Source organism: Syngnathus scovelli, chromosome 1, assembly GCF_024217435.2.
Source record: "Syngnathus scovelli strain Florida chromosome 1, RoL_Ssco_1.2, whole genome shotgun sequence".
NCBI lineage: Eukaryota > Metazoa > Chordata > Actinopteri > Syngnathiformes > Syngnathidae > Syngnathus > Syngnathus scovelli.
The window spans coordinates 5764073-5825020 of NC_090847.1; the positions used below are offsets into that span (position 1 = coordinate 5764073).

General features: G+C 49.5%; 1 protein-coding gene across 1 annotated transcript; it reads right to left on the minus strand.

Annotated features, from left to right (window-relative positions):
* Positions 1-53642: 53642 nt before the first annotated feature.
* On the minus strand, positions 53643-60597 carry rlim (ring finger protein, LIM domain interacting). Its single transcript, XM_049746990.2, has 4 exons — positions 60380-60597; positions 59127-59353; positions 57129-57233; positions 53643-57051 (listed from the first exon to the last, which is right to left on the minus strand). The coding sequence occupies exons 2-4, from the start codon at positions 59293-59295 to the stop codon at positions 55391-55393; spliced, it is 1935 nt and encodes a 644-aa protein (XP_049602947.1). The 5' UTR covers positions 59296-59353; positions 60380-60597; the 3' UTR covers positions 53643-55390.
* Between the last annotated feature and the right edge of the window lie 351 nt (positions 60598-60948).

A 60948-nucleotide genomic window follows, 5' to 3' on the forward strand; every position in this document is an offset into this window, starting at 1 on the left:
ACGTTTGGTTTAGGTTTTAGGTGCATTTTTAATTTTATTGCTTAAATCGCATTTTCTCGACGAGCTGAGCACGTTTTCTGAAATGTGCTCCTCCCGTCACTCTGGTTGGGTGCGCATAGTAAAAAGTGCTCTTGGCAGCTAGAGAGTGCCGCGTTGACCACTGCGCATGAAGAAATAACCACCTGCAACGTTTGGTTTAGGTTTTGGGTGCATTTTTAATTTTATTGCTTAAATCGCATTTTCTCGTCGAGCTGAGCACGTTTTCTGAAATGTGCTCCTCCCGTCACTCTGGTTGGGTGCGCATAGTAAAAAGTGCTCTTGGTAGCTAGAGAGTGCCGCGTTGACCACTGCGCATGAAGAAATGACCATCTGCAACGTTTGGTTTAGGTTTTGGGTGCATTTTTAATTTTATTACTTAAATCGCATTTTCTCGACGAGCTGAGCACGTTTTCTGAAATGCGCTCCTCCCGTCACTCTGGTTGGGTGCGCATAGTAAAAAGTGCTCTTGGCAGCTAGAGAGGTCTACGTTGACCACTGCGCATGAAGAAATAACCACCTGCAACGTTTGGTTTAGGTTTTGGGTGCATTTTTAATTTTATTGCTTAAATCGCATTTTCTCGACGAGCTGAGCACGTTTTCTGAAATGTGCTCCTCCCGTCACTCTTGTTGGGTGCGCATAGTAAAAAGTGCTCTTGGCAGCTAGAGAGTGCCGCGTTGACCACTGCGCATGAAGAAATAACCACCTGCAACGTTTGGTTTAGGTTTTGGGTGCATTTTTAATTTTATTGCTTAAATCGCATTTTCTCGACGAGCTGAGCACGTTTTCTGAAATGTGCTCCTCCCGTCACTCTGGTTGGGTGCGCATAGTAAAAAGTGCTCTTGGCAGCTAGAGAGTGCCGCGTTGACCACTGCGCATGAAGAAATAACCACCTGCAACGTTTGGTTTAGGTTTTGGGTGCATTTTAAATTTTATTGCTTAAATCGCATTTTCTGGACGAGCTGAGCACGTTTTCTTAAATGTGCTCCTCCCGTCACTCTGGTTGGGTGCGCATAGTAAAAAGTGCTCTTGGCAGCTAGAGAGTGCCGCGTTGACCACTGCGCATGAAGAAATGACCATCTGCAACGTGCGGTTTAGGTTTTGGGTGCATTTTTAATTTTAATGCTTAAATCGCATTTTCTCGACGAGCTGAGCACGTTTTCTGAAATGTGCTCCTCCCGTCACTCTGGTTGGGTGCGCATAGTAAAAAGTGCTCTTGGCAGCTAGAGAGTGCCGCGTTGACCACTGCACATGAAGAAATGATCATCTGCAACGTTTGGTTTAGGTTTTAGGTGCATTTTTAATTTTATTGCTTAATCGCATTTTCTCGACGAGCTGAGCACGTTTTCTTCAATGTGCTCCTCCCGTCACTCTGGTTGGGTGCACATAGTAAAAAGTGTTCTTGGCAGCTAGAGAGTGCCGCGTTGACCATTGCGCATGAAGAAATAACCACCTGCAACGTTTGGTTTAGGTTTTAGGTGCATTTTTAATTTTATTGCTTAAATCGCATTTTCTCGACGAGCTGAGCACGTTTTCTGAAATGTGCTCCTCCCGTCACTCTGGTTGGGTGCGCATAGTAAAAAGTGCTCTTGGCAGCTAGAGAGTGCCGCGTTGACCACTGCGCATGAAGAAATAACCACCTGCAACGTTTGGTTTAGGTTTTGGCTGCATTTTTAATTTTATTGCTTAAATCGCATTTTCTCGTCGAGCTGAGCACGTTTTCTGAAATGTGCTCCTCCCGTCACTCTGGTTGGGTGCGCATAGTAAAAAGTGCTCTTGGCAGCTAGAGAGTGCCGCGTTGACCACAGCGCATGAAGAAATGACCATCTGCAACGTTTGGTTTAGGTTTTGGGTGCATTTTTAATTTTATTACTTAAATCGCATTTTCTCGACGAGCTGAGCACGTTTTCTGAAATGCGCTCCTCCCGTCACTCTGGTTGGGTGCGCATAGTAAAAAGTGCTCTTGGCAGCTAGAGAGTGCCGCGTTGACCACTGCGCATGAAGAAATGACCATCTGCAACGTTTGGTTTAGGTTTTAGGTGCATTTTTAATTTTATTGCTTAAATCGCATTTTCTCGACGAGCTGAGCACGTTTTCTGAAATGTGCTCCTCCCGTCACTCTGGTTGGGTGCGCATAGTAAAAAGTGCTCTTGGCAGCTAGAGAGTGCCGCGTTGACGACTGCGCATGAAGAAATAACCACCTGCAACGTTTGGTTTAGGTTTTGGGTGCATTTTTAATTTTATTGCTTAAATCGCATTTTCTGGACGAGCTGAGCACGTTTTCTGAAATTTGCTCCTCCCGTCACTCTGGTTGGGTGCGCATAGTAAAAAGTACTCTTGGCAGCTAGAGAGTGCCGCGTTGACCACTGCGCATGAAGAAATGACCATCTGCAACGTGTGGTTTAGGTTTTGGGTGCATTTTTAATTGTATTGCTTAAATCGCATTTTCTCGACGAGCTGAGCACGTTTTCTGAAATGTGCTCCTCCCGTCACTCTGGTTGGGTGCGCATAGTAAAAAGTGCTCTTGGCAGCTAGAGAGTGCCGCGTTGACCACTGCGCATGAAGAAATAACCATCTGCAACGTTTGGTTTAGGTTTTAGGTGCGTTTTTAATTTTATTGCTTAAATCGCATTTTCTCGACGAGCTGAGCACGTTTTCTGAAATGTGCTCCTCCCGTCACTCTGGTTGGGTGCGCATAGTAAAAAGTGCTCTTGGCAGCTAGAGAGTGCCGCGTTGACCACTGCGCATGAAGAAATAACCACCTGCAACGTTTGGTTTAGGTTTTGGGTGCATTTTTAATTTTATTGCTTAAATCTCATTTTCTCGACGAGCTGAGCACGTTTTCTGAAATGTGCTCCTCCCGTCACTCTTGTTGGGTGCGCATAGTAAAAAGTGCTCTTGGCAGCTAGAGAGTGCCGCGTTGACCACTGCGCATGATGAAATAACCACCTGCAACGTTTGGTTTAGGTTTTAGGTGCATTTTTAATTTTATTGCTTAAATCGCATTTTCTCGGCGAGCTGAGCACGTTTTCTGAAATGTGCTCCTCCCGTCACTCTGGTTGGGTGCGCATAGTAAAAAGTGCTCTTGGCAGCTAGAGAGTGCCGCGTTGACCACTGCGCATGAAGAAATAACCACCTGCAACGTTTGGTTTAGGTTTTAGGTGCATTTTTAATCTTATTGCTTAAAGCGCATTTTCTCGACGAGCTGAGCACGTTTTCTGAAATGTGCTCCTCCCGTCACTCTGGTTGGGTGCGCATAGTAAAAAGTGCTCTTGGCAGCTAGAGAGTGCCGCGTGTACCACTGCGCATGAAGAAATGACCATCTGCAACGTTTGGTTTAGGTTTTGGGTGCATTTTTAATTTATTGCTTAAATCGCATTTTCTCGACGAGCTGAGCACGTTTTCTGAAATGTGCTCCTCCCGTCACTCTGGTTGGGTGCGCATAGTAAAAAGTGCTCTTGGCAGCTAGAGAGTGCCGCGTTGACCACTGCGCATGAAGAAATAACCACCTGCAACGTTTGGTTTAGGTTTTGGGTGCATTTTTAATTTTATTGCTTAAATCGCATTTCCTGGACGAGCTGAGCACGTTTTCTGAAATGTGCTCCTCCCGTCACTCTGGTTGGGTGCGCATAGTAAAAAGTGCTCTTGGCAGCTAGAGAGTGCCGCGTTGACTGCTGCGCATGAAGAAATAACCACCTGCAACGTTTGGTTTAGGTTTTAGGTGCATTTTTAATTTTATTGCTTAAATCGCATTTTCTCGACGAGCTGAGCACGTTTTCTGAAATGTGCTCCTCCCGTCACTCTGGTTGGGTGCGCATAGTAAAAAGTGCTCTTGGCAGCTAGAGAGTGCCGCGTTGACCACTGCGCATGAAGAAATAACGACCTGCAACGTTTGGTTTAGGTTTTAGGTGCATTTTTAATTTTATTGCTTAAATCGCATTTTCTCGACGAGCTGAGCACGTTTTCTGAAATGTGCTCCTCCCGTCACTCTGGTTGGGTGCGCACAGTAAAAAGTGCTCTTGGCAGCTAGAGAGTGCCGCGTTGACCACTGCGCATGAAGAAATGACCATCTGCAACGTTTGGTTTAGGTTTTAGGTGCATTTTTAATTTTATTGCTTAAATCGCATTTTCTCGACGAGCTGAGCACGTTTTCTGAAATGTGCTCCTCCCGTCACTCTGGTTGGGTGCGCATAGTAAAAAGTGCTCTTGGCAGCTAGAGAGTGCCGCGTTGACCATTGCGCATGAAGAAATAACCACCTGCAACGTTTGGTTTAGGTTTTAGGTGCATTTTTAATTTTATTGCTTAAATCGCATTTTCTCGACGAGCTGAGCACGTTTTCTGAAATGTGCTCCTCCCGTCACTCTGGTTGGGTGCGCATAGTAAAAAGTGCTCTTGGCAGCTAGAGAGTGCCGCGTTGACCACTGCGCCTGAAGAAATAACCACCTGCAACGTTTGGTTTAGGTTTTGGGTGCATTTTTAATTTTATTGCTTAAATCGCATTTTCTCGTCGAGCTGAGCACGTTTTCTGAAATGTGCTCCTCCCGTCACTCTTGTTGGGTGCGCATAGTAAAAAGTGCTCTTGGCAGCTAGAGAGTGCCGCGTTGACCATTGCGCATGAAGAAATAACCACCTGCAACGTTTGGTTTAGGTTTTAGGTGCATTTTTAATTTTATTGCTTAAATCGCATTTTCTCGACGAGCTGAGCACGTTTTCTGAAATGTGCTCCTCCCGTCACTCTGGTTGGGTGCGCATAGTAAAAAGTGCTCTTGGCAGCTAGAGAGTGCCGCGTTGACGACTGCGCATGAAGAAATAACCACCTGCAACGTTTGATTTAGGTTTTGGGTGCATTTTTAATTTTATTGCTTAAATCGCATTTTCTGGTCGAGCTGAGCACGTTTTCTGAAATCTGCTCCTCCCGTCACTCTGGTTGGGTGCGCATAGTAAAAAGTGCTCTTGGCAGCTAGAGAGTGCCGCGTTGACCACTGCGCATGAAGAAATGACCATCTGCAACGTGTGGTTTAGGTTTTGGGTGCATTTTTAATTTTATTGCTTAAATCGCATTTTCTCGACGAGCTGAGCACGTTTTCTGAAATGTGCTCCTCCCGTCACTCTGGTTGGGTGCGCATAGTAAAAAGTGCTCTTGGCAGCTAGAGAGTGCCGCGTTGACCACTGCGCATGAATAAATGACCATCTGCAACGTGTGGTTTAGGTTTTGGGTGCATTTTTAATTTTATTGCTTAAATCGCATTTTCTCGACGAGCTGAGCACGTTTTCTGAAATGTGCTCCTCCCGTCACTCTGGTTGGGTGCGCATAGTAAAAAGTGCTCTTGGCAGCTAGAGAGTGCCGCGTTGACCATTGCGCATGAAGAAATAACCACCTGCAACGTTTGGTTTAGGTTTTAGGTGCATTTTTAATTTTATTGCTTAAATCGCATTTTCTCGACGAGCTGAGCACGTTTTCTGAAATGTGCTCCTACCGTCACTCTGGTTGGGTGCGCATAGTAAAAAGTGCTCTTGGCAGCTAGAGAGTGCCGCGTTGACCACTGCGCATGAAGAAATAACCACCTGCAACGTTTGGTTTAGGTTTTGGGTGCATTTTTAATTGTATTGCTTAAATCGCAATTTATCGTCGAGCTGAGCACGTTTTCTGAAATGTGCTCCTCCCGTCACTCTGGTTGGGTGCGCATAGTAAAAAGTGCTCTTGGCAGCTAGAGAGTGCCGCGTTGACCACTGCGCATGAAGAAATAACCACCTGCAACGTTTGGTTTAGGTTTTGGGTGCATTTTTAATTTTATTGCTTAAATCGCAATTTCTCGTCGAGCTGAGCACGTTTTCTGAAATGTGCTCCTCCCGTCACTCTGGTTGGGTGCGCATAGTAAAAAGTGCTCTTGGCAGCTAGAGAGTGCCGCGTTGACCACTGCGCATGAAGAAATGACCATCTGCAACGTTTGGTTTAGGTTTTGGGTGCATTTTTAATTTTATTGCTTAAATTGCATTTTCTCGACGAGCTGAGCACGTTTTCTGAAATGTGCTCCTCCCGTCACTCTGGTTGGGTGCGCATAGTAAAAAGTGCTCTTGGCAGCTAGAGAGTGCCGCGTTGACCACTGCGCATGAAGAAATAACCACCTGCAACGTTTGGTTTAGGTTTTGGGTGCATTTTTAATTTTATTGCTTAAATCGCATTTTCTCGACGAGCTGAGCACGTTTTCTGAAATGTGCTCCTCCCGTAACTCTTGTTGGGTGCGCATAGTAAAAAGTGCTCTTGGCAGCTAGAGAGTGCCGCGTTGACCACTGCGCATGAAGAAATAACCACCTGCAACGTTTGGTTTAGGTTTTGGGTGCATTTCTAATTTTATTGCTTAAATCGCATTTTCTGGACGAGCTGAGCACGTTTTCTGAAATGTGCTCCTCCCGTCACTCTGGTTGGGTGCGCATAGTAAAAAGTGCTCTTGGCAGCTAGAGAGTGCCGCGTTGACCACTGCGCATGAAGAAATGACCATCTGCAACGTTTGGTTTATGTTTTGGGTTCATTTTTAATTTTATTGCTTAAATCGCATTTTCTCGACGAGCTGAGCACGTTTTCTGAAATGTGCTCCTCCCGTCACTCTGGTTGGGTGCGCATAGTAAAAAGTGCTCTTGGCAGCTAGAGAGTGCCGCGTTGACCACTGCGCATGAAGAAATAACCACCTGCAACGTTTGGTTTAGGTTTTAGGTGCATTTTTAATTTTATTGCTTAAATCGCATTTTCTCGACGAGCTGAGCACGTTTTCTGAAATGTGCTCCTCCCGTCACTCTGGTTGGGTGCGCATAGTAAAAAGTGCTCTTGGCAGCTAGAGAGTGCCGCGTTGACCACTGCGCATGAAGAAATAACCACCTGCAACGTTTGGTTTAGGTTTTGGGTGCATTTTTAATTTTATTGCTTAAATCGCATTTTCTCGACGAGCTGAGCACGTTTTCTGAAATGTGCTCCTCCCGTCACTCTTGTTGGGTGCGCATAGTAAAAAGTGCTCTTGGCAGCTAGAGAGTGCCGCCTTGACCACTGCGCATGAAGAAATAACCACCTGCAACATTTGGTTTAGGTTTTGGGTGCATTTCTAATTTTATTGCTTAAATCGCATTTTCTGGACAAGCTGAGCACGTTTTCTGAAATGTGCTCCTCCCGTCACTCTGGTTGGGTGCGCATAGTAAAAAGTGCTCTTGGCAGCTAGAGAGTGCCGCGTTGACCACTGCGCATGATGAAATAACCACCTGCAACGTTTGGTTTAGGTTTTAGGTGCAATTTTAATTTTATTGCTTAAATCGCATTTTCTCGGCGAGCTGAGCACGTTTTCTGAAATGTGCTCCTCCCGTCACTCTGGTTGGGTGCGCATAGTAAAAAGTGCTCTTGGCAGCTAGAGAGTGCCGCGTTGACCACTGCGCATGAAGAAATAACCACCTGCAACGTTTGGTTTAGGTTTTAGGTGCATTTTTAATCTTATTGCTTAAAGCGCATTTTCTCGACGAGCTGAGCACGTTTTCTGAAATGTGCTCCTCCCGTCACTCTGGTTGGGTGCGCATAGTAAAAAGTGCTCTTGGCAGCTAGAGAGTGCCGCGTGTACCACTGCGCATGAAGAAATGACCATCTGCAACGTTTGGTTTAGGTTTTGGGTGCATTTTTAATTTATTGCTTAAATCGCATTTTCTCGACGAGCTGAGCACGTTTTCTGAAATGTGCTCCTCCCGTCACTCTGGTTGGGTGCGCATAGTAAAAAGTGCTCTTGGCAGCTAGAGAGTGCCGCGTTGACCACTGCGCATGAAGAAATAACCACCTGCAACGTTTGGTTTAGGTTTTGGGTGCATTTTTAATTTTATTGCTTAAATCGCATTTCCTGGACGAGCTGAGCACGTTTTCTGAAATGTGCTCCTCCCGTCACTCTGGTTGGGTGCGCATAGTAAAAAGTGCTCTTGGCAGCTAGAGAGTGCCGCGTTGACTGCTGCGCATGAAGAAATAACCACCTGCAACGTTTGGTTTAGGTTTTAGGTGCATTTTTAATTTTATTGCTTAAATCGCATTTTCTCGACGAGCTGAGCACGTTTTCTGAAATGTGCTCCTCCCGTCACTCTGGTTGGGTGCGCATAGTAAAAAGTGCTCTTGGCAGCTAGAGAGTGCCGCGTTGACCACTGCGCATGAAGAAATAACGACCTGCAACGTTTGGTTTAGGTTTTAGGTGCATTTTTAATTTTATTGCTTAAATCGCATTTTCTCGACGAGCTGAGCACGTTTTCTGAAATGTGCTCCTCCCGTCACTCTGGTTGGGTGCGCACAGTAAAAAGTGCTCTTGGCAGCTAGAGAGTGCCGCGTTGACCACTGCGCATGAAGAAATGACCATCTGCAACGTTTGGTTTAGGTTTTAGGTGCATTTTTAATTTTATTGCTTAAATCGCATTTTCTCGACGAGCTGAGCACGTTTTCTGAAATGTGCTCCTCCCGTCACTCTGGTTGGGTGCGCATAGTAAAAAGTGCTCTTGGCAGCTAGAGAGTGCCGCGTTGACCATTGCGCATGAAGAAATAACCACCTGCAACGTTTGGTTTAGGTTTTAGGTGCATTTTTAATTTTATTGCTTAAATCGCATTTTCTCGACGAGCTGAGCACGTTTTCTGAAATGTGCTCCTCCCGTCACTCTGGTTGGGTGCGCATAGTAAAAAGTGCTCTTGGCAGCTAGAGAGTGCCGCGTTGACCACTGCGCATGAAGAAATGACCATCTGCAACGTTTGGTTTAGGTTTTAGGTGCATTTTTAATTTTATTGCTTAAATCGCATTTTCTCGACGAGCTGAGCACGTTTTCTGAAATGTGCTCCTCCCGTCACTCTGGTTGGGTGCGCATAGTAAAAAGTGCTCTTGGCAGCTAGAGAGTGCCGCGTTGACCATTGCGCATGAAGAAATAACCACCTGCAACGTTTGGTTTAGGTTTTAGGTGCATTTTTAATTTTATTGCTTAAATCGCATTTTCTCGACGAGCTGAGCACGTTTTCTGAAATGTGCTCCTCCCGTCACTCTGGTTGGGTGCGCATAGTAAAAAGTGCTCTTGGCAGCTAGAGAGTGCCGCGTTGACCACTGCGCCTGAAGAAATAACCACCTGCAACGTTTGGTTTAGGTTTTGGGTGCATTTTTAATTTTATTGCTTAAATCGCATTTTCTCGTCGAGCTGAGCACGTTTTCTGAAATGTGCTCCTCCCGTCACTCTTGTTGGGTGCGCATAGTAAAAAGTGCTCTTGGCAGCTAGAGAGTGCCGCGTTGACCATTGCGCATGAAGAAATAACCACCTGCAACGTTTGGTTTAGGTTTTAGGTGCATTTTTAATTTTATTGCTTAAATCGCATTTTCTCGACGAGCTGAGCACGTTTTCTGAAATGTGCTCCTCCCGTCACTCTGGTTGGGTGCGCATAGTAAAAAGTGCTCTTGGCAGCTAGAGAGTGCCGCGTTGACGACTGCGCATGAAGAAATAACCACCTGCAACGTTTGATTTAGGTTTTGGGTGCATTTTTAATTTTATTGCTTAAATCGCATTTTCTGGTCGAGCTGAGCACGTTTTCTGAAATCTGCTCCTCCCGTCACTCTGGTTGGGTGCGCATAGTAAAAAGTGCTCTTGGCAGCTAGAGAGTGCCGCGTTGACCACTGCGCATGAAGAAATGACCATCTGCAACGTGTGGTTTAGGTTTTGGGTGCATTTTTAATTTTATTGCTTAAATCGCATTTTCTCGACGAGCTGAGCACGTTTTCTGAAATGTGCTCCTCCCGTCACTCTGGTTGGGTGCGCATAGTAAAAAGTGCTCTTGGCAGCTAGAGAGTGCCGCGTTGACCACTGCGCATGAATAAATGACCATCTGCAACGTGTGGTTTAGGTTTTGGGTGCATTTTTAATTTTATTGCTTAAATCGCATTTTCTCGACGAGCTGAGCACGTTTTCTGAAATGTGCTCCTCCCGTCACTCTGGTTGGGTGCGCATAGTAAAAAGTGCTCTTGGCAGCTAGAGAGTGCCGCGTTGACCATTGCGCATGAAGAAATAACCACCTGCAACGTTTGGTTTAGGTTTTAGGTGCATTTTTAATTTTATTGCTTAAATCGCATTTTCTCGACGAGCTGAGCACGTTTTCTGAAATGTGCTCCTACCGTCACTCTGGTTGGGTGCGCATAGTAAAAAGTGCTCTTGGCAGCTAGAGAGTGCCGCGTTGACCACTGCGCATGAAGAAATAACCACCTGCAACGTTTGGTTTAGGTTTTGGGTGCATTTTTAATTGTATTGCTTAAATCGCAATTTATCGTCGAGCTGAGCACGTTTTCTGAAATGTGCTCCTCCCGTCACTCTGGTTGGGTGCGCATAGTAAAAAGTGCTCTTGGCAGCTAGAGAGTGCCGCGTTGACCACTGCGCATGAAGAAATAACCACCTGCAACGTTTGGTTTAGGTTTTGGGTGCATTTTTAATTTTATTGCTTAAATCGCAATTTCTCGTCGAGCTGAGCACGTTTTCTGAAATGTGCTCCTCCCGTCACTCTGGTTGGGTGCGCATAGTAAAAAGTGCTCTTGGCAGCTAGAGAGTGCCGCGTTGACCACTGCGCATGAAGAAATGACCATCTGCAACGTTTGGTTTAGGTTTTGGGTGCATTTTTAATTTTATTGCTTAAATTGCATTTTCTCGACGAGCTGAGCACGTTTTCTGAAATGTGCTCCTCCCGTCACTCTGGTTGGGTGCGCATAGTAAAAAGTGCTCTTGGCAGCTAGAGAGTGCCGCGTTGACCACTGCGCATGAAGAAATAACCACCTGCAACGTTTGGTTTAGGTTTTGGGTGCATTTTTAATTTTATTGCTTAAATCGCATTTTCTCGACGAGCTGAGCACGTTTTCTGAAATGTGCTCCTCCCGTAACTCTTGTTGGGTGCGCATAGTAAAAAGTGCTCTTGGCAGCTAGAGAGTGCCGCGTTGACCACTGCGCATGAAGAAATAACCACCTGCAACGTTTGGTTTAGGTTTTGGGTGCATTTCTAATTTTATTGCTTAAATCGCATTTTCTGGACGAGCTGAGCACGTTTTCTGAAATGTGCTCCTCCCGTCACTCTGGTTGGGTGCGCATAGTAAAAAGTGCTCTTGGCAGCTAGAGAGTGCCGCGTTGACCACTGCGCATGAAGAAATGACCATCTGCAACGTTTGGTTTATGTTTTGGGTTCATTTTTAATTTTATTGCTTAAATCGCATTTTCTCGACGAGCTGAGCACGTTTTCTGAAATGTGCTCCTCCCGTCACTCTGGTTGGGTGCGCATAGTAAAAAGTGCTCTTGGCAGCTAGAGAGTGCCGCGTTGACCACTGCGCATGAAGAAATAACCACCTGCAACGTTTGGTTTAGGTTTTAGGTGCATTTTTAATTTTATTGCTTAAATCGCATTTTCTCGACGAGCTGAGCACGTTTTCTGAAATGTGCTCCTCCCGTCACTCTGGTTGGGTGCGCATAGTAAAAAGTGCTCTTGGCAGCTAGAGAGTGCCGCGTTGACCACTGCGCATGAAGAAATAACCACCTGCAACGTTTGGTTTAGGTTTTGGGTGCATTTTTAATTTTATTGCTTAAATCGCATTTTCTCGACGAGCTGAGCACGTTTTCTGAAATGTGCTCCTCCCGTCACTCTTGTTGGGTGCGCATAGTAAAAAGTGCTCTTGGCAGCTAGAGAGTGCCGCCTTGACCACTGCGCATGAAGAAATAACCACCTGCAACATTTGGTTTAGGTTTTGGGTGCATTTCTAATTTTATTGCTTAAATCGCATTTTCTGGACAAGCTGAGCACGTTTTCTGAAATGTGCTCCTCCCGTCACTCTGGTTGGGTGCGCATAGTAAAAAGTGCTCTTGGCAGCTAGAGAGTGCCGCGTTGACCACTGCGCATGAAAAAATGAACATCTGCAACGTTTGGTTTATGTTTTGGGTTCATTTTTAATTTTATTGCTTAAATCGCATTTTCTCGACGAGCTGAGTACGTTTTCTGAAATGTGCTCCTCCCGTCACTTTGGTTGTGTGCGCATAGTAAAAAGTGCTCTTGGCAGCTAGAGAATGCCGCGTTGACTGCTGCGCATGAAGAAATAACCACCTGCAACGTTTGGTTTAGATTTTAGGTGCATTTTTAATTTTATTGCTTAAATCGCATTTTCTCGACGAGCTGAGCACGTTTTCTGAAATGTGCTCCTCCCGTCACTCTGGTTGGGTGCGCATAGTAAAAAGTGCTCTTGGCAGCTAGAGAGTGCCGCGTTGACCACTGCGCATGAAGAAATAACCACCTGCAACGTTTGGTTTAGGTTTTGGGTGCATTTTTAATTTTATTGCTTAAATCGCATTTTCTGGACGAGCTGAGCACGTTTTCTGAAATGTGCTCCTCCCGTCACTCTGGTCTGGTGCGCATAGTAAAAAGTGCTCTTGGCAGCTAGAGAGTGCCGCGTTGACCACTGCGCATGAAGAAATAACCACCTGCAACGTTTGGTTTAGGTTTTGGGTGCATTTTTAATTTTATTGCTTAAATCGCATTTTCTCGACGAGCTGAGCACGTTTTCTGAAATGTGCTCCTCCCGTCACTCTGGTTGGGTGCGCATAGTAAAAAGTGCTCTTGGCAGCTAGAGAGTGCCGCGTTGACCACTGCGCATGAAGAAATGACCACCTGCAACGTTTGGTTTAGGTTTTGGGTGCATTTTTAATTGTATTGCTTAAATCGCAATTTATCGTCGAGCTGAGCACGTTTTCTGAAATGTGCTCCTCCCGTCACTCTGGTTGGGTGCGCATAGTAAAAAGTGCTCTTGGCAGCTAGAGAGTGCCGCGTTGACCACTGCGCATGAAGAAATAACCACCTGCAACGTTTGGTTTAGGTTTTGGGTGCATTTTTAATTTTATTGCTTAAATCGCAATTTCTCGTCGAGCTGAGCACGTTTTCTGAAATGTGCTCCTCCCGTCACTCTGGTTGGGTGCGCATAGTAAAAAGTGCTCTTGGCAGCTAGAGAGTGCCGCGTTGACCACTGCGCATGAAGAAATGACCATCTGCAACGTTTGGTTTAGGTTTTGGGTGCATTTTTAATTTTATTGCTTAAATTGCATTTTCTCGACGAGCTGAGCACGTTTTCTGAAATGTGCTCCTCCCGTCACTCTGGTTGGGTGCGCATAGTAAAAAGTGCTCTTGGCAGCTAGAGAGTGCCGCGTTGACCACTGCGCATGAAGAAATAACCACCTGCAACGTTTGGTTTAGGTTTTGGGTGCATTTTTAATTTTATTGCTTAAATCGCATTTTCTCGACGAGCTGAGCACGTTTTCTGAAATGTGCTCCTCCCGTAACTCTTGTTGGGTGCGCATAGTAAAAAGTGCTCTTGGCAGCTAGAGAGTGCCGCGTTGACCACTGCGCATGAAGAAATGACCATCTGCAACGTTTGGTTTAGGTTTTGGGTGCATTTTTAATTGTATTGCTTAAATCGCATTTTCTCGACGAGCTGAGCACGTTTTCTGAAATGTGCTCCTCCCGTCACTCTGGTTGGGTGCGCATAGTAAAAAGTGCTCTTGGCATTGTATTCTGTTGTATTCTTTTGGATTGTATTCACACTAACCCCACTAAAACTTCAGCCCACAAAAACTGGCGCCTAGCCTCTGGCACTTAGCCTCTAACACTTAGCCTTTAACACTTAGCCTTTAACACTTAGCCTAGAAGGTGAATAAATAGGGTTAAAGGTTGAGTGAAGGGCCCTCGTTTTAAACTACTTTTTTGAAAAGGAGTGGGAACAAGTAAGACGTATTTAATTTATTTAATAAATAAAATAATAAGACTTATTAAATTTATTTAATCTACTTTTCTTCCCAGGCAAAATTTGTGCTGCAATTCCAAATTTCCAAAGTGAATGAAGGAATGAAGTCCTTTAAATTATGATTTTTTATAAATACTAGGCATAAACACAAAATCTACGGCACAAAATGGGCACACTTTACTTGTTTGAAGAGGACTGGTTACAAGACAGACTTTTCTGTTTATTTAATGGGAAGAAGACTAATTTAGTTTTTTTAATCTATTTTTGTTCCCTGGCAAAATTGGATTTGCTGAAATTGTATTTTGCCAAATCTTGACTTGAGACCTGATAGGAAGTATTAAACACTTAGTTAAATCGATAGAAGTTGGTAATAAGAGCGAGTAAAGTTGGTTGAACCGATGAATGAAGGTTGAAAGCAATTTAAATTATGACTTTGTATAAATACTAGATATTAACAGAACATCTACTGCGCAAAATGGGCAGAGTTTACTTGTTTGAGAAGGAGTGGCTTATTTAAGACTAAGTGTCAAGTGGCCCACACTTTCGTGGGGTTAAACTGCAGCTCCCCACTTGAAAGGCGCTTGGACAAAAGGATTTGAACTGGACTTCACTCAGTGATCATGACTGTTTTTTTTTTCCTTGTCTTTGGTTTATTTTCATCTTCAGCCAAACACAGCCGAACACAGCCAACACAGCCAACACAGCCAACACAGCCAACACAGCCAACACAGGTGAAAAACCTTAAAATAAACACAAATAGATGGTCAAACTCTAAACCATAATTAAGCAATACAATCCAAAATCAAATACTTAGGTTTTAAATACTAAGTCAGGATGACTTAGCCAAACAGCTTTCAACCCTGGTAAGTACATACAAACATTTTTCCCGATTTCTTTTTTAGCTTTCACTTTTTAGAATACACCACATAATTTACCACAATTTCACTATAATGTTGAGCATAACCATGACCCATATCAATTTTACATATTAATTTCCTAAGCCACCCAGATGTGAGCTGTAACCCCATATTCAAATGTCCAAAGGCTCACCGGCTCCTTGTTTTGTTTTGTTTTCCAAGCTTTCCGCTGCAGTCCTGCCCTTTGGAAATGCTGCCTTGTCTAAATCATGGCAGGTTACCGTGAGCTCCAACACTCTCCCTTTTAATTAACCCCACCTGGTGCTCTCAACAGCCTGCCTCCTTGGGTGTGGCTGAGACACACCCAGGCAGAGAGGGTGTGCCTTGCAACTCGTCTCAACACTAAGATTTATTTAATTTGTTTGTTCCCAGGCAAAATTGGTGCAATTCCAAATTTCACCACATGATGGTGCCCAATTTTGACTTCATAGGACATATAGTTATTCCCGCCGTTTGGCTGGCTGATGTAATTTCTCGCCGTGTCCGCCAGAGGGAGGTAATTCCCTGCTACAGCTTCACCGGCAGCGCTGGAAAGTCAACCCAAGCGCCCGGAAGTCCGCGCGGGGGGAAGAGGAGGGCCGTGCAAGGTACCAGATGGAGCTGGGCGGTCACCGGTGCCATTCGTCGTGCGCGCGTGGCCCGCTGGAAGTCAAAAAGTGCCGATCCGCTCGGCTGGAGCTATTTCCGGCCACCTGGCACGTGCGCACGGCCTCCCGGTGGTGCCGGGCGGCGTGCGCGAGCGCGACGGCTGCTCCAAGTCCCGCGGAGGACCATCAGAGCTTCACGATGCCGGCCGGGGAGCCTAATAGTAATCACCCGGGGCCGCTGGATCATTATACGGCCAATTCGCTCGTGCGCACGGCCTCCCGGCGGTACCGGTCGCCTCCACGAACCGTGAAAAAAATGTCAAGTGAGGCTACACCGGCGAAGCCGGCGCGCAGCGCCGTCTGAGCCAACACCGCAACACCGGTACGCTTTTCGAGTTTTATACTTGCTCGTCAAGAAATGCCATCTAACGTGAGCGTATGCATGATTGCGGACGATCAGCCATCTTCGCATTGAACGATATATGAAGCATGTTTCCCGCAGTATAATCATTACGACCCCCCACTGGCCCTCTGCTACCAACCACCAACCTAGCCATCCCCGCTCCCGGTGGTAGCGCACCCAGACACTCGCTGAGGCGGACGCCGTTACACGGTTCCGGACCCATCTCCAATCGCTAACCGCAGACAGCCACCCTGCTCAACGGACAACTCCCTCACGGCGCGGCCTTCCATCCCCCCTCCGCGCTCCCCTCGCTCGCCCTGGCCGGATAAAAAAGCCACGAGCTCATCACAAGCATGGCAACGTTCTCCGGCATATCAGAACAGAGATTACGCCTACCGGGGGGAAACCCCCACGATCGCGCCCCTCAATTAGCCCCGTCACCATACCGGCAACAGCAATGCTGCCACCGCCTCAGGACGATCCGAGCCAAAGAGACGGATAACGTCGCGGGGACTCCACTACCTCAGGACACCAATAGAGTGCTCAGGCGCACCAACCTGTAATTGGGAGTCAAGACGGACAGCAGGAAGGCCCCGCACTCATATGTGCACGCAAAGCTATGACAACCCAAACCGCGGACTAGCCTGGGCGCATCTCCCGCGTTTCGCTATCCGTCCCCTCCCTTCCACCCATACCCCTGGTTACAGACCCATACCCGATTCTGTCCGGTGATCCGCCCAAAGGAGTAAGACAAGGTCCCTCCGCAAGACAGATCACCCGGGTCAGCACATAGGCATGAGCCGGCTCGGCGACGTCGGCAATCGCCCCATAGGATACAGGCGTCAGCGTTCGAGCGTATGGTTGAGCGAACCATACAATTATGTGAGCCGGGCACGGGTGCCACCACGACCCACCCTGTCGAGCAGTCCACACTCAGACAACAAATCGCTCGATTCCATGTCAAACACAGTTTAGTTCCCAAGACATGCAGGATAAGATCATAAGAACCGGGCCACGAGAACAGTCACGGAGCCGATAAGTGCAGCGCCGCTTAACCCCTCCACAGCAGGTACGCACCCGCTACGGCACCCAGCCCCAGGGGCCAGCCAGCAGACAGCAACGACCGGGCCTCGGACCCCCAAAAATCTGCCAAGTGGTTCCACGTATCAGTCATGTTGCAAACAGCCTCGCAGTTGCTTCCTCGCCGAACCCAGCCCAGGGAGTCCGTCCCCGATCCTGCCTGGGTCGGTCACCGAGCTTTCTACTAGCCAAGATCGACACCATGCAGCGCCGCGGCCCGACATGGCATCCGAAGCAGGAGACTCGGTCAGTTCAGGCCTCTGACCTACTTCCTCAACTAGCGCAGCAGCGGTGCAAAAATTCACCCGCTGCCTGCCGTATCGTCACACAGGGACCTCCCATTCCTCCTCACTTGTTACCCATAAATGCTCTACCCTCAACGAGCACCTTCACCGTGCCCCCCTGACCCACAATCGGTCCACTCCGTATAAAAACTGGCCGGGGAGCACTGATTACCACGCCCTCCCAACAAGCAGTGGCCCATAAGCGACGCCCGCCGCCCCTACTCTCATTACGAGAGGACGGACGCCATGTTCCACAGAGGAGTTGTCAGAGGCTTCGCCAGCCCGTATCCAACCGCTCCTACGGCCAGACTGACTGTGACCCCGACCTGTGCAGCTGCGTATACGGACTTCCAAACCAAAGGAGTTTTCGCAACCGTGGCCCGTAGAAGTGACTACCAGCCTGTTGGGGACCCCAGCAATCACCCGGCGGTTGGTCCCCGTGGCCTACCGGAGAGGTTGAACAGCAACATAGCGCGCCCAACCTCAAACACGCCATGGGGGGTATACTCGAGCAGCGCAGCCCCCCTCCGAACTGCGCCTCCGCCGCTCTTGATATCCCAGGCCGGCGCCCCTGGGTATACGTCTTCCCCTCTATACTGTGGGATCAAATCAGGGTCAGAGCCCATGGCCTGTCCAGAAATTCAGCATATGTCCCATTCTTGGATAATTCAACTTGGAGGTACGTGGCCAGCAACACGTCGTGCCACCGCTCAGCTAGCAGCCTCGCTCGCACCTCAATAGGGTTTGAGAAACATCAGTCCGCGGAGACCAGACATGCCAGCGAGTGCCACACGACACCCGCTCGACCCGCCCAACCCCCGGACCTTTACACCAAGTGGTACTGCGTCCACCAGTACATCAGGGTCTTCTCAGTCTTGCTACCATACGGAGACACCAGGCCCGCCAGCAAGGCGCTGAGCAGACGCACAAGCCCGATAACCAGGTGTATAATGCGACTCACAGAGAGAGGAACCGTCCACCCAACGCCGACCAAGGCCGGGACCAGCAGGGGCCCTCTCCAAGGCGAGCCTATGTTGCCATTTGGTCAGATTATTGGGAAAAGTGGGGTACACGGCTGCCGTCGGGAACAGACGGGGGCCGGCGGGGAGGGGAAGGGGTAAGTGTGGCCACTGGGAACAAGCAGCCACCCTGGGGAGAACTACATTAGGGCCAAAGCCGGGAACAGACATAAGCCCAGGAGCCACGCAGCCTCGCAATTTCATCCCCACCATCAGAGATATCAGACTGGCATTGACTCCGAGACGCTACGGACACCAAATAGCGCTCAGGGAGAAATTCTCACCTTTCGGGTCAGGAAGGTCGCCCAGGCCGTGCAGCCCCTTCCAAATACTGCATTCCTGCCGATTTGATGAGCCAGCACGGCAATTCTGGCCGGAACCTTGTCACTCATTGTGCAGGAGGATAATGTGAGGGCGCCGTTCCCCCTTAAGCTGATTGCGTTAGCCGGTTCCCAAATGCGGTGTGTACTAAAGGCCGCACAGCCGTTACCAGCGGGCACCACGTGGAGGTGCAATCTTACATGACGCGACTGACAGCCGAGGAGCAGCCCGCATCCGACTGCTCCCCATGGGTGACTGCCATGTCCCGTGACCCCCGGCCTACATGCTTAAGAGAGTCATAGTTACTCCCGCCGGCTGAGCCAACACCGCGACACCGGTACGCTTTTCGAGTTTTATACTTGCTCGTCAAGGGCGTCAATCTAACATGAGCGTTATGCATGGTTTGCGGACGATCCTCCATACGTCGCATTTATCCCGAAATGGGACAGAGTAACCGCAGTTTAATCATATCGAGACCCCATCCAGCCTTCTGTTACCAACCACCGCCCTAGCCATCCCCGCTCCCGGAGGTAGCGCACCCAGACAATCGCTGGGGCGGACCGCCGTTACACGGTTCCGGACCCATCTCCAATTTCGCGTCTCTAGTAAGCCAACCAAAACCGAAAATCTCACCCCAAGCGCGACCAATCCAACCGGTAGTCGCTTCCCAGCTGACCCCGAATCCCCTTACGGCTGCCCGCACATCAAACGCAGCATCTGCAGCGCCAGGAAATCATTGGGGCCGAAAAGAATCACGCTTCCGGAGTGATCCCCAGTCCTATCGAGAACGGAAAGATCCGTGCGGCTGTTTCCCATCCAGCCCCACTTCACCAACTTCGGAACCTGGACTGTCCCAGTAGGCTCTGATCACCACCTGCCGATGCCCGCCGTAGGGACACCCCTACTCCCTAGCGCAGTGTTTCCCAACCAGTGTGCCGCGGCACACCGGTTTCACGTGAGAGATGTTCCGTGGGAAATTGTCCAACATTAAATACCGAGCGAATTGTAAACAGGATTACCAAACCACAGGTCAGTTTCCGCAAGGCTAATCGTGCATGCGTGGCATATCGGAGAATTTTGAGATTTCATGTTGTGGCATCGGCATATACTCAATTTATGTGTGTGTTGCTGTTAGTGTTGGCTCGTGAGTGAACGATTCGTTCAAAAAAAGGTTGGGAAACACTGCCCTAGCGGGTGACCCTCAACGTGGGTCCGACGGTCCACAAGGCGCCAAATGGAGAAGCCGCTCCTAAGCCGGCCACCACCACGTGCAGTGACATCGGCTACTTCCCATCGCCACCGTCCGGTCCCACAGGCCACAGGGTCGCATACCTCCAGACCAACTCAGAACCTCCCCGAGTTGTCCCACACGGGACCCCTCGGCGGAGCGTACACCTACCGACGTGCGATCGTACCCGGTCAGGGTCCTTAACGTACCTCACAGCCTGAGGCATCGCAGGTCCCACAACCGAGCACCTCGTTACAACGGAGGCTCGCATCACGCCCAGACCCAAGGCGCTCTGAGCTGGACCTTTAGCATACGGGCAGTTCGGAACAACCGACGCACCCGCACCAGCAGCCGGAACGGCTCCCCATACCGCTCCGGATCCACGCTCCAGTGTCAGTACACCTACCAGGCAGGCCCCTGCACCGCCTCGCTAGTCCGAGGATCATACCACCAACCAAAAGACCGACAGAGTTCCAGGTGCACCTGACCTGTTCGGGAGTCAAAACGGATAGCCTGGAGGCCCCTCTCGCCATCTCGCATCACCGAGTTGGTGGCTGACCAGGCCGCGGACCAGCCTGACCACACCACCGCGTCGCACTATCCGCCCCTTCCCTTCCACCCACACCCCCTGGTCGCAGACCCGTATTCAGCACTGTCCGGTGAGTCGCCCACAGGAGTAAGACAACGTCCCTCCATTAGACCGACCGTTCGGGTCAGAGCCTAGCACGAGCCGACATGACGCAGCGGCATGCGTCCCAGAGGAATGCGGGCGTTAGCGTTCGAGTCGCGTGGATGAGAGAATCCACGCTAATAAATATGAGTTGGGCACAGGTGCTGCCACAACCCACCCTGCGAGCAGCCCACACTCGGGCGACGAGTCGCCCGATTCCATGCTCAATATCGCCTAGTTCCCCAATACATGCAGGAGAAGATCATAAGAAACCGAGTCACAGAAGCTCCCTCGTAGCCGATAAACGCAGTCGTCAGTGTGGGGCTTACCCCCGCCACCACAGGTACGCATCCGCAGTGGCACCCAGCCCTAGGGGCAGCCAGCAGCTACAACAACCGGTGTCGGACTCCTTGAGAGTTCGGGGGTGACTCCACGTATCGTTCACGTTGCAAACAGCCTCGCAGTTGCTTCCTCGCCGGACCCAGCCCAGGGAGCCTATCCCTGTTCCTGCCTGGGCCCGCCACTGAGCATCCCACTAGCCAAGATCGACCCATGCAGCCCCGCGGCCCGACATGGCATCCGAAGCAGGAGACTCGGTCGGTTCAGGCCCCCGACCTACTTCCTCGACTAGCGCAGCAGCGGTCCAATTATTCATTCGCTGCCTACCGTATCGTCGCACAGGGACCTCCCATTCCTCCTCACTCGTTTCACCCAACATGCTCTTACCCACATTAAGCATCTGCACCGTGCCACCATCGACCGCGTGCGGTCCACACCGCATCAAAGTGGCCGTGGGGCACTGTATACCCGGCTCTCCCAACGAGCTGTGGCCCATATCCGACGCCCGCCGACCCTACCCTCATTACGAGAGGGCGGACGCCATGGTCCACGGAGAAGTTATCAGAGGCTTCGCCAGCCTGGATCCACCCGCTCCTACGGCCAGACTGACTGTGACCCCGACCTGTGCAGCTGTGTATACGGACTTCCAAACCAAAGGATTTTTCTCAGCCGTGGCCTGTAGAAGTGACTACAGGCCGGTTGGGACCCCAAGCAATCATCCGGTGGTTGGTCCCCGTGGCCACCGGAGAGGTTGAAGCGCACACGACGTGCCCAACCTCAAACACGCCGCCGGAAGAGGTTAAGTGTGGCTGCTTGGTCTCTTCAGCCACCCTCGGGAGGGAGTATTCATGAGCCCCTGTCGGGAACAGGCAGGAGTTTCATCCCTACCATCAGAGATATCAGACTGCCGCAGAGTCCGAGACATTACACTCAGGGAGAATCTCTCACCTTTCGGGTCAGGAAGGTCGCCCAGGCCGTGCAGCCCCTTTCAAATAACTGCACGCCTGCCGATTTGTTGAGCCAGCACGGCAATTCTGGCCGGAACCTTGTCACGCACTGTGCGGGAGGGTAATGTGCGGGCGCAGTTCCCCCCTAAGCTGATTGCGTTAGCCGGCCCCAAATGCGCTGTGTATAAGGAAACGCACGTCCGTTACCAACGGGCACCACGCACTCATACGTGCACGCAAAGCCATGACATCCAGACCGCGGACTAACCTGGGCGCATCACCCGCGTTTCGCTACCCGCCCCTTCCCTTCCACCCGTACCCCTGGTTACGGACCCACACCCGATTCTGTCCAGAGATCTACCCAAGGGGCAAGACAGATCAACCGGGTCAGCACATAGACATGAGCCAGCGCGGCGACTTCGGCAATCGCCCCATGAATGCAGGCGTTAGCGTTCGAGCGTATGGTCGAGAGAACCACACAAATATATGAGCCGGGCACGGGTGCCACCACGACCCACCCTGACGAGCAGTTAACACTCAGGCGACAAATCGCCAGATTCCATGTCAAACACAGCTTAGTTCCCATGACATGCAGGATAAATTATAAGAACCGGGCCGCAAGAACAGTCATGAGGCCAATAAGCGCAGCCGCCGCCGTGCCACTTAACCCCTCCACAGCAGGCACGCGCCCACTCTGGCACCCAGCCCTAGGGGCCAGCCAGCAACAGCAACGACCGGGCCTCGGACCCGTTAAAGTCTGCCAAGTGGCTCCACGTATCATTCATGTTGCAAACAGCCTCGCAGTTGCTTCCTTGCCGAACCCAGCCCAGGGAGCCTGTCCCTGATCCTGCCTGGGCCGGACACTGAGCTTTCTACTAGCCAAGATCGACACCATGCAGCCCCGTGGCCCGACATGGCACCCGAAGCAGGAGACTCGGTCAGTTCAGGCCTCTGACCTACTTCCTCAACTAGCGCAGCAGCGGTGCAAAAATTCACCCGCTGCCTGCCGTATCGTCACACAGGGACCTCCCATTCCTCCTCACTTGTTACCCATAAATGCTCTACCCTCAACGAGCACCTTCACCGTGCATCACCGACCTTCAAGCGCTCCACATCGCATAAATTGGCCGGGGAGCACTGATTACCACGCTCTCCCAACGAGCTGTGGCCCATAAACGGCGCCCGCCGCCCCTGCTCTCATTACGAGAGGACGGACGCCATGTTCCACAGAGGAGTTGTCAGAAGCTTTGCCAGCCTGTATCCACCCGCTCCTACGGCCAGACTGACTGTGACCTCGACCTGTGCAGCTGTGTATACGGACTTCCGAACCAAAGGAGTTTTCGCAGCCGTGGCTCGTAGAAGTGACTACAAGCCATTGGGGATCCCTAACAATCCTCCGGTGGTTGGTCCCCGTGGTGGTTGAGTAGGAACATGGCACGCCCAACCTCAAACTCGCCATGGGGGGTATACTCGAGCAGCGCAGCCCCCCTCCGAACTGCGCCTCCACCGCTCTTGATATCCCAGGCCGGCGCCCCTGGGTATACGTCTTCTCCTCTATACTGTGGGATCAAATCAGGGTCAGAGCCCATGGCCTGTCCAGAAATTCAGCATATGGCCCATTCTTGGATAATTCAACTTGGAGGTACGTGGCCAGCAACACGTCGTGCCACCGCTCAGCTATCAGCCTCGCTCGCACCTCATTAGGGTTTGAGAAACATCATTCCGCGGAGGCTAGACACGCCAGCGAGTGTCACGCGACACCCGCTCGACCCGCCCGACCCCCGGACCTTTCCACCAAGTGGTACTGCATCTATCAGTACATCAGGGTCTTCTCTGTTTTGCTACCATACGGACACACCAGGGCCGCCAGCCAGGCGCTGAGCGAACGCACAAGCCCGATAACCAGGTGTTATAACGCGACTCACAGGGAGAGGAACCGTCCGCCCAACGCCGATCAAGGCCGGGGCCAGCAGGGGCCCTCTCCAAGGCGAGCTTATGTTGCCATTCGGTCATGTCTTTGGGGAAAGCAGGGTACACAGCTGCCGTCGGGAACAGACAGGGGCGGGCGGGGAGGGGAAGGGGTAAGTGTGGTCACTGGGAACAAGCGGCCACCCTGGGGAGAACTACAGTAGGGCCAAAGCCGGGAACAGACATAAGCCCTGGAGCCATGCAGCCTCGCAATTTCATCCCCACCATCAGAGATATCAGACTGGCATGGACTCCGAGACGCTACGGACACCAAATAGCGCTCAGGGAGAAATTCTCACCTTTTGGGTCAGGAAGGTCGCCCAGGCCGTGCAGCCCCTTCCAAATACTGCACTCCTGCCGATTTGATGAGCCAGCACGGCAATTCTGGCCGGAACCTTGTCACTCATTGTGCAGGAGGATAATGTGAGGGCGCCGTTCCCCCTTAAGCTGATTGCGTTAGCCGGCTCCCAAATGCGGTGTGTACTAAAGGCCGCACAGCCGTTACCAGCGGGCACCACGTGGAGGTGCAATCTTACATGACGCGACTGACAGCCGAGGAGCAGCCCGCATCCGACTGCTCCCCATGGGCGACTGCCATGTCCCGTGACCCCCGGCCTACATGCTTAAGAGAGTCATAGTTATCCCGCCCTTTACCCGCGCTTCATTGAATTTGTTCACTTTGACATTCAGAGCACTGGGCATAAATCACATCGCGTCAACACCCGCCACAAAAATGTCAAGTGAGGCTACCTTAAGAGAGTTATAGTTACTCCCGCCGTTTACCCGCGCAGAGTGTCATCGGACCCGGAGCGATGCGAGTGTGCGCTAAGTGCAAGAGGCGGTGTATTTACTCGCCGTATCCGCCAGAGGGAGGTAATTCCCCGTTACGACCTCCGGGAAGATCAGCGGGCCGTGGAAAACGCTTAGCCGAGGTGCTGGAAGCCTCGGCCGGCTTAAAAAGTGAGGAGGAAAGCACCCGGAGAACCGGCTGGAGGTCCCCTGGAAGCTCATGCCCGGCGTGGGTTCGCGTCCGCGACCGGTAGCTTACGGGACCCCGTTTGGCCCGCGGACCAGCCGGCGGGACCTCCGTGAATGCCTACCCGCCTCTCGGTGGCTCTGGCCCGGCGTGGGTTCGCGTCCGCGACCGGTAGCTTACGGGACCCCGTTTGGCCCGCGGACCAGCCGGCGGGACCTCCATGAATGCCTACCCGCCTCTCGGTGGCTCTCTGCCGGTGTGGGTTCGCGTCCGAGACCGGTAGATTACGAAACCGCGTTTGGCTCGCGGACCAGCCGGCGGGACCTCCGTGAATGCCTATCCGCCTCTCGGTGGCTCTGGCCCGACGTGGGTTCGCGTCCGCGCTCGGTAGCTTACGGGACCCCGTTTGGCCCGCGGACCAGCCTGCGGGACCTCCGTTAATGCCTATCCACCTCTCGGTGGCTCTGGGCCGGCGTGGGTTCGCGTGCACGACCGGTAGCTTACGGGACCCCGTTTGGCCCGCGGACCAGCCGGCAGGACCTCCGTGAATGCCTATCCGCCTCTCGGTGGCTCTGGGCCAGCGTGGGTTCGCGTCCGCGACAGGTAGCTTACGGGACCCTGTTTGGCCCGCGGACCAGCTGGCGGGACCTCCATGAATGCCTACCCGCCTGTCGGCGGCTCTCTGCTAGCGTGGGTTCGCGTCCGCGACCGGTAGCTTACGGGACCCAGTTTGGCCCGCGGACCAGCTGGCGGGACCTCCATGAATGCCTATCCGCCTCTCGGTGGCTCATGCCCGGCGTGGGTTCGCGTCCGCGACCGGTAGCTTACAGGACCCCGTTTGGCCCGCGGACCAGCTACCCAGGCTTCGATTGAAATTGTATCCGCCTTCGCTGGTTCCCCAGTCGGCCACAAATGACGAGTTTTCGGCCTCTTCCTCTGGAAGTCCGGCCAACTGTGGCGAATATTGTCTAAATGCCATCGGCTCTTGCTCGGTAAAGTGTCCGCCTCGTCTGGTTACCTCGGTTGGCCACGGAATGTAAAAATTCGGCCTCTCGCTCTGGAAGTCCTGCCAACTTCTGCGAATATTTTCTAAGTGCCATCGGCTCTCGCTCGGTAAAGTGTCCGCCTCAGCAGGTTCCCCCGGTTGGCCACAAAATGTGACAATTCGGGCTCTCTGAGGTACCAGGGGTACGCTTTTAGGTACCAGGGGGGATCTCTGAGGTACCAGGGCTGTGCTTTTAGGCACCAGGGGGGATCTGTGAGGTACCAGGGGTATGAGTTGGTCCCCCCAGTTAGTGTACTCATTACCTTTACACCCCTTTCGCAAAATATAGTCGGCACGTATGTGCAGGACTGTTTATGTTTATTTTGAGAAATGTTCTAAGTGCCAGCGGAAGCTGTCACACGAACTGTCCGAGCTACCACGGTGCCCTGGCCGGACAGCGACGGCGAAAAAGCCGATGTGTGTGTTTGCTGGAATATGTGAAAATTTTCTAAGTGCCAACGACTCAACCGCCGTAAAGTGTCCGACTCAGCTGGTTCCTCCGGTCGGCCTGAACAAGTGAAAATTCGGCCTCTTCCCCTGGAAGTCGGGCCAAGTTTGGCAAATATTTTCAAAGTGCCAACGACTCAACCACCGTAAAGTAAACCCCCGTAAACCCCGACCGCCACCAGCCGACCGCCACCAGCCGACCGCCACCAGGCGACCGCCACCATCCCCAAGCGCTACCAGCCGACCGCCACCATCCCCAAGCGCCACCCCCGACCGCCACCAGCCGACCGCCACCAGCTGACCGCCACCAGCCGACCGCCACCATCCCCAAGCGCCACCCCCCGACCGCCACCCCCCGACCGCCACCAGGCGACCACCACCAGGCGACCGCCACCATCCCCAACCGCCACCCCCCGACCGCCACCCCCCGACCGCCACCAGCCAACCACCACCAGGCGACCGCCACCATCCCCAAGCGCCACCCCCCAACCGCCACCCCCCGACCTCCACCAGCCGACCGCCACCATCCCCAAGCGCTACCAGCCGACCGCCACCATCCCCAAGCGCCACCCCCGACCGCCACCAGCCGACCGCCACCAGCTGACCGCCACCAGCCGACCGCCACCATCCCCAAGCGCCACCCCCCGACCGCCACCCCCCGACCGCCACCAGGCGACCACCACCAGGCGACCGCCACCATCCCCAACCGCCACCCCCCGACCGCCACCCCCCGACCGCCACCAGCCAACCGCCACCAGGCGACCGCCACCATCCCCAAGCGCCACCCCCCGACCGCCACCCCCCGACCGCCACCAGCCGACCGCCACCATCCCCAAGCGCCACCCCCCGACCGCCACCCCCCGACCGCCACCAGCCGACCGCCACCAGGCGACCGCCACCATCCCCAAGCGCCACCCCCCGACCGCCACCAGCCGACCCCCACCAGGTGACCGCCACCATCCCCAAGCGCCACCCCCCGACCGCCACCAGCCAACCGCCACCATCCCCAAGCACCACCCCCCGACCGTTACCAGCCGACCGCCACCAGGCAACCGCCACCGGCCGTTCGCGGTGTGCGCCGTAGGCCCCGCCGGTCCCCAAGCACCATCCCGGACCGCCACCGGCCGACTTCCATGTCGCGGTGTGGGCGAAGCCGGAGCCAGAGAATAGGAGCGGTCGTGCGTAAAAGCTGTGGCCAGGCCTCGCGGAAGGTCCTCGGGCAGCAAGCTGCCGAGCGCCGGCCTCCCACTTCCACCAAAAACTAGGAGCGGGCGTGCGTAAAAGCTGCGGCCGGGCCTCGTGGAAGGTCCTCGGGCATCCAGCGAGATCACATGGCCCCCAGCGGAGGTGGCAAGCCCCTCCGTAGAGTAGGACCGGGCCGTGGAAGCGGCCGCCCAGCAGCCTGTCGGTGCCGCTGGGCGAAAAATGCACTAAGTGCCAAACCCCATTCATTTACAACGGCATGTCCGCCAGAGGGCGCCATTCCCCCCGCGGACCGGCTTGTTAGAGAGTGTGTCCGCCTCTCGGTGGCTCTGGCCCGGCGTGGGTCGGCGTCCTCTGTCGGCAGGTTACGGAACCCAGTTTGGCCCGCGGACCGGCCGGCGGGGCGTCCGTGAAAGCTCATCCGCCTCTCGGTGGCTCTGGCCCGGCGTGGGTCGGCGTCCTCTGTCGGTAGGTTACGGGACCCCGTTTGGCCCGTGGACCGGCTGGCGGGGCGTCCGTGAAAGCTCATCCGCCTCTCGGTGGCTCTGGCCCGGCGTGGGTCGGCGTCCTCTGTCGGTAGGTTACGGGACCCCGTTTGGCCCGCGGACCGGCCGGCGGGGCGTCCGTGAAAGCTCATCCGCCTCTCGGTAGCTCTGACCCAGCGTGGGTCGGCGTCCTCCGTCGGTAGGTTACGGGACCCCGTTTGACCCGCGGACCGGCCGGCGGTGCGTCCGTGAAAGCTCATCCGCCTCTCGGTGGCTCTGACCCGGCGTGGGTCGGCGTCTTCTGTCGGTAGGTTACGGGACCCCGTTTGGCCCGCGGACAGGCCGGCGGGGCATCCGTGAAAGCTCATCTACCTCTAGGTGGCTCTTGCCCGGCGTGGGTCGGCGTCCTCCGTCGGTAGGTTACGGGACCCTGTTTGGCCCGCGGACCGGCCAGCGGGGCGCCCGTGAAAGCTCATCCGCCTCTCGGTGGCTCTGGCCCGGCGCGGGTTGGCGTCCGCGACCGGTAGTTTATGGGACCCCAATTGGCCCGCGGACCAGCTACCCGGGCTTTCCTTGAAATCGGATCTGCCTTCGCTGGTTCCCCGGCCGGCCACAGATGGCGAAAATTCGGCCTCTTCCCCTGGAGCGCGGGTCAACTTTGGCGAAAATGCACTGCCAAACCCCATTCATTTACAACGGCGTGTCCGCCAGAGGGCGCCATTCCCCCCGCGGACCGGCCGGTGGGGCTCGTTAGAGAGTGTGTCCGCCTCTGGGTGGCTCCGGCCCGGCGTGGGTCCGCGTCCGCTACCGGTAGGTTACGGGACCCCGTTCGGCCCGCGGACCGGCCAGCGGGGCTTCCGGGAAAGCTCATCCGCCTCTCGGTGGCTCTGGCCCGGCGTGGGTCAGCGTCCGCGCCCGGCAGTTTACGGGACCCCAATTGGCCCGCAGACCAGCTACCCACGCTTCCCTTGAAATTGTATCCCCCTTCGCTTGTTCCCCGGTCGGCCACGAATGGCGAAAATTCGGTCAACTTTGGCAAAAAAAAATTCTAAGTGCCAACGGCTTTTGCGCCGTGATGTGTCCGCCTTGGCGGGTTCCCCGGTCATCCACAATGGCGAAAGATCGGCCTCTTCCCCCGGAGCCCAGGCCAACTTCTGCTGATATGACCGTATAATGATAATATAACAAGTGTAACATAATTATAACATTATATGCATAATAATTATATAAATCACACATCACATATAAACAATGTAAATATAATAATTATAAACGAATGGAAATTATACATTATTTGACAGTCACAGTTACTCCGCCGTTTGGCCGGCTGGTGTAATTTCTCGCGTGTCCGCCAGAGGGAGGTAATTCCCCGCTACAGCTTCACCGGCAGCACTGGAAAGTCAACCCGAGCGCCCGGAAGTCCGCGCGGGGGGAAGAGGAGGGCCGTGCAAGGTACCAGATGGAGCTGGACGGTCACCGGCGCCGCTCGTCGTGTGCGCGCGGCCCGCTGGAAGTCAAAAAAGGCTCCGCGATCTCATCCACGGTGCTTGTAAAGTGCCGATCCGCTCGGCTGGAGCTCTTTTCGGCCACCTGGTGCGTGCGCACGGCCTCCCGGTGGTCCCGGGCGGCGTGCGTGAGCACGCCAGCTGATGGAAGTCCCGCGGAGGACCACCAGAGCTCCACCGTGCTTGCCGGAGAGCCTATGAGGAGTCACCCGGCGCTGCCGAAGCACTATTCGGCCACTTTGCGCATGCGCACGGCCTCCCGTTGGGCCCGGTCGCCTCCACGAACGGTTAAAAAAAATGTCAAATGAGCCTACCTTAAGAGAGTTATAGTTACTCCCGCCGTTTACCCGCGCAAAGTGTCATCGGACGCAGAGCAATGCGAGTGTGCGCTAAGTGCGAAAGGCGGTGTAATTTTTCGCCGTGTCCGCCAGAGGGAGGCAATTTCCCGCTCCAGCGCATCCTGAGTCGACCACGAGGTCTCCTACTGGTGGGACATGCCCAGAACACCTCCCCAGGGAAGCATCCAAGAGGCATCCTGATGAGATGCCCGAGCATCTGGCTCCTCCTCTGAATGAGGTGGAGCAGCGGCTCTACTCCGAGTCTCTCCCGGATGACTGAGCTTCTCACCTTATCTCTGAGGGAGAGCCTGGACACCCTGCGGAGGAAACTCATGTCGGCCGCTTGTATCCTGGATCTCGTTCTTTCGTTCACGACCCATAGCTCGTGACCATATGTGAGGGTAGGAGCATAGATCGACCGGTAAATTGAGAGCTTTGCCTTTTGGCTCAGCTCTCTCTTCACCACGACAGACCGGTACAGAGTCCGCATTACTACTGACGCTGCACCGATCCGCCTGTCGATCTCGCTGTCCATCCTGCCCTCACTCGTGAACAAGACCCCTAGATACTTGAACTCCCCCACTTGGGGCAGGATCTCATCCCCAAGCCGGAGAGGGCATTTTACCCTAATCCGACCGAGGACCGTGGATTCGGATTTGGAGGTGCTGACCTTCATCCCGACCGCTTCACACTCGGCTGCAAACCCCTCCAGTGAGAGCTGGAGATCACGGCTTGTAGAAGCCAACAGCACCACGTCGTCTGCTAAAAGCAGAGACGCAATGCTGAGGTCCCCAAACCGGACACCCTCAACGCCTCGGCTGCGCCTAGAAATTCTGTCCATAAAAGTTATGAACAGAATTGGTGACAAAGGCGGAGTCCAACCCTCACTAGGAACGAATCCGACTTACTGCCGGAAATGCGAACCAAACTCTGACATCGGTGATACAGGGACCGAACCGCCCTTATTAGTTGGCTTGGCATCCTGTACTCCCGAAGCACCATCCAGAGAACTTCCCGGGGACATGGTCGAACGCCTTCTCCAAGTCCACAAAACACTTGTGGACTGGTTGGGCGAACTCCCATGCCCCTTCAAGGATCCTGCCGAGGGTGTAGAGCCGGTCCACTGTTCCACGGCCAGGACGAAAGCCACACTGCTCCTCCTGAATCCGAAGTTCGACCTCCCGACAGACCCTCCTCTCCAGCACCCCTGAATAGACCTTACCAGGGAGGCTGAGGAGTATGAATCCTCTGTAGTTGGAACACACCCTTTGGTCCCCCTTCATAAAGAGGGGAACCACCACCCCAATGGAAGGCGTGTCAGTGGAATTGAGGAGGTCTTCGAAGTATTCTACCCACCGACTCACGACGTCCCGAGTCGAGGTCAGCAGCACGCACGCCATCTACACTGTAAACAGTGTTGACGGTACACTGCTTCCTCGTCCTGAGACACCGGATGGTGGACCAGAATCTCCTCGAAGCCGTCCGAAAGTCATTCTCCATGGCCTCGCCAAACTCCTCCCACGCCCGGGTTTTTGCCTCAGCAACCGCCGAAGCCGCGTTCCACTCGGCAATCCGGTATCTGTCGGCTGCCTCCGAAGTCTCACAGGCCAAAACGGCCCAATAGGACTCCTTCAGCTTGACGGCATCCCTTACCGCCGGTGTCCACCAGCGGGTTCAGGGATTGCCGCCATGACAGGCACCGACCACCTTACGGCCACAGCTCTGGTCGGCTGCCTCAACAATGGAGGCACGGAACATGGTCTACTCGGACTCAATGTCCCCCGCCTCCCCCGGGACGTGGGAAAAACTCTGCCAAAGGTGGGATTTGAAGCTCTTCCTGACAGGGGAATCTGCTAGACGTTCCCAGCAGACCCTCACAGAGCGTTTGGGTCTGCCAGGTCGGACCGGCATCTTCCCCCACCATCAGAGCCAACCCACCACCAGGTGGTGATCATTTGACAGCCCCTCTCTTCACCCGAGTGTCCAAAATATGACACGACTACAAAGTCGATCATCGAACCGTGGCCTAGGGTGTCCTGGTGCCAAGTGTACACATGGACACCCTTACGTTTGAACATGGTGTCGAGCACAGAAGTCCAATAATAGAACACCTCTCAGGTACAGAGGGGGGGGGCGTTCCTCCCAATCACGCCCTTCCAGGTCTCACTGTCATTGCCCACGTGAGCATTGAAGTCACCCAGTAGAACGATAGAGTCCCCAGAAGGAGCGCTCTCTAGCACTTCCTCTAAGGCAGGGGTGTCCAAACTTTATGCAAGGAGGGCCAGATTTGATAAAGTGAAGGGGCCCAGAGGCCAATACCTTTTTCAGACATTTTATAACTACAGAAATTTCATGCAAATACATACTGTTATGACACAAATTTCATTGTCCCAATTGTCTTTATTTTTTAAATGACAAAATAACCAAATATAAGCCACTCAGGCAGATGTGAACAACTTTAAAACCAATTTCTGCCTTTCATTCATATCTGAAGTCATATAACATTGAACAAACTGTATGAAATAATTTAATTTACAAGAGTTTAAAATTATTTTTGCCTCATGAACATTTTAAACAGGAGTTATAAGTAATGCCAAGTTGTCTATTATTAAAACTTAAAATAAGTGAATTTTGCTCTTGTCATTTACAATATTTTTCAGAAAGTAATAGTTTGTGTCACGTCTACAGGTTCATAACTTCAACAGTAGTGGCCACTTCGTAATATTTAATATTAAGTAATTTTTACTTTTGATTTACTTTTGACTCACAGCCCCACGTGATGAATCACTGCTGTGATGCCAGTTCACCTTGGAGCTGCTTCACTTTATCAGCGCGGTCACTCCCTGTTAGCTTGTCGTATGTGTTAGCATGTTTAGTCTGATGGTGTCTCTTTAGGTTGAAATCCTTAAGCAAGGCAACAGTCTCTTTACGAATTAGAAAAACACAATTGCCTTGATTTTCAGTGAAGAAGTATTGTAATTCCCATTTCTCTTGAAAGCGACGGCCCTCAATGTCAACTTTCCTTGTTTTCTTTGCAGTCGCCATGGCAGAAATGAGCGGAGAGGGCTGGTGCTGCCACCTTTAGGTAATAGGAGGATTTACAATTTCAAGTTTCATGATTTTTTTTATTCAGTTTGACAGTGCAGGCGGGCCATGAATACATACATTATAAGACCGAAGCTGTGGGCCGTATGAAATATGACCGGGGGCCGGATTTGGCCCGCAGGCCAGACTCTGGACATGCCTGCTCTAAGGACCCCCAAAAGGGTGGGTACTCTGAGTTGCTGTTCGGTGCATAGGCACAAACAACAGTCAGGACCCGTCCCCCCACGGAGGGAGGCTACCCTCTCGTTCACCGGGGTGAACCCCAATTTGCAGGCGCCCAGCCGGGGGGCAATAAGTATGCCCACACTTGCTCGACGCCCCTCACCGTGGGCAACTCCAGAGTGGAAGAGAGTCCAGCCCCTCTCGAGAGGGCTTGTACCAGAGCCCAAACTATGTGTGGAGGCAAGTCCGGCTATGTCTAGTCGGAACTTTTCTGCCTCACACACCAGCTCGGGCTCCTTTCCAGCAAGAGAGGTGACATTTCATGTCCCAAGAGCCAGCTTCTGCAGCCGGGGATCGGACCGCCAAGGTCCCTGCCTTTGGCCGCCGCCCAGCTCGCTTTGCACCTGACCCCGTTGGCCCCTCCTACAGGAGGTGAGCCCATGGGAAGGGAGACCCACGTTTTCTTTTCGGGCTGTGCCCGGCCGGGCCCCATGGGTGAAGGCCCGCCCACCAGGCGCTCGCCTTCGAGCCCCACCTCCAGGCCTGGCTCCAGAGGGGGGCCCCGGTGACCCGCGTCCGGACGAGGGAAAACTAGGTCCATTTATTTTATTCATCATAAGGGGTCTTCTGAGCCGTGCTTTGTCTGGCCCCTCACCTAGGACCCTTTTGCCATGGGCGACCCTACCAGGGGCATGAAGCCCCAGGCAACATGGGTCCTAGGATCATAGGGGCACGCAAACCCCTCTACCACGATAAGGTGACAACTCACGGAGGGGTGATCGGATTCTATGCATGTTTTTTTAGTCCTCTCTCTTGTTTCATTGTATTGAATTTTAGCGGAGATTCTTGTTCCTCTCTGCCATCCGGGGAGATGCTGTTTAGACATTGATACTTTCTGCCAAATAGTATCATGCCTGTAATAATGGAAATGCGAAAAGAATACTTAATGGTGGAAGGTAAAAGAACTATAGATTAACAGACATTAATGGAGCTGTTGTGACAGGCTGTAGATTCCGTCACATATAACAAGCGCCAATATTCTCACCTCAAAAATATAATATTCAAAACATTGTATATAGATCAAATGATTTACCATGTTGCAAAACATATACTAAAAAATACTATTAAAAAAAACACTAACACCCACTCGAATACACAACTGTGGTTGATCATGCACCAGTTACCATTGTTTAAAAAAGTCATGGTTTCAAAACCGCTGAATTTTTCCAACAGTGGTACGAGCTGTATATTTTCTTTCTTTCTTTCTGGGAGTCATTCGTTCAGGCAAAGTGACGCAACCCCTCCCACTAAAGTTGTTGGTGCAACTGGCAGATATAGGAGGCAAAAGTTCTATTATGATTTCATATTTACATGAACAACACTCTTTGACAAAGTCACTGTAGTGTTAATTTGATTGCATTGTTGTGTTGAAATTGTTTGTCACCTTAGAGTGACTACAGTCTGCAAAATACTATCAACTCTCTGCCATGGCGAACTAGTAGTTTATTGTTTGAAGCTACTTCAAAATACAAAGAAGTAGCTGTTAGGGTTAACAAATTATTTTGATCGTATGATTATGTTGGAATGTAGACTAGAATTATTAACTGTGTTTAAACCTTTCACCTTTCCTTGACTCTGGAAAGTTTCCACATTCAGTTGTGGAAACTTTCCAAATGGTGTGGAAACATTCTTGCTTAGTTAGTTATCTAAAATGCTCCATTAGTTTCTGTTTCCACAACCTTGTAAAACAAAGAGCTGACACTCTCTGCACTGATTAACCAGTTGCTGAGGTGACCACCAAACTTGTCCACTCTCACCCCCACCCTGCTTTCTCTCAATAAATATGCTCTTGCAAGAGGCCTCAGTCAGACTACTTTTCGGTCACATCTGTATATGCTACAAGGTGACGAAGGTTTTCTCCATTTGCAAGTACTAAAGGGCAAACTGTCTCCAGTGTGGTTCTTGCAAAGAAGTTAGAGTGAGCATCACGCTAACAGTAGCTACTCCTTCAAACCATGTTGTTTTATTCTCACAGTCATCATCGTGTCAGAATCTGAAACCAGCCCATGCCTATCTGTGGTTTCTTTGAGTAATATAACTGCTCCCCTCAAGTAACTAAACTAACTCCCTAACTATGTGACACCCACTGCGTGTTTACTGTATCCGTCACTGTGATGGTTTAAAGCCAGAGGCCTAATTTTGTGAAATGCTTGTAATCAGTATATGTCGAGATAAAAAAATGGGTACAGTTATTATGCATTGTTTAAATATGCATTGTTGCATTGGATGCATTGGATGCATTGTTTAAATATTATTGTTGGAAATTGAGAATGGGATTGAGCCTGCACAGCCAGCACCTCCTGTTCATTAGTTTGAAACAGTCAACCTCCCAGGGAGAGTTATTAGGTTTATTGTCAATTACAACAAGCTCACATGCTGTGATTATTACCATGGACACCCAGGAGTGGCAAGTGCAACAAACAGCCCACGGTGAATATCGCCTCTAAAATGAAAAGTAAATGGAAAATGCAATACATTTTTGCAGTTGCAATACAGTTTGGTCAGTGGGACTTAAAGAAGGATATGATCCTTAAAAAGGATAATCAGTGGTGAAAGAGTCAGTTTTATTTAGGTTCAACTCTGTGCTGCCTGTTAGGCACGAGTGACTCTGGAACCAGACTCATGGACCTCTACTACCATCTTCTGGCCAAATGCAGAACCCACGCTTTACCAAATGTTCATGTGAATTCTGGAAATGAGGACAACACACGCACGCGCAAACACGCACACACACACAGCACATTAAATTTGTCTAAAATCCTGCACAATTCAGGGGGAAAAAATTACTAGGAGCTATTCTGCTGCTCAAACTGCTATTTTCAGAGTAATATTCCGGTTGCGCTAGTCTAAAGTCTTTGTGAGAAGTGACACCATTTGAAATATCATGGAAATTGTGACACATTAACTTGGATTTGTCATAATTTCATCCTGTGTGAGTTTATTGGTGTGTTTTTTACTGCAAATTTACAGGCAAATTGAGAAGGGAATTGAAGAGGACCCTTGGTCAAGTGTCACGGTCGGGTGTAGCATGGAGCAGGACGACCAAGTGCAGCTTGGACCAGGGTTTATTGGCGGAACTCAAAATACAGACTCGGTAAACTGACATGACTTAACAAAACAACATGACTTCCCAACCAAAACATACTTGAAACCGACAGGAACCAAAAGGACATGAAGACGACACGACAGCAACCAAAACCAGCAGCAACCAATACCAATGATCCGACAGGGAGTGAGGGGCAGACAGGACTTTTATACACGACAGGTAACGAGAGGCAGGTGGGAACAATCACACTGATCATGGGCACACAGGAGGGGAGGGGCGAGCACACAGACAGAAACCAAGACAACAGACACATAGTGGAGCAGTTGGGGACGAGACGTGACAGAAACCCCCCCCCCCCCACAAGGGACATCTCCCGACGTCCCAAAAAAAAAAAAAACCTAGGGGAACCAAACCGCACCGCACTCGGGCGGCGACTTGGGGAACCGAACCGCACCGCACTCGGGCGGCGACTTGGGGAACCGAACCGCACCGCACTCGGGCGGCGACTTGGGGAACCGAACCGCACTCGGGCGGCGACTTGGGGGACAGAACCGCGCTCGGGCGGCGACTTGGGGGACAGAACCGCGCTCGGGCGGCGACAGAACCGCGCTCGGGCGGCGACTTCGGGGACAGAATCGCGCTCGGCGGAAACTCGGGGAAACACAACCGCACTCTGCGGCGACTCGGGGAAACAGAACCGCAATCAGTGGCATACGAAAGTCAGTGCCGCAATCGGCGGCATTTAAAAGTCCAGATCGCGATCAGCGTCAATCGGAAGGCGGAGCTGTGGCAGCAGCATGAGCCACCACGCGCCACAGCAGTGGGAGTGGGGCCAGGGACGATCGCGGCTCCGGCGCAGCTGGCCCGAAATCTGGCGACGCCCGCAGGTCCTGCAACGCTGGGATGGAGCCCGGTGGTGGCCGCGAGTCCGATGGCGCCGGAACATGCTCGGATGTGGATCGGGCGTCGCAGCGGGAGCTGGTGGTGAAGGGGGGTCCAAGCGCTGGTCGTTTTAGTGGTCGGATCATTCTGTCACGGTCGGGTGTAGCATGGAGCAGGACGACCAAGTGCAGCTTGGACCAGGGTTTATTGGCGGAACTCAAAATACAGACTCGGTAAACTGACATGACTTAACAAAACAACATGACTTCCCAACCAAAACATACTTGAAACCGACAGGAACCAAAAGGACATGAAGACGACACGACAGCAACCAAAACCAGCAGCAACCAATACCATTGATCCGACAGGGAGTGAGGGGCAGACAGGACTTTTATACACGACAGGTAACGAGAGGCAGGTGGGAACAATCACACTGATCATGGGCACACAGGAGGGGAGGGGCGAGCACAGACAGAAACCAAGACAACAGACACATAGTGGAGCAGTTGGGGACGAGACGTGACAGTCAAGGGTGTATAATTTGAATATAATTTTGAATGGATTTTCTATAGGTGATATACACAGATTACCCTCCAAATTGTAGGTTATTGATGTGTTCGTCTCAAATTGAAGTGGCCTTTCCAGATCTTGCATTTTGAATCATTTTTGGCAATTCTTTTCATATGGCTACAAAAAAAGGTCCTTGAATGCAGATACAGTTTTTAAAGTTTAAATTAACTATTACAATAAGTCAGTGTTTTTAAGTTTGAAAAATGTGGCCGTGTTTTAAAAGGACAGTAAACCGACTCCAACATTAGCGTATATAACAGCAGCAGTATCACCTGTTAGAATGGTGCTCACTCTAACTTATTTTGCAAGAACCACACGGGAGACAGTATGCCCTTTTAAGCACTTGCAAGTGGAGAGTCATTCGTCGCTGTGCATACAGCGATGATCGAATGAGGTCTGAGTCAGGCCTCTTGCAAGAGCATTTTTATTGAGAGAAACATTGTGAGGGTGAGAGTGGACAGGATGGGGTTGAAGCCCCTGGCCTCTGGTCAAAGCATAGCAGGGGGCTGTTTTACAATGTTGTGTAAACAGAACAACTTGCTTCCTCTGCAGCTGGTCAATCAGTTCAAAAGATCTTAGCACTTTGTTGTACTACTTTGTTAAGACAGGACACATTTGGTTAATTATTACAGGTTACATTCCAACATAAGCATAGGATCAAACTAATCTATCAACCTTAACATATCCCTCCTGTTTATCATATGATTATGTCACCCCAATCAACAAACATAAGCAAGAAAATATAATGAAGATAGAAGAATAAAAATAAAAACACAGAAACATCATTGTATTCATCATTTGCGAGGCATTTTTAATGGTCAAATCATCAAGTTACTGTGAAAAATGTTCAGCTAATCAGCATTATCGCAATCTTCTGTCCGCAGCGCATTAAAATCATCACATTCAACATGCCCGAGATGCTGTATTCGCACTTTAGCTACGGTAGAAGACACAGATCTTAATACAGCTGACTTCAAACATGAGATAACACAAGTCGTAAATGAGCACAACAAAAATCACAGGAGTCAAAGTCAAAGTCAAAGTCTCCTTTATTGTCAATTCCTCCGCATGTCAAGATCGAAATTACGTTTCTCACTATCCCAGAGTGACAAGCCAGAGTTCACAACGGACATACAAGTAAACAGCACAGGACAAATAAAACAAGAAGATGAACAATAAGAGTGATAGCACGCTAGCCGCTCCCGATGCACAGCAGAGTCCGGAAAGATGACAGTCAACCAGGCCACTGTGAACACGAGCACACAGCAGGCACGCACTGTCCGGTTCGTGGATCCTATCAGGCGAACGCAACCCATCTTGTCGTCCCGCCAACGAACGTACGCCAGGAGAATGGAAGGCACGGCTGGGCGAGCTGGGTTGGCCGCAAGCCTGGCCCGACGTCTCCGCGCTGGCCCCTCTTCCGCTGCCTCGCAGACCCGCTGCCGACGCATCTCAACAATGCTCCAGGACGGAGCAGTCCGAGCTCACGACGCAGTCCTACCGGGGGAGGAAGAGCAGGCCAGTCCGGCGTCGCTCCATGACGAACCAGTCCGAGTGCCCTTAATCTCTCCGCACCAAAGTCCAGAACGCCATAAAACCCACTTCCGCCGATGTTGAGCAGAACATGCCCGCCGCACTAGTAGCACGACGTATCACACGAGACGAACATATACAAAACTGCCGGACAAACACTCAGTAAACACTCACAAAACACCGAACGGGACAGAGAGTGGCCGCTGCGTGTGCACGCGCCGCCATCTTGAACCGGAAAAAAAAAAAAAAAAAGGAGACAAGTTTCAACAGCAGTTGCCTTCAGGCTCCGGAGAATAGCCATGAAAAGAAATCCCATTGATGTGGGACTTTGTCTTTTGACATGACCTGCTGTAAGTTCCTCAGTGAGTTCACGGCGTCGTTGATGTGAGTGTCATTAACTCCTGGAATGTATGTGCAACAGGAAGTCCCAATGATGTGGCACAGGCCACCTTGCTCTGCAGTCATCCAGTCCAGAATCAACCTGTTTTGCAAGATCATCAGTCTAATAGCCTGAATCTCCCTGTTTTATCCATCATTGATCTGCAGCGAGAGAGATTCAGAAAATATTGGAAACGATAGTTCAGTGTCTCGATGAAAAGTGATTGCTTTCCAACTCCGATCCAAGGAAAGCATGAACGACACTGTCTCCGACGGACCACACTTCGTGGCTGTCAGGGACATTCGCACCCCAGACAGGGTAATGTGGTTCAAAGGCTGCAACAGCCTTGCGTCGACGTCCAGAAGAGTTGTGTGCTGTCGTTAGCTGATGATGTTGTATCCTGTAGGTGTGGTCGGTCACCCACACTCGTGCACACACTCGTGTCCAGTTGGCGGGGAGCATCGGACAGCTCTTGTGACCACAAAGCCACGAGCCATTCTGAATGAAGTAGGTCCCGTCCGATGGTGCAGCCATGTTGGTAGGAGAGCCCTGACGCCTTGAATTGGCTCTCTTATCCTGGCACTCAGCGGTGGTGTCCAAAGCTCCCATCCAGTTTCCTCCTGGAGAGCAGTCGTTAATGCATTCGTGGGTTTCATTTTCTTGGATGAAACACGAGTAGTCCAATTCAGGTAGCCCTTTTTGATTAGGCCACTCGTGGCATCTATCGTCTTCCAACAGTCACATTGGGACTAATCCAAAAGAGTTGGATCACAAGTTCTTGTCACGGTCGGTTACGGAGCATGGAGTAGGACGACCAAGTGCAACTTGGACCAGGGTTTATTGGCGGAACTCAAAAGGCAACTGACATGACATAGCAAACAATAACTTGACTGACTGACCGGGACGTGAAACAAGACAGCAGGACATGACGGCACCAAGACAGGACAACACACCGAACGACAGGAACCAAAACCAATGACCAAAACCAAACCAATAACAATACCAATACCAATACCAATACCAATACCAATGATCCGACCGGGAGGGAGGGGCAGACAGGACTTTTATACAAGACAGGTAACGAGAGGCAGGTGGGAACAATCACACTGATCATGGGCACACAGGAGGGGAGGGGCGAGCACACAGACAGAAACCAAGACAACAGACACATAGTGGAGCAGTTGGGGGCGACGTGACAGAACCCCCCCCACAAGGGACGTCTCCCGACGTCCCCAAAAAAAAAAAAAAACTAGGGGAACCGAACCGCGCCGCACTCGGGCGGCGACTTGGGGAACCGAACCGCGCCGCACTCGGGCGGCGACTTGGGGAACCGAACCGCGCCGCACTCGGGCGGCGACTTGGGGAACCGAACCGCACCGCACTCGGGCGGCGACTTGGGGAACCGAACCGCACTCTGGCGGTGACTTCGGGGACAGAGCCGCACTCGGGCGGGGACCTAGGGGACAGAGCCGCACTCGGGCGGGGACCTAGGGGACAGAGCCGCACTCGGGCGGGGACCTAGGGGACAGAGCCGCACTCGGGCGGGGACCTAGGGGACAGAGCCGCACTCGGGCGGGGACTTAGGGGACAGAGCCGCACTCGGGCGGGGACCTAGGGGACAGAGCCGCACTCGGGCGGGGACCTAGGGGACAGAGCCGCACTCGGGCGGGGACCTAGGGGACAGAGCCGCACTCGGGCGGGGACTTAGGGGACAGAGCCGCACTCGGGCGGGGACCTAGGGGACAGAGCCGCACTCGGGCGGGGACCTAGGGGACAGAGCCGCACTCGGGCGGGGACCTAGGGGACAGAGCCGCACTCGGGCGGGGACCTAGGGGACAGAGCCGCACTCGGGCGGGGACCAAGGGGACAGAGCCGCACTCGGGCGGGGACCTAGGGGACAGAGCCGCACTCGGGCGGGGACCTAGGGGACAGAGCCGCACTCGGGCGGGGACTTAGGGGACAGAGCCGCACTCGGGCGGGGACCTAGGGGACAGAGCCGCACTCGGGCGGGGACCTCGGGGAAACACAACCGCAATCAGCGGCATACAAAAGTCAGTGCCGCAATCGGCGGCCACTCAGGAAGTCCGTACGGCAATTGGCGGCGACTCCGGAAGTCTGTACCGTGATTGGCGGGCACTCACAAAGTCCGTACAGTGATCGGCGACACTCGGAAGGCGGGGCTCTGCGCAGCGGCAAGAGCCATCACGCGCCGCAGCAGTGGGAGTGGAGCCAGGGACGATCGCAGGTCCGACGCAGCTGGCTTGGATGTCTGGCGACGCCCGCAGGTCCTACAACTCAGGGGTGGAGACCGATGGCGGCCGTGAGTCTGATGACGCCGGGAGGCACTCCAACGGCGGCCGTGGGTCCGGCGTCGCGGCACCAGAGTCCGATCGCGGCCGCAAAGCCGCTGGCGCCAGAAGCACTCCGATGGCGGCCGCGGGTCCGGCGTCGCGGCAGCGAAGTCCGACGACGGTCGCAGAGGCGATGGTGCCGGGAGGAACTCCGATGGCGGCCGCGGGTCCGGCGTCGCGGGAGCGAAGTCCGATGACGGTCGCGGAGCTGATGGCGCCGGGACAAGCTCGGACGACGATCGGGCGTCGCAGCGGGAGCTGGTGGTGGAGGGGGGTCCAAGCGCTGGTCGTTGTGATGGTCGGATCATTCTGTCACGGTCGGTTACGGAGCATGGAGTAGGACGACCAAGTGCAACTTGGACCAGGGTTTATTGGCGGAACTCAAAAGGCAACTGACATGACATAGCAAACAATAACTTGACTGACTGACCGGGACGTGAAACAAGACAGCAGGACATGACGGCACCAAGACAGGACAACACACCGAACGACAGGAACCAAAACCAATGACCAAAACCAAACCAATAACAATACCAATACCAATACCAATACCAATGATCCGACCGGGAGGGAGGGGCAGACAGGACTTTTATACAAGACAGGTAACGAGAGGCAGGTGGGAACAATCACACTGATCATGGGCACACAGGAGGGGAGGGGCGAGCACACAGACAGAAACCAAGACAACAGACACATAGTGGAGCAGTTGGGGGCGACGTGACAGTTCTTTTCTGTGAGTCCAGGACGGCAGGGGTAGCATCACTGTGACAGCACAGTGTTGAAATCCAACCCCTCCCTCAGAGGCCATGCATTTTGCTTCAGTGACAGTCATTGTTCTGGCCTCCAGGTGAACTTGCGTGGAGGAAGGGGGTGTTTGGAACACACATAGCATACCTTCTGTGTGTGGGATCTCACACTGAACGTCACACACCGGTACCAAGTGTTGGTTTCGTGTGGGTTTTTGGGGTCCCATGACCAGTCCTCAAAGTTCTCATTATGTGACCATCTTTTTCCTCAGTCGACATTGTCAATTGGTCTATTCAGATGAGCCCATAGACCATGCCACAACGCAACAGAGGATCCACCTGACATGTGGAGCCCCGTTGCTACTAGGATGGCAGAGACACCGATATTTCCCATTGCCTAGCCAGAGTGGGGATCTTATGGATTCGATTCTTCACTAAAATTGAGACGCCCCCCCCCCCCCCCCCCCCCCCCCCCCAAAACGATGAGGCCCCTTTGTAGTCAGACTTTCCCCCGGACGGGGTCCAGCACTCTCTGTTACGTCCAGTGGCTGAGGTGAAACCAGTTGGGCCATATAGCAATGTCCAGTGCAGTGGGGTAGTCAGCAAGACTTGGAATGGTCCCTCCCACCATGGCTGGCCTAGTTTGTCCTTTTTGACGACCTTCATGTCGTCCGAGTCTCCTGGCTTGGAGCGGTTGCTGACCTGTGGGGAAGAAAGATCAGGCGGCAGTAAATTTGCTGTTGGATTTTTGGTCCACAATTTGGGAAGCGCGCTCTCCGCGCCTCACGGCAAAAGCCGTAGCCAATGTCCTGTTATCCAATTTACTCACCGCGTGCTTGTTTTATTTCTTCAGTTTTAGGAAAAGGCTAAGACACTGAAACAAAATTTAGACTTACACAGGTTGGTTGAGTTCAATCACAATTCTTGTTAAGAAAGCTCTGTTTTCAGGAAAGTACAATACAGCGCTGGGCCTTTCGCTCAAGAGCAGAAAGTCTCCATTCAGAAAAGGCAACGTTCAAGGCTCTTTGGTCAGCTTATATTCAGTTGCACATGCCAGTGTGGGCCGAGTTTGATGGGTGATGAGTCAGGGGGTGTGGCAAGTTCGCAGGAGAGTTTGATTCCATGGGAGTGGGTACTGGTTCGGTGAGAGCTGGTTCCGTGGGGGTGGGTGCTGATTATGGGCGATTCGGTGTGTGTGGGGGCTGTTGTCTTCCATCCCGTCTTTCTGCCTTAGCGATCACCTTTGGCTAGGTTCTTGGTTGTTTTCCTCCTGCCGCTCTTCCTCTGGCAGCTCTACAGGTTTTACCTCCAAGTGTCCTCCCTGTAAACCATTCTTGCACATACATCCACTTCGCCCACTGTCGCACACCGCCCATTCATCATTCTTTCAATTTTGTCATTTTGTATGGAATTATGTGAGCTTTTGGCTGTGACATCATCAATTTATTAATGTTCCCTGACTATGCAAAGTTTGTACTCACCACTTACCATGTTTTTGTTTGTTTGTTCTTTTGATACTCCATGTGCTTGCTTACGTCATCATATTCTTAGTTTAATCATGCTTCTAACCATATCTTTTCTTTGTTAGACAAAATATTTCACTCTGTCCAGAACGTTCAGTAGTAATCGAAAACTGGTGTCTAGCATTAGTCAAAACATAAGATATAATCAAGTCCTGAACATTTTTAGGCAACTTTAGCAGTGTCCGTGATTTAGAAAATCATCAGGCATGCATTAAACAGTTCCTTAAGGGTCATCAAGCTATTCAGGCAATATATCAAAAAACATTTGTTATTTCAAAGTGCTCAGAAATACATATCAGGTCATAAAGTTATAAAAACCTTTGTCATTACCCCCTATCAAAAATGTCTTCTTTATTGATTTGGTGTGTAGGTATAATTATATGCTTAAAATGTTTCTTTTATCGATTTAATATGTGAATATACTTGTCTGCTTATGTACTTTCTTCAATGAGGTTTGAGCATATCTGTTTTTGTAGCTAGGCAGGACCATTTTGTATTTCGACCCCATTCCTTCATTGCATTTGACACATCTTTCAGTTTGAGTGCTCTGATCATGCTATCTGCCAAGGACTGTTCTTTGTCTGCTTTTTGCAAATGTTGTATCATTCACTAGTCAATTTTATTGCCCTTTTGAACTGAGCAAATAGGAGTGTTTGCGAGAAGAGTTTGAGCACTTCTTAATGATTCCTCCTAACCAAAGACCATTTATGACAGGGGCTATCCCATTTGTTGCCTCCTGTTTTAAAGGAGATTCTCTGATCTTGGTTGGATTTGTACTGGGGGAATGGACGTTAAAAGTCCTACATCCTTTGTCCACAGTTTTTCAGGAAGCCCAGCCAATACCCCCTCCTCCTTTTCATTCAAACAAGTGTTGATTAGCCAGGGAAGCGCATAAGCGCATGCCCTTCCAACAGCTACACCACTTCCTCATAGCTTATTTTGTCACTTTTCAAACATCTTCCGATTGCTTCAAGCAAAAGTTTGAAAAGCTTGAGAAAATTTTAACTTAATGGTATGACGCCAAGTGTATTAGAGAATCCATATGTCGTAAAGTGTTGTATTATTACTATCTTTCACTATCTGTCCTACTCCCTCCCTCCTTCTGAGGCTTGGCAACACCCATGCCTCACACCTTGGCAAACTTTTTGGGAGGATGTGTTCTTTACTACATATGATTCTATCATCATTTAACTTGACTTTCTTTCCAAAACGCTTCTCAATTTCCCGGTTCACACATCTTCTGCATGTTACTGGTTCTCCTGTTTTTTCTCTAGTTAATTAGCAATCCAAAAGCAACTTTTTCTCTCTCTCTCTTAGCATTTAACTTACTCAAAATCACTCTTTCTTCAAAGTCGGTCTACTAATTTTCCATAGTAGTCTCCAACAACTTCAACCATTCAACCTGTATTTTCCTTTCATTCAGGCAATCATTCATCCTTGCTCATTTGCACCTCACACAGTCTCCAAAAAGGAGTCTTTCCATCACATTGGTCTCAATTTATCCAAGCTCTCCACACAACATTCATAACTCAATCTCTCGGATTTAACTCACATATAGAAGTTTGTATAATCTTATAACACAGCGAATCAATTATTCCTATTAAATGTAGCAGTGAAATGTCTTAAATTCACAATTTTGCCTCATCCAATTCCTGAAAGCATGTTCTGTTTTTTTTTTTTTTTTTCCGAATTTCACTATTCTAGTGTGGATCAGTTTCTACCCGCAAACAGATTTCTCTCTTTTCCTCTCATTTTTATTTTTCAAAATTTTTTCTGTTTTGCGGTGCAAATTGGATAGACCACAGTCTAGCAAATTTCTTTGCCCTAAATGTTTTGCCAATTTCATCATTTTAACACATACACACACACATGCACAGCTCTCGCGCGCGAGGGGTGGGGCCCCGTCACCAATGAATTGTCACAGGCTGGCCATTTTCTGCAGTCGATCATGAGCTGGTTCCCGCCCACACACGCGAGGACAGCACATTCTAATTCTTTATTTATCTTTTAGAAGCAAGTTGTATTTCTTTACCACTTGATTTGCAAATTTTAACTTTAGTGTGCACACACAATTTTATCTCTGGTCATTCGTCATTGGGCATACAATCAGCATTGTCATACGTCTTGAATGTACAGGAGTTCTAATAATCTAGAAAATCTTCTAATAATCTGACAATGACACGTTTTGCTGTCTTCAGGTCTTTTAAATTTGGATACATGATTTGCATCGGGGGCGGCTCGGTGGCGCACTGGGTAGCACGTCCGCCTCACAGTTAGGAGGGTGCGGGTTCGATTCCACCTCCGGCCCTCCCTGTGCGGAGTTTGCATGTTCTCCCCGAGCCCGCGTGGGTTTTCTCCGGGCACTCCGGTTTCCTCCCACATCCCAAAAAACATGCTTGGTAGGCCGATTGATCACTCCAAATTGTCCCTAGGTGTGAGTGCGAGTGCGAATGGTTGTTTGTCTCTGTGTGCCCTGCGATTGGGTGGCAACCGGTTCAGGGTGTCCCCCGCCTACTGCCCGATGACGGCTGGGATAGGCTCCAGCACGCCCGCGACCCCCGTGGGGACTAAGCGGTTCAGAAAATGGATGGATGGATGGATGGATGGATGGATGGATGGATGGATGGATGGATGGATGGATGGATGGATGGATGGATGGATGGATGGATGGATGGATGGATGGATGGATTTGCATCGGAGCGGAAGCTCCTCTTGCCCCTTTGCTTGAGCTGCGGCCTTGCACCTGCGCACTGGGGCCTTATTGTATTCTGGTCTGACAAACATTTGTGACCTCATCACTTTTCATCTTTATATGTTTTGTCTCTTGAATTTGTTCTCTTCTCTCTTGTGAAGCTTTCAACCACACTCTAGCACATTTCAATTCTCTCTCTTTTCTTTCCTCAATTACTTTTCTTCCCAGCCACACTCTCTTCCAAAACTTTTACCACTTCTTCCACATTTCAATAATCAACTTTCTTTCTGCTCCATACTTTTTCTTCCAATTCGGCATGTATTGCATACAATTAAGAAATCTACTCGCCATATACTTTTCATCTCCTTCAAGAGCTAGAGATGTACCGTTTTTATTTCCCATCTTAATTTGGTATTTTAGCTCAGTGGCCTAGTGGTAGTGAGACTGGAAGGTTGTGGGTTCAAACCCCGGCCGGGTCATACCAAAGACTATAAAAATGGGACCCATTGCCTCCCTGCTTGGCACTCAGTATGAAGGGTTGGAATTGGGGGGTTAGATCACCAAATGATTCCCGGGCGCAGCTCCGCTGCTAAACTACCTTTAGAAATGAATTGGAATGGGTTAAATGCAGAGACAAATTTCACCACACCCAGATGTGTGTGGGACAATCATTGGGTCTTTACCTTTTTATCTTTTGTACAATTTTTTTTCAAAATTTTTCTTTTGAGGATCCTCAATGCCGGTTTAAATCGACCTTTCAACAAATTTCCTGCCTGTGTTATTTGCTAGTACTGCTCTTTCGTCAATTTATCCTACCAGTCACTCTCTCAACCACACAAGTTTTCTATCCCTGCCTACGCGAAGTCCTCTTTAAAAAAAAAGAGCTGCTTCATCCGGAGGGGGACCCTACAACACCCCCTCCTTCCCTGGGAACTAAAGACAGCAGTCCTATTACCCAGCCCTGCCAACGCGAAGTAGTACTTTTTATAACAGTGGTTGTCAAATGGGGGTACACGGAGGTACTTTAGGGGGTACGTGAGATTTTACAAAAATATATAAAACAGTTTGAGAACCACTGCTCCAGAAGAGCCACTTCATCCGGAGGGGGACTCTACAACACCCCCTCCTTCCACAAGACTTAAGATCTTCTGTCCTGCCTATTTACTTGTATATTTTCCTGTGCACTTTTACGTGTTTCATATATTTTACTTTAGGGCTTTTACTTACTTGTCCCCTGGTTCGTTGCACTTCCGGATCCTGTCAATCCACTGTTGTCAGACGAAGGCAGACCTAAGATGCTGGCCCAGCGAAGAATTTCCTTCCCAGATCTTTCTTTTCCAGGGCCTCCTAATGGACGCTGGCTTGTCGACAATGCAGCACGTTGTCCTCTGTCCACCAGCAGTGGGGATGTGAGGGATCCGGGTCACGGCACCAAAATGTTTGAGTGGTGCTCACTCTAACTTATTTTGCAAGAACCACACAGGAGAAAGTATGCCCTTTTAAGCACTTACAAGTGGAGAGTCATTCGTCGCTGTGCATACAGCGATGCTCGAATGAGGTCTGACTCAGGCCTCTTGCAAGAGCATTTTTATTGCGAGAAACAGGGTGGGGGTGAGAGTGAACAGGATGGGGTTGAAGCCTCTGGTCAAAGCATAGCAGGGGGCTGTTTTACGATGTTGTGTAAACAGAACAACTTTGATTGCTTCCTCTGCAGCTGGTCAATCAGTTCAAAAGATGTTAGCACTTTGTTCTACTACTTTGATAAGACAGGACACATTTGGTTAAGTATTACAGGTTACATTCCAACATAAGCATAGGATCAAACTAATCTATCAACCCTAACATCGCCTGTCAAGGAAGCGCGCCAAAGATCTGTTGAAGGAAGCGCATTGTCAACGGGATAAATCTGCCAAAACAATATTTGATCTTTTGCGTTCCACCCTCGAAGTTATCAAGAATTATAGAGCAGACCCAAGTCAGATACTGGGACAATCAATATACTCATTACACTGCACTCCAGCCTCATCTGTGCCGTGTGAGCGGGTGTTTTCAACGGCTGGAGAAATTGTGTCCAAAAAGCACAACAGGCTAAATTTCAAAACATTGGAAACACTTATTGTTTTAAATAAAAAAATTGTAACAAACAAATCCCAGTGCACAAGCATCCTCTTTCACAACACGTTCACTTAGATTTTCATGTTATGATACATGTTCACATTATTGATTGACTGTAACAAAAAAGAAAATATATTTTAGATTTAAATGAATATGTGAAAGAATACAATATAAAATATAATTACTTAAATTAACTAATGTATATACTAGGTCATCAAATCAGTGTCAGTTGAGTGTGTCAACTAGGTCGCCTGTAGTATTTTTAAGTCCAGCAGGTATCAGCACTCAGTGACACAGTATCGACACAGTATCAATACAGTTTGGTGATGTGTCGAAACACTTGATGAGTCCTCATCGACCCATCACTACTAAGACCCATGTTTTGGGTGGAGTAAACTTGATTGACACATCAGCCTGACTATGTCAGAGAAGGAAGCGAAGGCATGTTATTGTTTTCTGGCTTGCTTACTATGCTTAGTCAACGTTCTGTTGTTTTGGAATACAGTATTTTTTAACATTTAAGGCAGCAAAAATGCCTAATATACGTGTTGTGGCTGGGTACGCTGAAATACGCTACAAGAAAGAATCAATGTACATATATTCCAGGAAGATGAAAAAATTACGCTTGCTGCTCAGCAAGGAGGCTTGCCTTGGAACGCATCAGCCAACAAGCCGCTCAGCGAGGAGGCTTAGGGTCATTTTGACATTATAAGCCATGTATGTACAATGATTTCCAATGGGGGAAATTGTGAACCCTTCCCTCAATGACATCAACCAAGACATGGAGGGGAGGGGTGTGTTCCTATATTTCTCCTTAAAAGAGGGCATTTCCTGAGTAATTAGTTGTTCAATTATTTCTCCAAAATTAATGAATAAAATAGAAAATGTTAACTTTTTTCATTTTCTTCATCATAAAATACATAAAATGGGCTATATTCTAACCATCTTTGCTTTTGTGTTCCCTTAAAGTAGCACCGCTAAGGATTCACTTTTTATTGATTATGGTGGTGCCTATAGAGAAAAAGCGGTAGTGTTTTGCATGAAGTCATTGTACATTGCCTTTAAACCGGTTGGTTGGTGGACCCTGTGGTGGCTTTTTGTGTGTTTTGAAGTGTTCTTCTGGGTATTAAGGGGGGCTGTGTGGCGGACCTCTGGATCATTTAGGACATTAACATAATTTACATTATTTCGGCCTCTCACCAGCTGGCCTGTAGTTAGTTTTCTTTTGTCCCTGCATATTGTCTTTGTTGCTTTGCCTTTGATGACTTATAACTTGTAGCACTTGTTGGTTTTCTTTTGTGGCTCTTTGTGAGTGGTAGCCTTTTCTAGAAGCCTAGAGTTGTGCTTATGTCATCAGTATGTCTTTTATCAGCGACTGTCCACCAGTGGAGGTGGCTCGGTAGTGCACTGGTTAGCATGTCCGCCTCACAGTTAGGAGGGTGCGGGTTCGATTCCACCTCCCGCCCTCCCTGTGTGGAGCTTGCATGTTCTCCCCGTGTCCGCGTGGGTTTTCTCCAGGCACTCCGGTTTCCTTCCACATCCCAAAAAGATGCTTGGTAGGCCGATTGAGCACTCTGAAGTGTTCTTATGTGTGAGTGCGAATGGTTGTTCGTCTCTGTGTACCCTGCGATTGGCTGGCAACCAGTTCAGAGTGTCCCCCGCCTACTGCCCGATGACAGCTAAGATAGGCTCCAGCACGCCCGCTACCCCTGTGGGGACAAAGCGGTACAGAAAATGGCTGGATGGATGTCTACTGGTGGTCCACGGCCCTCCAGTGGTCCGTGGCGGTATTACAGTTGGTCTGCAAACTTGGAAATGGAAAATTATTGTAACATTTTTAAATATAAATTGATTCATTATTTGGACTTGATTTATTTTTCAGCTAATTTTGTTAACAATCAACTCACTTTTTCTGTGTCTTCCTGGGGGTGGTTTAACCAAGTGTAGCAAGTTCCCCCCTCACCAAGCAAAATTAGAGAGGGTACAAATTCTAACAGCAGCCATATCACACGAAGTCAGTGCTTCTCAATTATTTTCTGTGATGCCCCCCAGGGAGAAAAAAGAAATTCACACCCCCATGCTTGTACCCTTATTAACATTAAATAAAACAAAAAATAAATATAAAAGAAAGATCAACTTACAATAAAGAATAACTTTATTAATAGCATTGTTTTTGAGTCTGTAACAGAACAGATTCAAAGTGCATCACTGCCTGAAATTAACAAATTAATTATAATTATTTAAACTACAAACATTCTTGACCAACTGCCATGCTGAAAAAAAATACAATAAAACAGTGTTTTTCAACCGGGGTGCCGCGGCACACTGGCCGCAAAATATTGTCAGGGGTGCCGTGGGAAATTCTCCAATTTGTGTGCCTGTGCGGTGTAGCGCCCGGCAGAGTAATCATGTAGGACTCTTCCATATCAGAAGGTGGCAGCAGCAGTTAACGATTTGCCTTGTGCTTGCAGACGAGAAAATTGGTGACGCATGGATGCAGCGGCAGGCAGCATTGACGGCGACGTTGTCATTGTGGATAGCGAGACGGAGTCGATAGTGAAAGTGACGGAGAAGTTTTTGAAGAGAAAAAATGCTGACACTGTACTGGGCCATGGACAAAATCCGGACCCAGATGAGGGCCCTAGTATGAGTGGAGGTAAAAAGAAAGCAAAGACAAGGCAATACAACGAAAACTATCTTTGATTTGGATTTACTTTTACCGGAGATGCAACGGCACCTACTCCATTGTGCTTGGTATGTGGTGAAAAGATGTGATCATTACGCACTGTTTTTTACACCGCGAAGCCCTCGTAGCCAAGACTTTACCGGCAGACCTCGTTCCTGTGTCGGATGATGTTGTGTGCATGGTAAACTTTGTAAAGTAACGACCTGTGAAAACTCGCATATTTGCGGCTTTATGTGAGGAAATGGGAACGGAGCATAAAGCCTTGCTGTTTCATATGGAGGTCCGATGGTTGTCGCGCGGCAAGGTGCTGGCCCGTGTGTATGAGCTGTGAGAGGAACTTAAAGTGTTTTTGACAAACGAGGGGTCCGATTACGCAAAGCTGCTTGCAAGTGATGAGTGGTGTGCAAGGCTGGCATACCTGGCAGATATTTTTTATCATCTGAATGAACTGAACACACGAATGCAAGGCCGAAATGAAAACCTGCTTACAAGCACAGATAAAATAAATGGATTCCGTTCCTAGGTGCAACTCTGGCAGCAACATGTGGAACGTGGCAATCTTGAAATGTTCCCACTCACCAAGAAATGGCGAGATGTTAATACTGCTGCACTGTGTGAGATAATAGTTAAACATTTGAAAATTCTTGAGCAGAAGATGTCATTTTATTTCTCTTTAGCCACCACAGCGTACCTTGACTGGGTTAGGGACCCATTTAGCTCAGCATCAGCTGTTGGAAAGGACATGACTTTACAGGAGCAGGAGGAACTAACTGAACTTAAACAAGATCGTGGTCTCAAGCTAAGCTTTGCTGATCAACCTTTGGACAGTTTCTGGTTGGCAGCTGCCAAGGAGTTCCCCATGCTGGCCCACAAAGCTATTTTGACGTTGCTCCCATTTTCCACAACATATCTGTGTGAGGTGAGCTTTTCAACCCGACTGCTGTAAAAACTAAAAACAGAGAAAGACTTAGAGCTGTGGAGGAAGAGCTTCGTGTGTGTCTTTCATCGATTCCTGCCAGGATATCTGCTCTGTGTTTATCCAAACAGGCCCAGGTTTCACACTGAGTGAAAATAAATATGAACGATTGTGAAATACTTTTTGTCTTTGTTTTTATTTGATTACTATTCAAGATGTCCGATTCAACGTCATTCTTCAATGTTAAAAAAAAGCTTATAATAACAATATAACACTTATATTGTAAATATTAGTTGTTTTTTTCACATTTTCAGCTGGTGGTGTGCCGCGGGATTTTTTCAATAAAAAAAGTGTGCCTTGACTCGAAAAAGGTTGGAAAACACTGGCTTAGCACACATTGTTATCATCCGTTCAACTATTTGATCATCAACAATAGCACGTATTTTATTATTATTATTAAAAGTTAAAAGTCCCAATGATCATCATCACACACACATCTGGGTGTGGTGAAATTTGTCCTCTGCATTTAACCCATCCTCATGTGATTTTGATCCATCCCCTGGGGGAGAAGGGAGCAGTGAGCAGCAGCGGTGCCGCGCTCGGGAATCATTTGGTGATTAACACTGAGATGTGGCCAATCCCCGTTTTTCGTGGATAATGCTTATTCGTGGTTTATCTCCACGGAGATGAAAAAAAAAAATCTCGTTATTTTCCCCCAATTATGCGCATTTTTTCATTATTTGTGGGCAGGCCCCATCCTCCAATTCAAATAGCCAGTTTCTACTGTATATGTAAAATAAAATGAAAATAAATTAAATAAATTAAGAAAAAAACGTGAATGTCACAGCAGATAGAGTTTAGCACATTTGCCTCAGAACTTGACTGTTGGGAACTAAATATCAGCTCTGCCTCTGGCCTTCCAATGTTAAGTTTACATGTTTTCCTCATGTTTCCATTGGCTCAATACTTCCCATTTTCCCTGAACGTGCAAGGTTAATTGCATTGTTCCAAAGGGACAAAACCGGAATGAGAACTTTCAATGGAGAAAAAGATCAGATGGGTAAATGCAATTCGATGGAGAGCAGGCTGCTTGAAAACACACCAACAACCATAAGTAGAGCTGGAGAGGCTTCGGTTGATCTTCAGAGCACCGTACATGTGTATGCCGTATGATCTGATTGCGCTGTATCTATGTCCCAATGTAAAAATTGCCCCTTTTAACCTCAGCAATGTGAGCCTGCACATAGACAATATTCACAAACTCGATACCTACGATGAAATAGTGGCATAACTTGTTTAATTCAGCAGTTAGTTTCCATTCAAACCCAGTCAAATCGGGTGGATCACAGAACAAGGCCAAGCATGGCCTAAAAGAGAACATATGGTTTACATGTTTAATACACAAGTTTGTGGTCTTCAACAATGACAAAATCTTGCATTAATTTTCAATGGCTGCAAAACAAAGTGTGATAACAAAGACCTGGATGAGTGGAATGTTGTCCTCCACTTCCTTGCCTGTGCTATTGTTCATCAATATTGCCATCAATGCCGAAATCCTCCAAAATAGAAATTTCAACACATTTAATAAGGCGATAAATTTTTATTAGTGAATGCAACCATTGACAACAGATTTGATGATAGCATAATTGGTCTGTGTCCTTTGACTTTTGCATTTATTGCACACTGTAATGGGCATCTGAGGCTGGAAATCTCTAACAGTTTTTGTGTGATGAAAAAGTTTGCAAATTACTGTGAATATTCCATCTTGAATTGTGACGGTGGAGCCGCATCGCATTTCGCTCTGTATGAAAGTAGACTAGAAACTAATCGAACCGTTGACACAGAAACCAAGCATGTTATGCTTTTCAGTACTGGTAACATGTTGAACAATAACATGTCAACAGCACAATTTTAAACCAATATGTACAACCAATAGAGACAATGACACATCTCTTAACTCCTAGGATCGAGATTTTTGTATTGGCCAAATTTACACAAATCCCGTATTTTATGTGACCTGTTTTCTATGTTCTTTTTGCCTGAACAAGCATCTACGTACTGCATTTTATAAAACAATTACACATGTACATCATGCCATAATTAATACAGATGGCTGTGTATACATGAAATGGCAGAGCAGCAATGTCCTCATTTGGCCGAAACAATCACTGCATAAAATTGGTAGACTGATCCCAAATCTGTTTGAATGTAAATTGAGGGTTGCCCTAGTAGACACAAACATTGGCCAATAAACCCCGAATCTCACAGATGATTTACAATCCAAAAATAAGACCACTAATACAAAGCATGACTCAAAATCAAGCCTATTTACAGCTAATACTTTGACCAGGAGTAATTGAACTTTACCAACAGACTTTATGGCAGATAAGGCATTGTTTTGGAGCGAACAAAAGGGGGGCAGTTTGAGCTGCTCGAACTGATTTTATGAACAGATGTTTTTTTTTCTTGAGAATCGTGGCTCTCTCTCTCACAAACACACAACTAGATTCAGTGCAAAAACTGAACAGTCGCTAGGGGGTTAAGATTCAAACAGCATGCGCAGTGTGGGGCTAACTTTGTATAGGTGAAAACTAGATTTGTAATAGTGAAGTTTATTGACGTTGCTAGGGTCCAGACTAGGGTTGCAATGGTAAGCCAATTTCCATGCACAATAACCAACTGCAGGTATAACGCACGTTGTACCCGATCTTTTCTATACTGTATGACTGTAGCTAAAACTTCCAAACATTCTTTAATATGCAACTTGGAAATAAAGATTAATTGGGAAGGAGAAAGATGTACAAAGGTAGATTCTTCGTTGGAAAGAAAATGTATACGCATTGTATCCGACAACCAGACTACCACTGCAACCCTAACCTCCGCCTGTGCCAGCGTGGGTCAACCCAAATCAAACTGGTGACTACATCAAGCTAAACTTGCAAATGGAATGGATGGTATAGATTTCAACCATGACTCTTTTCTTTGAACTTGGGTTACAATATCATTTGTGTGAGAAGGCTGCCATGAACTACACTATGCTCTCTCGATTGGTAGACACCAGAACAGCCCTGCGACAGATGGGGCAGGTGGAGTTCTCTGACAGCCAGCGATCGATGCAGTGCACATGATACTCGTGAGAGCAAGGAAGCTTACGGAGCTTGTTTCCTTCCGCATATTCCGTTATACACACACTGCAAGTCTTCAAGGCGTCACTCTCGCCAAAGTTGCGCATGGCGAGGTTGTCGATCTGTTCTTTGGTCAGCCCTTGGGGTTGGTCCTCATCTTCATCATTTAACAGAAAGAAGTGAGCCAATCGAAGAAGGGGCAATGAGCTTGGCTCCTCAAGGTTGATGGGCGGTCGAGGTCGAGCCCGGCCGCCGGGTGCCGGTGGAGCAGCGGCAAGTCCTTCATCCATATCGGTCTCAACCGTCCTTGCCCTGACACCGGTGACCGCGGGTGGTTCGTCAACAACGGGAGCCTCAAGAGTGCTAGCGTCGGGGTTATTGGAGTTTTCAGCCAAATCTGCCGATGCATTGGCTGCACGATTGGAATCGGAAGAATCAGAGTCTGAATCCATGAGGTAGCCGAGCTCGCCAAAGCCCGTCATGATCTGTCGAATCATAGACTGGAGAGCCATTGAAGTCGCCTCTCCCAAACCCGCATCCGAGATTCTGCGGATAGGGATGCGAATTGTGCTGACGTAGGTTCGCACACCGGCGCGCTCCGAGCGGGAGAAAGTCCTACGAAATCCACCACGCTCACTTTCATACAGAAATGTGTTGTTTGAGTTCTGCGAGCGCGAACGGGTCCGACTGGCAATGCTGTCCCGTTGGCGATACTCGCCGGGACGCACGCGACGCACCTGGAGATCAAGCATGATAGTAGGGGGACGTCGTCCCGTTGCACCCCCTTCGACGCCACTTTCTCCTTCATTAGAGGAAACACTTTGGCTCTCAGGCGTTTGTTCAGTTTCAGGCTGGGACTGCGGACTATCCCTCTCAGCAGCACTTTGCCTAGAAACAACATGCTGTCGAGTCCGAGAACTACCTTCCACTTGAGGCACGGGTGGAGTGCTGATATCGGTGCTGGGGCCTTGAGACATTTGCGCTAAGCGGGGATTGGGGAGCTCTTCGAGCTGATCTAATCGAAGAGGGGAACGGCTTCTGGCTGTACGAGCCCGGGTTCTGCATGGTTCCGAACTGCGGCTGCGAGCCCTTCTGTGTCCTCTACGTAGGGATACGGAAAGCGTAGGTTGAACTGGCACGACAACTGGTGAGATGGGAGGTTCTCCATGTGTCTCATACGAAACAAGCACCTCAGGCTCGGGCTCAGGCTCTGGCTGAGGCTCAGGTTCTGCCTCTACAACGACAGCCATCTCCTCAACAACTGGTTCTTCCACCACTCCTGTCTCCATAAGAACGGGTGGTTCTGCATTTCCTTCCGCTTCTTGAGACTCCGTAGGCTGTTGCTCTCCTTGGGCAGCTGCCTGTTGCTCAGCTAAGGTGCGATTCACGCTGATTTCCAGGCTGAAGCGGAAGTCTCCACTGTTTGGATTGGTCTGACTTACTGCCCTCCATGACTGGTTTCCACGATGACCAGTTCTGGTTGTGTTGCCTGTGCGCCTCACAGTGTTCAGCCATTCCAGGAGACTATCTCCATTCGCAGGGTCTTCTGAGGTTTCTGGTTGTTCTACAATTTAGAGAGAGATGTCAAAACATTTCAAGTTCATCTCTATATTACCAATTACATTTTAAAGGAAAAGTTACCAATGGGCTCTTCCACATTTTCGGTACGAGGCGTGTTACTCTGCTGCTCTGCACCATTTTTGATATTCTGAAGTCTACTGAACAACTCGTCCTCGGTTGCCTCCCCTGGAAAATAATTACAAACACAAGAAGAGCATGTTATCAAACAGACGAATTGCTCTTTGTCTAAGCTCATAATTCCCTTAGGCAATGTCATTTGTTCATTCCAAACAGCGACTAAGACACTAACGTGCACACCGTTTTGCACTTAAATCCAAAGATCAGTAAATTTTGAAGAAACATATTCCAACAGAATACAAAACCTTTTATCGTCTTCCACAACAGAAATAGAATCAGAAACACTTAACACCTAAACAGTGAACAAATCCATTTTCCATTTATTTGCCCCATTCTTTGTAAGTCGCAACGTTTCTAGAGGTGCCATACTGCAATAAATACACAGGACAAAGGAGTTGCAAATTCATCCCATAGTCCAGTGTTTCCCAACCTTTTTTCATTCATGGCACACCTTTTCATTGGAAAAAATCTTGCGGCACACCGCCAACAAAAATCTGTTAAGCTCCTATATTAAAATTAGTTATATTACAACGAAACATGTAGAGTCCTATTCCTATATATGTATGGAGAGTCGAATAATTTAATAGAAATAAATACTAAATATTCTTTAAATTGTATTCCTTTTTTTAAATAAAAGTGACAGTTTTTTAAAAAGGATTTAGACGGTGTAAGAAATAAACTATTTAAAGTGATTGTGATTAAAATAAAAGAATCAACGTGATTCTGTTTACTGTTTTAGACTAGGTCTGTAAATATTGCAACAATAAGAACAAAGTCACTTTTAAAGACGCTCTGCTGTTCTGACAGCAGCTGAGTGGCTATCACAGTCGAGGAGTCTCGACTTGACTGCTTATTTTACGTATGTGAAAAATAACCAATCCAGGTTCTCCGGTTGAACTGCATTCTCTGATTTCCATTGGACCACAAACGCACCACAACCGTCATAGTGTCTGTCACTGTTAGCAAAAGCACACAGCAACACACACATAAACTGAATATGTGCCGATGCAATACAATCATATCGACACAATATGAAATCTCAAGATTCTCCGATTCTCCACACATGCACGATTAGCAAGTGGCTGACCAGGCCTTGCGCAAACTGGCCAGTGGTTTGGCGATCCTGTTTACAATGCGCTCCGTAATTAATATTGGACAGTCCCGCGGCACAGCTGAACGTCTCTCACGGCACACCAGTGTGCCGCGGCACAGTGGTTGGGAAACACTGCCATAGTCTTTTCAAAAATACTCATCTGTAGAGCTGTTTTGTTTCTTTCAAGCACAGCAACAGGACAATGCTTAAGACCTCGACTTACCAGGGCATGCCACTGTCCAGTCAATGCCCTCGCCTCGCAGGGTGATCCGCTAAAGGATGCTCCAAACTTATACTCTCCCTCCCACTGTCCTGGGACACAAACGGATTGGTGTCTTCAGTAGAGCGCCAAACTTGTGGCATTTTTATCATAGTGTGAAAACCAAGCTTCTTGAGCTTAACACCATCTTCCCATAGTACAGGCAAAAAATAAAAAAAAGTTTAACTGATTGTGGAGAGAGTGGGGGGGGGGGGGGGGAGTACTGATGATCACATAAATAGTGCACACTTGTCTAACCATGATGACTCAGTGGTTCTTATTCACACTAACAGTTGAAAAACTGTGATTGACTGGCATATTTTGCTAAGGTCGAATCCTTAAATCTATAAAAAAGAAATAAATGTTGCTATGACACAAAACTAAACCAAGCCCTTTTTGGGAAATCTGTCACTTAAACCATGTGGTTTGAATCAAGCCACTGACACCTAAACCAGCAGATTACTTATTGGACATACGGAACAAAATGTTTAGGCAGCCTTAGGCCAACCTTTGGATTAAACATCAGAAATTAGAAATTGAGATGACCAATTGATCAGTGAAATCAACTACCCATGAAATCAAATATTACCTGGGGTGCCCAAAAGATTGTTGTCCCTCATGAGACGGTAGTCCTCATCACTGAGATTGTTGACAAACTGGTAGAAGGCTTCTTCTCTGCCAAGACGATCGAGCTGCCTCCTGCGCTGCGACTCGGGCTGGTCACTGCCATTCTGCTCTGAACTGTCAGACCCTTCCATTGATTCAGAAGGGGAGGAGGTCCGGGAAGATTCTCCAGGCTCCAGCAAGATTTAGATGCTGCATCAAACACAATTATTATATGTAATAATGGTTCACGACATGGTGTCTACATCTTAATACAAGCTAAATTCAAGACTTTTCTGGCGGCATTAGAAATAAAATGTGGCATTTGGTAATTTAGGGACTTTTTCAAAATCCACAGGAACCATTTTAATTGTTAGTGGTCACTGTTGTTGACAAATCAGGTGATTTAAAAAAAATCTGTGGTTCACTAAATGAAACAGCCTCATTCTAGATCTTTTGAATTCAACTGTAATATAGTGGCAACAGTACAATTTGTTGTCATAATATTCCAGGTCGATGCTCGGTGAATTAGAGATTACAAAACCCCAAACTTCAAATCAGCATTTCAATTCCCTCGAAACGGCCAAGCCGTCTATGGAACATACATGTATATACTGCATAACAGACGAGTGGTCTGTCTCATTTCAATGTAAGACTTTCATGAATAGAGGTGGAAGTCATAAAATGGCATCAATAGCTTAGTTTACATACATAGAGCTAAACACGCAAATTGAACACGGACGCTGTTGTGCTACTGCAAATAATGTGGTTGGAACCACATGATAAACATTTACCGTTAATGAATCAATTTATAACGTGTATCATTAGCCTTATAGTCGAACAAGCCGAGACAAGGGGCTAAATGGGTTCGATGCTAACTAGCGGAGCAGCAGCTAGCTATGTAAGGTTCAAATGGGCCTTTCAATTTACGTTACGAGAGCGATTTACTTTGTAGGAGTTGTTAGTATCGCAACATTGTCGTGGACACATACCAGGCAAGGTCAATTGCAATCGTAAAGCGGTTAGTTGACAAAGCTCCATTAACGTTCAACCACGGGATGGGTTTGTTCCAAATTCATAAAGTGTAGTGTCATGGATAGCCACTGTTGAGCTAACTAAGCGGACAACAGCTGCGTTCTCAACCAATACTCAGCAAGCAGATCAGCGCCGATTTAGTCCGCTGGAAATAATATTACCAGGAAACATACACCGTTCCTCTGAATGTCACTATTATATTACCTGTTCGGTGACCAGACTAATCTTATAATCGTAGGTCCCAGTGGTGCTTCCGATAACCTCTGAAAATTATTGACTGTAACGCTGTGTAGTTTCAAGAGTCCATTTTGTTTCTTTTGGGAACGCTACCGCGGTTTTCCGGTCCCTGAAATGTATTTTCCCCCAGTTTAGTATCGCAGGGGTATCTGAAGACGTAACACGGCTATTTTATACGTCGAATCATTGGAAAAGCCGCTGCCTGATAGACCAAGTTCAGGACATAGAATTGGCTCCGAAATAGGAGTGTGTTGTTTGGTTTGAAACGAATCACAGTTCAGTCACAGCGTCATGGTGTGGCTACAATGCAAACTACTGCCTGGCGACACAAACGCATTTACACGGAAATGTTTCTTCTTTATGTTAATGTGCCTGTCAAGTCCCGAAAGCGTCACTTAAGATACCAAATAAAATAGATGTGAAAATAATCTCTTTTCCACCAACAGATCCCCTTCATATTGAGATATTTATATAATGTTTGCGTTGTCTTTATTTGGAAAACAACCATTTTTGACAGCAATGTGTCAGCAACATTA

What these genes read in the sequence shown, in the direction of transcription:
- rlim (XM_049746990.2), bottom strand. Translation starts at nt 59,295, where the DNA reads ATGGAAGGGTCTGACAGTTCAGAGCAGAATGGCAGTGACCAGCCCGAG. An exon ending in CAATCTTTTGGGCACCCCAG is followed by an intron (nt 57,234 to 59,126) that starts GTAATATTTGAT and finishes ATTATTTTCCAG; the next exon opens with GGGAGGCAACCGAGGACGAG. An exon ending in AAATGTGGAAGAGCCCATTG is followed by an intron (nt 57,052 to 57,128) that starts GTAACTTTTCCT and finishes TCTAAATTGTAG; the next exon opens with AACAACCAGAAACCTCAGAA.